At 39.2% G+C, this 72,089-nt stretch overlaps 1 protein-coding gene across 2 annotated transcripts; it reads left to right on the top strand.

Annotated features, from left to right (window-relative positions):
* Positions 1-24,918: 24,918 nt before the first annotated feature.
* Positions 24,919-68,301, top strand: Wdr36 (WD repeat domain 36). Of its 2 annotated transcripts, none has more exons than XM_004652478.3 (23): positions 24,919-25,080; positions 27,432-27,459; positions 29,989-30,089; positions 30,895-31,012; positions 33,869-34,001; positions 35,333-35,387; positions 38,676-38,808; positions 39,040-39,215; positions 39,520-39,640; positions 40,581-40,646; positions 42,649-42,735; positions 44,555-44,700; positions 47,441-47,555; positions 48,044-48,209; positions 49,099-49,207; positions 52,022-52,101; positions 59,125-59,232; positions 59,635-59,732; positions 60,014-60,159; positions 63,016-63,135; positions 63,283-63,364; positions 65,512-65,699; positions 68,146-68,301. In XM_004652478.3, exons 1-23 carry the CDS (start codon positions 24,919-24,921, stop codon positions 68,293-68,295), a joined length of 2,688 nt encoding a protein of 895 aa, XP_004652535.2. In that variant the 3' UTR covers positions 68,296-68,301. The 2 variants fall into 2 exon arrangements, with proteins under 2 accessions (XP_004652535.2, XP_044989024.1); XM_045133089.1 differs by having other exon boundaries at positions 24,994-25,080; positions 27,432-27,455.
* Positions 68,302-72,089: the final 3,788 nt, after the last annotated feature.

The raw sequence follows: 72,089 nt of genomic DNA, 5'->3' as shown, positions 1-72,089 counted from the left end.
CTAAAGCTCAGGTTAGCTGTGCTCCCCTCTTGAGAGTCAGCCCTGGAAGCTCATGCATTTACTGAATAAAAGCTTTCATCTTTGCCCCAGGAGAATAAAAGGAGAGAGAGCAAGAAAGAGAAGGTCAACTAATCAACTTTGTATTCCTTACTAATCTACAATCATACAACAGGCAGAAGTTGGTGAATTAAAACCCCTAGTTAGCTGTCATTCTGCCCTTTGATCTCTTGCCGATATTCCCATTGGCTGTACCCAACCCAACTTGGACTAGAGTGCCTGTGAACAAAAACCCTGTGAGTCAACTTTCCAGGGTACAAGACAGGATGGGAAAGAAAGAGAATATTGAGAAGTAAAATGCATAGTAAGTACTTTTGCCAAGTGTCTGAGCTGTTCTATAACTCTTGGAACACCCTAAGAAAGCTCGATCCCTAGGTTCTTCTCAAACAATCTTCTCCCTATTAATGTCCTATTATATTGCAGAAAAATAGACTGTTAGTTGAAGGCAAGCCTGCTTCTTTAGAGAGAGGTGGTATAGTCACTGGGTTTGTATGAATGTACTGAGTCTCCTTCACTCCCCGATTTAAAAAGACCTAAGAGGCCAGTAGGCTAGAAGAAGGCTACAAGGGAGGGAGGAGAGGGAAGGACTTAAGGGGATGGCATTGCATATATGTAAGTACAAGAACAGGGATGGGGAAGGCCTAAGCAAGACTAGGGGAAGAGACTGTGCAAAAGAAGGGTGGGGGAGGGCCAATCAAAATTCAAGATATTCTAAATAAGACACATTAAAACCTACTTTGTTGAATAATACCACATCCAGAAGCCATAGATTATTATTAGAAAACTTTCAGTGCCATGATGGGATAACTTCCAGTGAATTGACCAGAGAGGTCCCTTTTACCTCCAAAACATTACAGGCTATTGCCAAGGCCCTTGGTTTCTTTTGCAAAACAGATGGTAAGACCCTATTGCTGAATATTTCCCATGCCTGAGTGGCAATGTCACTGAGAAATGAAGCTAGTGCTGAGGAGAAAACCTTCTCCCTATAGCTCAGCCAGCTGCAAGCTGAAAAAAGCTGCACTGTATGCAGCCTTATGGGAGACAGAAGTCATCAGCAGTGAAAACAGTGGACACTGGAAGCTTCAAGTTTGGCCAGACAGGCCAAATGACTGAACAAGTGCAATAGTGGCATGTTTGCTCTGGGGGAAACCAACTGCTCTCTAATTGGACTGAAGGTCCACTCTATGGGAGGGAATACAGGCCCGGTACTGTCAAAAGCCTATGCCAGGGGAGGTCATGAGCCTTAGGGGTATAAAGCCTGATCTTGTCTGGATAAATGCATATATTATTCTCACCAAGTTGCCCTAAAAGCACTACACTTAATGTTCATATTCATATATTCATGCTACTCTCACTTCTGGTTAGAGAAGCTTCTCATTTCAGATGACGATGACCACTGGGATGACCCAAAAGGGAATATAGTGCTGAGAAGGGACAGAGGAGTGTCGAGCACTGAAGCATGTCACACCCTCCAAGGTTCAGGCTCCATTGTGGAAGAGGTGATGGGAAGAATGTAAGAGTGAAAGGAAGGGTACCACTTCTTACAATGCAACTTTCCAGGCAGAAATTGGCCTCAATATCCATGACCTCGCAGTGCCTAGCAATACCTACAGAAGACCTTCATAACAGAAGAAAAAGATGATGACATTAAATTCAAAGACTAATGGAAAGAGGGAGGGGATATGAGGGAAAGCAGAGCTGTTAAGGGTAAAATGAGGCAGGAGAGGAAATATGATGGTGTATTGTCTGTAAGAATAGAAGTTGTCAATCAAAATATATACGTGTTTAGAGAATCTTTTTTCAGATGGCAGTGACCTTGGGATGGCTCAGAAGGCATCTTGGTGCTAGGAAGAAGTGACAGGAGTGCTCAGTACTCCAATATCTTGATCACATCTTCCAAGGCTCAGGGTCTATCGCAGAAGAGGTGGCAGAGCCAATGTAAGAGCCAAAGGAAGGGTAGGACTCCTTACAACATGCATCTCCCAGACACAAAATGGCCTGGATATCCATGAACTCACAGTGACTAACACTACCTACACAAGACCATTATAATAGGAGAAAAAGATCATGACATCAAAATAAAAGAGAGACTGATTGAGGGGGGAAGGAGATATGATTCAGAATGGAATTTCAAAGGTGAAAGTGGGGGGAAGGGAGGGCATTATCATGGGATATTTTTTATAATCATGGAAGTTGTTAATAAAAAAATTTGAAAAGAAAAAATATATATATACATATTTTTAAAAGGACCTGCTAATATTTCTCAGCCACAAACTGATTATGTAGCTGATCATCAGTTTTGGAATGGAATAAAGTGAAAGGTTTATTTTCACATGGGTCATCAGAAACCTTTTCACTTCACCTTCTTGTTTGTTATGATTCAGACAAACAGCAAAGTTGCTTGAACATAATGCAAGTAAAATATCACAATGAGCATGCTCTATCAGAACCTTGCACAGATCTCTGCCACACTGTGAACCATCAGGAAGAATATAAATAATAAAGTTATGATCATTTCCACAAAGCATGATCTTTCCTTTGAAGACTGTAAGGTATTTTGATTATTTAACTAGGAACCTGGAGGGTCTAGAGCAACACACCTTTCTTCCAGGACCCAAAGAAAAGTATTAACCTGGGGAGGGTCAATTATTACCATTCACAAAATATATCAAACGAAGGTTGGTATCATCAAATGCTCTTACTTCCCAGAAGGATGTCTCTTCCCAATCTTTTTAGTAACCCATCTACTATCCTTTCCATTTTCTAACTTCATGAATTCTATCACTGAATAAGGTTTTAAAAGAAAGCAAGTGGGAGAGAAAATCATTATTGGTCTTAACTAGCAGTGGGCCCTGCAAGCTTTACAGTTAGACAGCAAGGCCAAATATACCAACTAGTACAATGGTAGCATTGGAAAGTCAACTGCTCTTTGATTGGACTTAAGACCCCAATCCATGGGAGGGAATTCCTGTCTGGTACTGAAAAACCTAATCCAGAGCCTATGGCAGTAGATTTCATAAGCCCTAAGGAGAAACTACTAGTGTTGTCTGACTGAATGGATTTATTATGATCATGAAACTGTCCTCTAAATAGTTTGTTTATTCCCATATAGTTTTTAATTGACAACTTCTATTCTTATAGACAATACACCATGACAATTCCCTCCCCCTCCCCCACTTTCCCCTCCACAATTCCACTTCTCATTATATCCCCTCCCTCTCTCCATTGGTCTCTCTTTTATTTTGATGTCATCATCTTTTTCTCTATTATGAGGGTCTTGTGGAGTTATTACTAGGCACTATGAGGTTATGGAGATCAGGGATAATTTCTGCCCGGACAGTTACATTGTAAGGAGTGGTGCCCTTCCTTCGGCTCTTACATTCTTTCCACCACCTCTTCCACAATAGACCCTGAGGCTTGGAGGGTGTGATAGAGATGTTTTACTGCTGGACTCTCCTCTGTCACTTCTTCTCAGCACTATGTTGCCTTTTGGGTCATCCCAGTGGTCACCACCATCTGAAAAGAGAAGCTTCTCTAACAAAAAGTGAGAGTAGCATTAATATATGAATATGAACAGTAAGTGTAGTGATTTCAGGATATGCCCATATATTAATGCTACTTTTATTTTTGGTTTTCATATGGCAGCGACCACTGTTGAGACTCACAGCTTATCAAAATGTAGCGAAGAATACACGGAGTGTTCAGTATTAAGTAAGATATCTCTATCATACCCTATAAGGCTCGGGTACTATTAAAGAAGAAGTGGTGGAAAAAATGCAAAAGCCAAAGGAAAGGGAGGAGTGCTTTACAATACTGTCTTCCAGAAACAAAATGGCCATGGTATTCATGACCTCATAATGGCTGATGCTACTACACAAGACCTGCATAAAAGGAGGGGGAAATTATGAAATCAAAATAGAAAAGAGACTAGTTAGAAAAACTAAAGGATTCAGTAGAGGGGACATTCAGGAGGGAGAAAATGAGGGTGATAGGAGGCAGTTAGGATCATAGAATATTGCATATATGTATAGACGTTGTCAATTAAAAGTTTAAAAAAATAAAGCAAACTTCCCCCCAGAAATTTGAATTAGCTTCTTCAAACCCAAATTAAATTTTGTGTGAGGTATAGGCTACTTTAAGTATTAAAAATATATATTCTGGGCAGGAGGGATGGCTTAGTGGTTAAAGCATTTGCCTGCAAAGCCAAAGGACCAAGGTTCAATTCCCTAGGACCCATGTTAGCCAGATGCACAAGGTGGTTCATGTGTCTGGAATTCATCTGCAGTGCCTCGAGGCCTTGCCATGCCCATATTCTTTCCCCCTCCCTCTCTCTCTCTCTCTCTCTCTCTCTCTCTCTCTCTCTCTGTCAAATAAATAAATAAATGAATATTATATATATATATGAGACTACATGGAGAAGTCCAGGTTAGTCTGGGCTAGAGTGAGACGCTCCCTCAAAAATCCAAAAACTAAAAAATAAAAATAGGGCTGTGGAGATGGCTTAGTGGTTAAGGCACTTGCCTGCAAAGCCAAAGGAACTAAGTTAAATTCACCAGGACCCACATAAGCCAGATGCACAAGGTAGTATCTGGAGTGTCTGGAGTTTGATTACAGTGGCCGGAGGCCCTGGTATGCCCATTCTCTCTCTCATTTTCTCTGTCTCCCTCCCTGCCTCTTTCTCTCTCAAGTAAATAAATAAATAATTACTTTAAAAAATAAAAATATATATTGGATAAGCCAAACCTAATGATAAATACCTATAATTCTAACACTTGAGGCAGGAGGCTTAGGAGTTTTAGGCTAGCCTGGGCTACATAACAATACCTAGTATGAAAGGAAAGAAAGGAAGGAAGGAAGAAAGGAAGGAAGGGGAACAGAAAAGGGGGAGAGAATAGAAAAAAAAAGAAGTGAAATTCAAGGCATATCAAAAAAGTAGTGCAACAAGGGGAAATTTAAAAAGAAGAAAACAGACAAGCATACTGATTTATGTCTATGATTCCAATGTTTGGGAGACTGAGGCAGAAAGATTGCTAGCAACTTGAGGCCAGCCTGAACTAGAGGGCTATCCTACCTCAAAAGAGGAAGAGAAAGAATATGCAAATAAAGAATTGGAAATATTAAATAAGAGGTAAAATTATTAAAGAAACAAAGGAATATCCTTCTATCAAGGGTAGAAGGAACTGGGATTATGTCATGCATAATTTTCTGGCTAATGTCATGGATGAGGATATTGCTACATTCTCTGAGTAATTACAGGGTGCTACAAATGATCTCACTTCTATCTCCTACTATACGAAAGATATCCCATCTTCAAACTGTTTCCCAAACTGCACATGGAGATACTGTTCACACCTTCAGCATTTGAGTGTATGGAATGAGATGGAAGTAAGAACAAAAAACAGGAAACTCTTCAGCCCACCAGGAATTTCCACAAAGATGCCCAGGCCTGAAAGGTTGCCCAAGGTGAGTTCTAAGTGAATTCCAGTTAGGTGGCAGCAATGAGCTACAAAAAGAAAACTGTGTAGCAAGGTCCTTGCAATAGGCAATAATTTGCTTCCTGAAAATTATTTTCACAAGAAGTTGATATCCCTCTATCTTTTGAGGGTTGATTGTTTACTGTGTGCACTGCATAGGGCTGAGCCCTGTCATAGCTACGGTGATGATCACAGGTCTAAAAAAGAATAGTTTCTACCTCACCAGGGCCCCTGCTGAAACCATAGAGTAACTGGGTAAATGAGCAACGGTGCTGTACTCTTGGTGAACCTGGTACCAGCACAAGCCCAAGGGTGCAGGAGATCGACACAGAGAACACTCAATTCCTACCAAACCAGATATCCAGAGACACAGTGGCTCCCAAGACCTCAGCACTGAAGCAGACCTAAAACGAACCCAACATGGCTTAGGGAAATTCAAGGAAGAGAGGGTGGAAATATTGTTAGAGCCACAAATTTAGACATTATGCGTAGAGACATTGCCTCTTCCCCATAACTGATGGCTACCCCCACAATACACCACCCACATTCCCCAATGAGGAGGGTCCCTGTGGAGGGGCGAGGACAAGGAAGAGGCTAATGATGGTACCAACATGGCTGTTTACACATTGCATACATAACTAATAAAGAAAAAAATGTGTAGCTTCTCCTATTGAATGTGTATGATGTAAAACCTAGTCTGACTTTTGTCACAGTGGTTTAGAAGCTCAATACTCACTTGTGAGTTTAATTGTATCTATTCTCTAGCTCTTGAAACACACACATATGCACATGAATGAGTATGGGTACACTAGGGCCTTATGCCACTGCAACCAAACTTCAGATGCATGCACCAGTTTGTGCATCTGGCTTTATGTATGGATACTGGTAAATTAAATCCAGTCTATCAGGGTTTGCAAGCAAGCACCTTTAACCACTGAGCCCAGCCCAATTTTCTAGCTCTTAATGATTTTCTATGACCTCCTTGAACCTAATCCCTCCTCTTCATCCCTTAGTTCCATTCTTTTGTTTTATCTTGGCTGTTTTGATGTTGTTTACTTGATTTGTTTTGATTTTTAGCTGTTAGCGCCATTACATTTATCGCAAATCACTTCAAACTCTTTTGAGAGAAGTGAATAATGAACAAATCAATTATTATAAAACATTTCCTGCTTTAAGGAATTCACAAGGTTGGAAAATAATACTGAAAGTTTATGTTGCTGGTGGAGACCATCAAAGAGAAGCCAAAAATAAACAGAGCTTCAGGTAGGAGGCTGCTTCAAGAGGTCATGTCAAATGAGATGAACACTGAATGGTGGAAGCCAACACTTGAGGAGGTAAGGTTGAAAAGAAGCAAGCTCGGGAGATGTTTAGCGCATATTATGTCCAGGTACTATTGGGCACACACCTGGGAGAATGAAGGAGGTAAGGCTGGAAGGACAACCTGAAGTAACAAGGGATGGATAAGTATTCAAAACAGCTGTGAGTCTATCAAAAGATTGTGAGCAGAAAACCAGTTAGGAGGTGGAATGTCACAGGGACAAATGTGCAATATGTTTAAGAGGTGCCCTCTAAGATCCCTGAAGAGGAGGTACCCTACCTGCCTCATCTTAGAAAGTTCTACATAGTCCAGGGAGATGGTATCAAGGGAAAACAAAGGGAAAGGTACACTTCCAGAGGAATGCAAACCAAGCCTCAGGTGGGGTTCCTGTCTCCCATCCCCCCCCCCACAACAACCTCCAGCTCTACAGCAAGTCACTACAGGAAGAGGCAAATGAGTGAGACTGCAGAAGCAACTATCAGGCCTTTTTTTTTTTTTTCTTGTCCTTTGAAATTATCCCAACTCAGAGATAACATCTGGATTATTAGCTCCAGTCGGTCTGTCTGTCTCTGATGTCACAGCAGATGAATCAGGCCTTGGCATCAATCCACATCACTGTGAGAAGCTAGTGACAGGAAAAGGGACAATATGCCACATTCCAGAGATGTGACTATGACTTAAATTTATTTTGCAGGGGTTCAGAAAAGCCCATCTTTAAGAGTCAGTAGTGAATCTGGGCTTTCTGAGACTCCTGCTACAGCCCTAGAACCCTTTAGCCCCAATCCTAACGCTAGCGAACTGGGTCCAGTTTTTTTTTTTTTTTTTTTTTTTTTTTTTTTTTTTGTTACAGCTGTCAAATGCCTTCTATGAGAATAAAACATTTACCTCGGGGTTCCAGTCGATCCCCCCCCCCCGCCACCCCGCCAAGTCCTCACACCTCTTGTCACTGCCCGCACTCCTTCCCTGGTGCTGCGTTACCCGTGACAACTGCAGGGACTCACATGGAGGGCCCAACCTCAACGTCTCAGGGCGATGACTCCTAGGAACTTCCCAAGGACCAGATCAATACAGGCTCTGGCATGCAAGGGAGGGGGGAGGGAGCTGGGCGTCAGGAGAGCCCCGGGGTGGCTCAGGCTGAGCTCAGGCGAAGTGGGGTTCAACAGCTGGGTTGGTGTCCGGCCTCCCCTCCCTTCTATGCTGTACTGGCGCTAGTCCAGCTCAGAAGGCTGCTTGGCTAGACATTCTCCAGGGCTCTCTCCCTGACTCACTTGGCTGCGCTTGTGCTCCTTTTCCTGGATCTCCAAAGGTTTGGTCTACAACTCCACACCCACCGTCTCGCCCCTTCCCCCTTAGCCTAACTAACACGGCTGGTGGCTGGACTCTGTCTCAGAAGACAGTGGTTAGTTAACCAAGCTGCTTGCACAGTGCTGAGCGTCAAAGGCGCACAGCCTCCCACCCGCGCGCTGGACAGCGTCGTGCTGCGCGCATCGCTTCAAACCGAGTCAGGCGGTGCAGCCTGACCCCACTGCTGGAGAGTCTTTCTCATTCCAGAATGGCCTTGAGAATGGAGTTGTAAAGGTAGCCGGGCGCTTGACTTCGTGGTTTTAAAGTTCTTGACACCTGTTAAAATTTGATCGAGGGTTGGGGTGTGCGCTCCTGCAGTCAAGCGAGAGCGCGCACACAAACAAACACATACACTCACACACGTCTACCAAACACGCGCTTTTTCCTACACTGATAGAATTTGGGGGTACGAGGACCTTCGATCTTTTCTCATATATTTTCATTTCTCATCTTTCCTATTTCCAGAGTTCTGGCCATGCTTCCCTGATCAATGCTTTCAGGTGGAAGCCCTGTGCCTCAGGCCACACTCACCTTCCAAAGCATCCCATGAGCAAGTACTCTGGTTTCTCAGTAGCCAGGGCAAAGGAAAACTGCCCTAAAGCAATCTCCAGATGAGTGCAAGAGGCAAGGGCGTGTGGCAAGCCCTTAGAGAGGTTGCAAATCATAGTGGTGATAGTTTTTTTTTGCCCCCAAGGTGAAAAGAGCAGTCACAGACATTGTCCAGTAGGAGAAAGTTGTCCTAGAGGATGTGTTACCCACCTCTGCAAACACATTCAAGCGTGTAGCAAGTGTTTAGAGCAAAGTAAGAAAGAGGAAGGTGAGGGAAATTCCTGATGATTTTGCTAATGTTAAAATTCCATAGATTTGGCTAGCCCTGTTTTTTTTTTTTTTTTTACATCATCAATTCAGAATTCTGTAAAGAAAGAGTGACACCAAAGGAAATCATTGGTCTAGAAGAAAAGAGCCCGTAGGCGTTTAGGTGTTATATATATGGAATCAGAAAGCACTGGAGCATCAGGGAGCCTCCGGCTTAAGGCAACAGCATGGGTGAATATGGGTCTCTCTGGTAGACTGGGGATGGGAGGCAAGGCCAGTGTCTGGTTTGCAGTTATAGGGGATAATGGGTTTGGGTGGGAATAGTTCTTAGTGAAACTGGGCTGGAATCAGGTTTTCATGAACATTTCTTTACAATTTGTTATGTCAGTTTTTTTCAGGAAGCTCTTCATCTTGCAATTGGTGGGGCTGGTGCTAACTTACAACTTCTCAAACTGTGACTTCAAGCAGATTTTGGATTCATATAAAAATATAATTTCTTGTGACCTGAAGGCCTTTGTCAAAGGGGTAAGTGAAGAAACGTTAATATATACATACATACATACATATATACATATACACACACACACACATATATATGTGTGTATATATATATATATATATATATATATATATATACACACATTATATATATATATCATGAGAAGAGTAGGTATATATAGCACATGAACCTCAATTTAACTTTTCAAGGAAAGAAAATCATAATTTGGAAAAAATACTTCCTAAAAAAATTACAAGTGTCATTCAAATATATTGCCGTGTAGATGACTATCCAGATGACATTGGCTGTGTGCAGAAGCTGATGAGGACAAGGAACAACAGCTGTTCACGCCCTGCTAACTGCTCTGACTGCAGTAGGAGAGGAATTCTTGTGAAACAAGCCCTAGGACTTAGCGTGAAGTTGTGTTTTCAGGCTTTCTAATGCTCTCCATGTTTCAGTATGCCATCACGGGACATGGAGCACTTTAAATGTTTAAATATATAATAGTAACCATTTTCCTAGTAACCTAAATTTCTGGATTCAGTGTGCACACATGACATGTTATAAGGCAGATGTGGGCATCCAACGGATGGCATTTTGGTCCAAGTAGATAGATAGGTAGCTAGTGAGCGCTTTGTGCAGGTGGGCCTGCTTGGGCGGGGCGAGGAGCTTCCTCTGAGATGAGCCCGGAGCCTCCGAGTACTTAACCGTGTCACTGAACGGCTGGTGACATAGGACAAAAGTACACTGGTAGAAACCGAGGAATGGTTTTCCCTCCGACGTAATTTTCTTTTTCCTATTTCTTATCCTATTTTGTTTTCTGTCTTCCAGAACAAATTCAAGGTTAACCGTATCAGGTCCTGTTACACCTTGGTGAGTCAACAAGTCGGCGCTGCTAAGGTTCCCCGGGAAGGGCATCTCTCCTGCGGCATAATTCCATGCAGTGGCAGAGCTGTCCTGGGCGGCGCTGGCCGCTGGCCCAACAGGGGACATCTGGTCTCTGAGCGCGAGTTCCTGGGCAGGAACTTCTGCCGCGTTTTGGGGAGAGGAAGTTTGTCTTGGGCCGAGCGAGATTCGGGTCAAGGCAGCCCTGGGGGCCGGGAACAAAGTCCGGGACACCGTCGCCCCTGCTGCGGAGCAGCGCCGTGGCTGCCCGCCCGGCTTTGCGCAGCCACCTCCAACGCGGGGCGGAGCGAGTGTGGGTGGGTGGCCGCCCTGCCCGGGAGGACGACTCTTGCCAGGTCCCTCCTTGCGGGGTCGGCTCCATTCCCCTCTTCTCAGCCCGGACTCTACGTTTTTATTGCATCTCCCGCCCCTCCCCTCCTTGTCCCTTACACCAACCCCACCCCCTTGCCTTTTCTTTCTTTCTTTCTTTCTTTTTTTTTTTTTTTTTTTAATTTCTGGCACTTTCTCTTTTGCCCTAACTCTGCCGCCTGTGAGCAGTCAGAATGCCTCACGACAATTGAGCACCATACTTTCAACCCTGACCGAGGCTGCCCGACACTCTCCAAGGAGAAATTCGCCTTGCACACGAATGTTACCCTCTGCAACTACTGCGAAGGATACTCCGGAGCCCAGGTAAGCGTTGGCATACCGCGGAAGGAACCTTGAATAACCCGAGCTGGAGCGCAACTGCAGTTCTGCGATTTCTGTCATTCTGGTTTTAACTCTGGGAAAGCAAATGAACCAGGCTGCCAATCTCAAGTTCACAGCCGGGGACCTAAACCCAACCTTTCACTAGGGTCGTGCCCCCTCCCACGTCTGTCCGCTGAAGTCTGGTTTTAAACTTTGGTCAGGGCTTGAAGGCGTGACCAGTGAGCCTCCCCGCTATATCAGAATGCCCTGGCAGGACATTTGTAAGAGGGAGACTGTTCAAAATGCCTATTCTTCCTCAGGGGAAGAGGGACGGGGAGGACTTTTGGGGACCGGGCAACATAAGAGGATAACCTGATAGGAATACAGCCAATTTGCAGTATGTTCCATTTGTTAAAGTTCCCAGTAAATTTGTTAAAGGCGGAAGAGAAAAGACAATTCCCAGGCACTCAGGCAAGATCTTCAAAATCTCTGGGTGTGGGGCTCCTTTAAGACATTGTGTCTATTACAAAGTTGAGCAGCATTGCCTAACTAGTCTTTGCTATGTAACTGCGTGCTTCTTTCTTTCTTAAAACAATACATTTTATTTATTTGAGAGAAAAGGAGGGAGAGAATGAGAGAGCCAGGTCCTCTAGCACTGCAAACAAACTCCAGATAAGTGCACCACCTTGTGCCTCTGGCTTACGTGGGTCCCAGGGAATCAAACCTGGGTCCTTTGGCTTCACAGGCATCACTAAACCATCTCTCCAGCCTGTCTTTCTTAAACGTTATGCTACACGTCAGATCGCTTCCCCATTAGCGTAATAGCTTGGATGGGTAGAATTGTGGTTGCTTTACATACTACGTGAGGTTACGGATGTTTAAATGAATGTGTAACTATAGAGGTAGAGAAAGCACGGTGGAGACAGTTAGGAGTCAGAACTCTGGAGACAGCCTGCCTGACTTTAAATCCTAGTAGGTGACTTCTAACAGTGAAGGTTTGGGTAAAGCACTTAGCCTCTGTGTGCCTCAGCAGAATCAGTGTGTCACTGAGTCCTGTTCAGGGCTGTGAGGATGATTTGATGAATCAGAACAAGGGGAAAGACTTGAGCAATGCCTGGCACATGATAGGAACCCAGCATTTAAGTCAGTTGCATATTAAAGTAAAACATCTGTCTTCCTGATGACAGGTTTATGAAAGACAAAGCGTGTGTGCGTGCACCCATGCGTGCGTGTGTGCACGTGCATGCACATGCATATGTGAAAACTGCTACTTGTTAACTTGGTGGACTTTAACAACCTTAATTTGAAAGTCTAGGTAAACAAGACCGTTATGGTTTTGGTTTTCAGGACTGAACACATAGGGATCAAGTCACCTGGATTGAGTTTGCATAAGGAACTCAGTATTTGGCAGCCACATAAGAAATCTATATGCCTTCTTTTCAGTAAGATTCTAACAAATCTGCAGATGGTCACATAAATAGCCCATCCATATTACTAGAGGACATATTACCTTGATCAAGTTCTTAGACAGCATGTGAAAAGGGAGAGTCTGGAGAAATTTATTTCATCCTCCCCACACACAGGTTTACTCTGAGAACAGTAGCGATTGTCATGATTAAACAAATTTTACACTATAAGATCATTGCTTACTAAGCCAGGGAACTCTGCCACTCTAAATGTTATGTGCCTAGAAAGCTCTATCGTGGCTGTAGGTAACTCATGTGCAGGATTATACCAGCACCCTGTTAATAATAGGTGCCTGTGGGTGTCAGTATCATGGGTGAGGTGGGGAGAAGGAGTGCTTTGGTTTTAAATAATAAACTAGATTTATTGAATTATGTCTAAGACACAAGAACTAGGTCCTGACCTTTGGGAACTTATTATCTTGTCAGAGAGATTTTTGAATTATAAATGTATTCATTCCTTTAATTATACAATAAATATTTAGTGGTTTTATTTAGACACTGTACTAAGTTTTGTGGGGAATGCCCATGATGTAATAGTAACAGGGAGAGCCAAGTTAAGTGACACATACTCTGAAGTGCCAAAAGTTTAAAAAAAAAAAAAAAAAAAAAAAGAAGAGTGTGAGCAATGGGAAAGGCTTTATGGAGGAGGTGGTGCTTGGCCTAGATGCAAGATTATGTGAGAGGAGGCAGAATTCTCCCCTGGAATTCAGTAAACAAAAACTTCAGGGATACCACAAGAAGAGATTTTCATAGTCAAGACAACATAAGCTGCTACTCACCAAGTTGTTAAAGATAGTGAAACTTAACTTTGGGCTGTTTTTCTCCTATTCTACAGATAAACACTACCGAGGAAGTGATGCCAAGAAAAGTCAGTAGCAACTGCCAGAAACAAGCCTTACGGATAGAAGAATGGTGGCGTCGTCTCAATAGAATTTCAGGATACTAAACCCTTCTCCATTATTGTGCATATTTTATAGCATGAAAAGCGACCATATTTTAATAGGTAAAATATTAAGTCTGTGATGTTTTAAAGACCACCACCAATAGTTATTCTTTAATTACAGAAGGGATTCATAACTTATTTTTTGGTAAATTACTATTATATTGCTTAATGTAGGTGTTTTAATGAGAGAAGTGCTATCCTTCTAATGCCAGTGAAAATATCTATAATATTGATGACTGGCTTTATTGTAATATTTCTCATATGAATTCGCATATGACTTACTCCAAAGGGAACATTCAAGTGTAGTAGGAAAAGAATTGGAAAAAAAAAAAAGAAGAATTCAGTGACAGCATCTAAACTTGTTTAAATTTATTTTCTACCAAATGATTCTTGTCGTGTTGTCATACAAAGCATTTACAAATGAAAATGAAAGTGAAAAGCACACAAAATATTGCAATTTTAATAAAGCAATCTGAGAAATGTTTCAAGCAAAATGTTGTGAAAGTTTTAAAAACCCAGATTTTAAAATGTTCTCATGGACAACAGTGGTATATGTAAGTAAATCCTGAAGAAGTGCCTTGGCTATAGATACAGTATATATTTCAGCTTTATATAACATATTTTTAATTTATTTTTGAGCACTTTTGAAAATGTATATATTGCTTTGTAATTGATATATATTATTTCATAATAAATTAATCCAAAAACTTGTTTCTTTTTCTGATTTTTGAGGTAGAGCTTCCCTCTATCCCAGGCTGACCTGCAATTCACTATGTAGTCTCAGGCTGGCCTCAAACTCACAGTGATTCTCCTACCTCTGCTTCCTGAGTGCTGGGATTAAAGGTGTGTGCCAAAGCTAGTTTCTTATGGATGTCTTTTAAATTACTTAAATTAAGTTTCACACATACTTTTCTAAGGGACATCACTTTTGTTTGGGTCTTTACTTCCACTCATGCTGACCCACCTGCAAGAGAACATATTTAGAGGTCAGTAGCTGACAATATTTAGACAAATCATTGAAATGCATTATTTCCTCAAATTTTGTCACTAGTTCTTCTTTGTCTCCCCTACTGAGCTTTCCTTATCCCTGGCAAAGATAATACAGGCAAAAGTGAATACTATTAAATTTATCTTTGAATACCTGCTCTAAGGCAGCACCTTTTTCACCCTGTCAGAATCTTCTAAAAACTACTGGGAGAGCCATAGTGCTCACACCAGAAGAGAGCACGTAGGAATAAGCAGATTTCCCTGGTGGGTGGAAAGGTCCTACTGCCCACTGTCTTACGTGTTGGGCTAATCCATGCAAGAAGAGAAGTTCAATGTCCCCAGACACACCTATTTGCCAACAGGTAAGAGGAAGATAACAGTATGTGTCCAATCAGTATTTATAGAGCACCTACTATGGGCCAGGATTTCAGCTGAACACTTAAGGCACAAAAGTAAATAAAACACAGCCCTGACACAGAGAAACTCTTTTTTTTTTTTTTTTTTTTTTTTTGGTTTTTCGAGGTAAGGTCTCACTCTAGCTCAGGCTGACCTGGAATTCACTATGTAGTCTCAGGGTGGCCTTGAACTCACGGCGATCCTCCTACCTCTGCCTCCCAAGTGCTGGGATTAAAGGCATGCGCCACCACACCCGGCACAAGAGAAACTCTTAAGTAGACCATTTGTTCTTGACAAATTTACAAATGTTGATCAGTTACTTTTCTTTGCTTGCAGGTATACTTGCATTTAGTACAGCCATTGTATTTTTATGGTTTCTGTTTTTGTTCTACAATATTGGTATAGTTTCAACCTAAAATAGGTCTTTATGGTTACTCCTGTTAAGAACCTTTCAAATGACTTTTGTCCAGTGTACTGAGATCTTCAGGTATTGATCCTTGATCTTATCGAGTTCATTACTCTCCTTTATACACCTTTACAGTTAAATTGGTTATTGGATAAAAAATATTGATGAAGACATGATCCAATTCTATTCTCTTTCAAAGGAGGCAATTTTATTGGCTGCTAAAGTCTCGACATTTTCTAAATAAATAAAAAGAAGAGGGCTGGAGAGATGGCTTAGCAATTAAAGTGCTGACTGGCAAAGGACCCAGGTTTGATTCCCCAGTACCCACATAAAGCTAGATGCACAAGGTGACACATGCATCTGAAGTTTGTTTGCAGTGGCTAAAAGACCCCGGTGTGCCCATTATCTCCTTCTCCCTCCCTCCTTCCCTCCCTTCTTCTCTCTCTTATCTGCCTCTATCAAATAAGTAAGTAAATAAAATAAAGATTAAAAAAGAGATTTCTGGAGAATGATTTCTTGCAGAACCTAATCTCCATTTCTTCATTTTATTCACATCAAAATAAAGGTCCAGATAAATCTGTCATCTAATTTCCTGATGTTTAAACACAGTAAGATAATGTTGCCTCCAAAATCTATAAATTAAACTTTTTCTATAAAATTGTATTACAAAAATGTGATATGTTTTCCAGGCATGGTGATGCACACCTATAATACCAGCACTCAGGAGGCAGAGGTAGTAGGATTGCTATAAGTTGGAGGCCACCCTGACACTACATAATGAATTCCATGTCAGCCTGGACTAGAACAAGGTCCTACTTTGAAAAACTACACACACAAAAAAAGGCTTATATCTCGATTATATTCCTTCCAAATTTTTAAAAATCAAAGCTGACCTGCAGTTTCTAGTGTTTTCTCCTTTAAACATTCAAAATGCTTTGTTTTAGCTATAGCTTTAAGAATATTACCTGGCTGATACTGCAATTTTTCAATGCAACTGTCTTTTAATTTTTGACAATTTTATGCCATGTATGTAATGTATTTTGATCATATTCACTCCCGTTACCCTCTCTTGTCCTCTTCCCACTCCTGTTAAACCTCTTCTTCTTACCAACTAATTCCCTTCCCACTTTTATGTCTTTTTTGTGACCCACTGAGTTAAGCTAGTGTTTCTTGCATAAGCATGGATAGAGAGTTATTTATTGGAGTACATACAACTTACTAGTGGCTATACCACGGAATATGATCCCCACACCACCCAGCAACAATTAACTGCCAGTGGCTACTCTGAGAGGAGCGGTGTTTCCCATCAATGATGGAATGTTCATGGACCCGATCTTGTGCAACAATCCATGGATACTATGAGTTCATTAGTGTAATGATCATGTAGTGTCCAGAATACAATATTATGCAGCACTTGTCCCCATTCTCTCACTATTACATTTTTCCCACCCCTTCTTCAGCTATGTTCCCTGAGCCTTGGAGGGAGTGGTTTAGAGATCCCATTTAGGGCTGAGAACACCATAGGCATTTATTCTCCACATTACTAGCTATGTATCTCTGCATTAATCTCCTCCCATTGCAGAAAGAAACTTCTGTGATGGGAGGCTGAAAGTAGAATAATCTATTGATATAAACATAAATATTCAGAAGGCAGACTTACAACCTGTGTACTTAACAACAATGGTGGGTTCCCCTCTAGAGCCTATGACCACTCAAGCCAAGAAATTTTGATCTTGCTTATAGTTCCAGGCATTAATTTCCTCCTATAGAGCAGGCATTAAATCCAATCAAAAAGTGGTTGGCCACTTTCATAACAATCATCCCACTAGTGCACCAGTGGACACACCGTGGCTGACAGGGAGGTTGTAGAGCTCACAGGATACATTGCTAGGTGTTGTAGGTAGCCTCACGTCACTGGGATGAACTTCCAAACTGGCATAGTTATGGAGGAAGGAATTTATTGATGCTTACAGATCTAGGGGAAGTTCCATAATGGCAGAAAAAGTTGGCTCCCTTTCATAGGCCCATGCTGAGAGAGAAAATCCACCATAAAAAGCAAGCAAGCACACTTTGGAAGTCAAAGCTCCTGCACTTTGCATATCTTCAAGCTGGAATTCCAAATCCACCCCCACACCTGAGGGCTGGACCTAGGATCTACTCATAGTGACTTCTCCTCCAGCCAGGAGGCCTGAGACTACATTACAAGCTTTAATAAATTTCTGAATCAATTTGGAGACATGGAAATCATCCCACTTCTACCTCCCGAGTTCGAGTTCTGGAATTAAAGGCATGCACCACTGCACCTAGCCTTAAGTTTTTCCAACTTTAAATCTTAAATTTCTCAGTCCCATATCTTTAGCCAAGAATATAAGTCCATTACAAATTTAACCTTGATTAAACTGTTTGGGCCTGGGCAGCAGACTGCAGCTAGCCCTTATGCCAGTAACCCAGTTCCAACAAACTTTTCTGCAGCCTTTCTTTCCTCTTAGAAAATTCATAAGCAAAGTCTACAAATACAATTCTCTCTGCACTTGGCACTTTCAAACTCTCACTAGAATAGTCAATAACTCTTTGGCCATTGTCAAAGTACTTGGTTACCCACCATCTCAGGCTGTGGTCACAGCACACTAGAAATCAAGACAGAACTGAGGTGGAAGCCATCTCCCAGTCATAAAGCAGACATAGTGCTGGAGGGTGCTATGTGAGAGGAGAGGAGGGGCAGTAAAATTAATCCATAGCATGTACAAGCAGTGGATTCTGCTAGCTGTAAAATCAACCAGCCAGGCAAGATGTAACCACCAGTGCAACAGTGGCATATAGGTTATGATCAACTGTTCTCTGATAAAGGGCCCTGCTCATTGTAAGGGAATTCATTTCTGGTATTAAGAATTGAGTTAGGGCTGGAGATATGGCTTAGTGGTTAAGCACTTGCCTGTGAAGCCTAAGGACCCCAGTTCGAGGCTCGATTCCCCAGGACCCACGTTAGCTAGATGCACAAGGGGGCGCATGTGTTGGGAGTTCATTTGCAGTGGCTGGAGGCCCTGGCATGCCCATTCTCTCTCTCTCTCTTTCTCTCTCACTTTCTCTCTCTCTCAAATAAGTAAAAATAAATAAATAAATAAAAGAATTGAGTTAAAACCAGAGGGAAGTTCCATTGTCCTTTGGCTAAACAGAGACATTATTCCCATCAAACAGTCTTCTAAGTATGATTTATGCTGTTCTCACTCTTGGTTAGAAAACTTCCTTTATACAGATGGCAGCACATACCAGAGACAACCAAGACTCATCAAAATCACAAGAGAATGTCCACAGCTTAGCACTGAACAAGTCATCTTTATCATAACTCCCAGAGCTTAGAGAGCATTGCAAAGATAGTTTTGGGGGAAAAATTTGAATGTTGCTCTGCTAGTCAGACCACAATCTCTATGGAGATGTTGGTAGACAGTGAGAAGACTCAAAATTCATCAAAGCTGAATGATGTTGAGAGCTTAACACTAATGGAGATTTCTACCACACTCTCCAAGGCTCAGGAAACATTGCAGAAGATGGAGAAGAAAGAATGTAAGAGCCACAGGGTACAATACTGTGGGCAACTTACCTCCTGACATGGGCATGGTGGTGCACACCTTTAATTCCAGCACTTGGGAAGCAGAGGTAGGCAGATCACCCAGAGTTCCAGGCCACCCTGAGATTATATAGTGAATTTCAGGTCAGCCTGGGCCACAGTGAAACCCTACCTCGAAAAAAAAAAAAAAAGTTCTAGGGCTGGCTTAGTGGTTAAGGTGCTTCCCTGAGAAGCCTAAGAACCCAGGTTTGATTCTCCAGTACCCATGTAAGCCAAATGCACAAGACTACACATGGGTCTGGAGTTTGTTTGCAGAGGCTGAAGGCTCTGGCATGCCCATTCTCGCTCTCTCTGTTTTCTTTTTTTTTTTTTCTCTCTCTCTCTCTCAAATAAATATATAAAAAATATTTTTAAAATAGTTCCACTTAGTAAGCTATGGGCAAAACCACCTGCTCTCTGATGGGACTGGAGGCCCACACCATGGGAGGGAACACACTCCTGATACTGAAAACCTAGTCAAAAACCTATAGTCGAGGTGGTCATAAGCCCTAGGGGAGTAACAAGTCCTGTTGTCTGACTAAATGCATCTGTTATGCCCACCAAACTGCCCTCGAGGCACTTTGCTATGTTTATGCCCTTGTGCTAGTACTGCTCTCAGTGTTGGTTAGAGAAGCTTCCGTGTTTAGATGGTGGTGGTCACTGGGGGTACTCAAAAGTCTCTAGAGTGCTAAGAAGAAGTGACAGTGGAGCGTTAAGCAATAAATTAAACATCTTTATCACACCCTCCATGGCAGACAGCTTCAGGTCTCCAAGATGAACTTCCAAACTAGACACAGTTATGGAAGAAGGGATATTTATTGACGCTTACAGATTTAGGGGGAGTTTCTAATGGCAGAAGCAGCTGGCCTGCTTTCACAGGTCCAAGCAGGGAGAGAGAAGACTCAAGCCAAAAACTCAAAAACCCCACAGCACACTTCTGGAACTCCAGGGAGAACTCAGGCACTTTTTTTTTAGACTGAAATTCCAAATCCATCACTATACCTTAGGGATGGACCCTAAGATCTGCCCAGACACCTCCTCCAGCCAGGTAGCTGGAAATCTAAGAAGCTTTAACAAAACTCCTGAATCTACTGGAGGGTAGTTCATCAAACTACCACAAAAGGCTCAGGGTCCATTGCAGAAAAGGTGGTGGAAAGAACGTAAGAGCCAAAGGAAGGTTAGTACTGCTTGCAGTACTATCTTCCAGACACAAAGTGGCCTTGATATTCATGACCTCACAGTGCCTGACAGTATCTACAGAAGACCTTCATAGTAGGAGGAAAACATGATGACATCAAAATATAAGACAGATTAATTAAAGTATTCAGTGGAGTGTGAATTTGAGAGGTGTAAAATGGGGGTCATGGGTGAGAATTATCATGGTTTGTTGTCTATATTTATACAAACTGCCAATAAAAATTTTAAAAAGTTATGCTTAGGGCTGGAGAGTTAGGCGCTTGCCTGTGAAGCCTAAGGACCCCGGTTCGAGGCTCAGTTCCCCAGGTCCCACGTTAGCCAGATGCACAAGGGAGCGCACGCGTCTGGAGTTTGTTTGCAGAGGCTGGAAGCCCTGGCGCACCCATTCTCTCTCTCTTCCCTCTGTCTTTCTCTCTGTGTCTGTCGCTCTCAAATAAATAAGTAAATATTTTTTTAAAAAAGTTATGTTTAAAAAGAAAAACAAGGGTTGGAGTGATGGCTTAATGGTTAAGGCAATTGCCTGCGAAGCCTAAGGACCCAGGTTCAATTCCCCAGGACCTACATAAGCCAAATGCACATGGTGGTGCATGCATCTGGAGTCCATTTGCAGCGGCTAGAGGACCTGGCATGTCCCTTCTCTCTCTCTGTCATGAAGAAAAAGAAAAACAAAACATCAATATTTTCCTTAAAATTATTTTTTGGGGCTATGTTTTACATATTTTCCCCAATTTGACTAGGTTATAACAGGTTAGACTGAGAGGATCAACACCCATGCCATTGTCTTCAACAATAGTTATTCTCATTCACAATCCAACCTGGCAACTTCAAGCCAGATTCAGACCTTTTCTCTCTGCCTTTCCATTTTAGTATCCTAACTGAAAAAGCAGTCCCTATTTGGGATATGAAAAGGAAAACCAAAATGTTTGTTAGCAATGTAGTGATTCTGCAAGCTACTCCTAAGATATGGTGTACATCATATTTTCCTTGTGTACTCTGATGAAAGAAACACTGCCTTCCCCCACCCCACCCTTGGATTACTGTTAGTATCTTAGCAAAGGACAGGAAAGAAAAACATAAATATTTGGAGTGTTAAAGTATCCGACTTCTTACTCTGAAAGGAAATATGACTAGTGTAAAAATAGAGATCATTCAACATTCTGCATCTTATTTAAGAGCAACTATTTTTATATGTATTTACTGAGTGTCAGTTTTGTCCCAGGCACTGTTCCACTTGTTTGTTATGTATCAGTGGACAAAACAAGTTCAATCTCTCCTTTCATGGAGCTTTCCCATTCAAATAAAATAAGCATAGCAAATAAGTCAGCAATGTAGTAAGATACTTTGCTTATCTCTTTTGAAAGCTGAATAGTTATATGCAGATAATTAAGATATTCATCTCTTTCAAAGTAATCATCACAGAGCTATCAAAGTGTACTGATAGAGAGACCCAGGGTAAAGGTGAAAGCTCAGTTAAGGTCACACAAGGAACCACACAACAAGCTATCATCCTGTGAACATCTGCTGTTTAATTATCTTGAGTATCTCAAGGAGTCAAGACTCTTGTGCCAACTGCCATAAAACAAGTCAATATATTCTTATTAAAGGATAGTATCAGATGTTCAGTTTGTTTGACAGGTTATTGTTATTTCACAAGAAAACAACAGTTTAGAATGAGAAGGAACCTAAGAGACTATTTACTTAGGCTTCTGTTCATTAGATGTAATTGATAATATTCTATCACTCTCAAGAATAAATAAATTCATATTCAATAGACACTTTGTAACTTATTAAGGTGCCAAAATTACTTTTCATAAATGCAAGATGCAGAACTAAAACAATAAAAAAATATGTTATGTCTTATGCTGGATTTTTATTCTTAGTTCTAAGGTTGCCACTGTATTCGTTCATGTTCACATGCTCAGAGGTGGTTCCCTGAATCTTCATCCTGTGGGGACAATATATCCAGAAGGGTGGGGCCTTGATACTCACCAAACAGAAGTCATCTTACTCAGCATCCCAAGCCACTGAGTGCCTCAAGTCATCTGGCCAATTCTCTTTTCCTTTATGGTGAGCCCCACCTTTTTCATTCTTTATCGTTTGCTTTTGATAGCATACTTGTCACCTGTGGAAGCCCTATGCTGTTCTCATCCAGGGCAATTAAGTATACTGGCCATGACAAGTTGTGCCAAAAGAGATCCAAGCCTAGTCATGAACTGTTATATCCTGGACCAAGTGTTATATAAAAGGACAGCAGAATCAGTCATTCTATCCCACTATACTGCCTTTCTCAGGTGCTCATCATGTAATTACACCTGGACCCTGAAGATCTTCCATACAGTTTGGTAAGAAACAAAGCTGGTCCCCGGAGTTCTCACTGGCTGCCCTCATGGATAAGCACCACATTGTCAACTCCTGACAGCCAGGCTGCACTGACAGGCTTGTGAGACACACCATTCAAGTACAGTCGGCTATGCTGCACACTGGCCATTCACTTACTTTGTTCTGAGGTTGGTATGAGAAGTACGGATCCTAATAAGAGGATCTTTACTTATAATAGGCTATCCCTGCTGAGCGTGGTGACTCACGCCTTTAATCCCAGCACTCGGGAGGCAGAGGTAGGAGGATCACCATGAGTTTGAGGCCAGCCTGAGACTACATAGTGAATGCCAGGTCAGCATGAGATAGAGTAAAACAAGCAAACAAACAAAAAATAGGCTATCCCTTACATACATTCTGTATTCATAAGCTGGTCATAAGAATCACAGCATGCCATAGTTGTATCCCTTGTCACTAAAGTAGGTGTCTGACTGCAATCATAAAACAGATGATCTTCAGCTCCCGTAAGTTCTCTTTACTACTGAATATGACTACAATTTCTTGAACTCTTTAAAGATTGCATTTAATTATTTTTCCCTCTACATACCAATTCATTCCCAAATAAATGGAACTACCTGAATAATCTAGACCAACATATCTAGATGATTATGGTAGAAAGATATTTAAATGATCATGATGCAATTTAATAAAAATAAGACTGTGAGGTAATTGCTTCAGAAAAGCAATTATATATATTTGTATGTAATATTATATACATAAATTCACACGTATTTTATATATTATACCATATATATATGTATATGTATATGAATTGATTAAATTGTCTTACACAATACTGTCTGGGCAGTCCAACAATGGCAGCCTGCAAGTTGGAAAGTCTGAGAACCAGGTTTAAGATGCCTCAGCAGTTCCAATCTGGTGTTGAAGATCATGAAGGATTCCTGGCGAACTATTGGTCTTCACTCATGCTGAAAAGCCAAAGACTCAAGAAAAAAGAACTGCTATTTATTGGAACCTCTTTAAACATAGGCTGCCGCAAGCAAGGCTGCCTAGTTTATGGGAAGGTCTGCTCCCTTCAGTTAATCTTTTCTGGAAACACCCTGAAAGATCTGCCCAAGAGGTGTGTCTCTTATTTGATTCCTGATTCAATCAAGTTGACAATGAAAATCAATCATCACAATATTGAAAGGTTTTTGTTTGTTATTATAAAAGCAATATCTGCTTTATATAGGATTTAGAAAACTTAAAATGTGCATGTAGTAATCTAAATGACTTGTACATATTACCCTAACTCAGAAACAAAACTTTAATATTCCAGTCTTATAGTGTGTACAAACTCAAACAAAATGGAAAAAATATTACAAAAAATTTCAATCTTATACAAAGCTTGTAAATGCCATTCCATAGCTTCCACAATTATCAGTTTTGTTTTAGTTAATCTTAGTTCCATTCCCAGTCATTTTGAAGAAAATCCCTATAAATCTTTTTTTTTTTTTTTTTTTTGATTTTTTGAGATAGGGTCTCACTCTAGCCCAGGCTGACCTGGAATTCACTATGTAGTTTCAGGGTGGCCTCGAACTCATAGCGACCCTCCCACCTCTTGCCTCCTGCGTGTTAGCATTAAAGGCGTGGCCCACCACGCCCCGCTTTTGGTTTTGTTTTCCAATTGGGGTTTATGTTGTTTAAACTGGGGTTGAGGTTCTTATCCTCCTGCTTGAGTCTAGCCACACCCAGCTCTCATATCAACATATATAAACAGACATGAAGAACTAAGATAAACAAACTACAAACTCTACAAACTTTAAAAACCTAAGTTCAGTCCTTCCATCACTTACTGTAATTTTTTACTATCAGTTATCCAGTGTTCAAATAATCTCCATAGCCTCCAATTTTTAATGCTGTATCATTTTATAAAAAATATATTTATTTATTTATTTGAGAGAGAGAGAGAGAGGGGAGGGAAGAGGACTACACAACTCCAAACAAACTCCAGACGAACGCACCACTTCACGCATCTGGCTTTACATGGGTACTGGGGAATCCAACCCTGGTTTGGTAGGCTTCGCAAGCAAGCGCCTTTGACCGCTGAGCCCCCATCTCTCCAGCCCATTTATGCATTTATCATCATCACAAGTTTAGCCGTCTTCAACTTAAATCTCTCCGCCACCCTCTCTGACGTCGCACTTCGCTTCTCAACGTGCCGCACTCGCAGGGGCGGTCCCGCCCGAAAGCCGCTCAGTTTCACACGGACCGAACTCCACAGAGGAATGCGCTGCGTGAGGCGGGCGGAACCAAAGCCCCGCCTCTGCTGCGGGTCCCGATGGGAACTCTTTCTGTGTTGCACTGCTGGTTGGGGGGGGGGGGGGTGCAGATTGCGCGAACACCATTGGTACCGGGTGCCGGAAGTGCTGCGGCTCTCGCGCTGCCGCCGAGCGCCGTCCGCGCGGGGCGTGAGGTGGGCGCTGCTCGAGGAGCTGCGGGGCCGGCCGCGGCGTGGGGATGGAGCGCGCCGCGCAAGGCCGCGCGGGCAGCGCGCTGTTCGCGGGCTTCCGGGCCTTGGGGCTGTTCAGCAGCGACATTCCACACGTGGTGCGCTACAGCGCCCTGAAGCGCCGCTTCTGCGTGACGACCTGCGTGGGCAAGAGCTTCCACACGTACGACGTGAGTGGTGCCCGAGAGCCGCCTCCCCGCCCCGGCTCGGCCCGGGCGCAGCCCGCGGCCCCCTCCCGGCCGCCCAGGCTTTCCCCTTTGGCTTTTTGCCTTCCTTTCAACGCGTCCCTGGCCCGTCGCCGTCCTCACCCGGTCCATGTGCTCACGGATCCTCTGGCTGCCCCCCCCCCGCCCCAGGGCCAGTTTCGAGGGCGGCCTCCCACCGGGGGAAGGAGCGCCTCATTTCCGTAGCAGGACCCCGGCTTGGTAGTTACTGGCCTTTATTGGAGGTTGTACACATAAATGAGACCCTGACCCTCCCATTCATAATTTTTGCCCATCCCTCTCAACCCCGCGAGGAAGGCTTTGCAAGCCGTTTTATGGTGTAATTGGTAACAAAAACTGGATTAGAGAATTCAGACTAAAATTCATTGGAAGACATGGATTGGGTGAGATTATGATTTCTGGGACCCTTCACATTTGGTAGGAATCCAGTATCCCTAAACTTCGACTGAGCCAACCTTGGGTATCCGACAAAGTTTCAGATAGGAAACTTCATTCCGGAAGTTTCATTGTTAAGACTTGGAGTGACTTCGGAATAGGTTTCATTACCCTTTAGCAACTCTGTAAAAAGTAAGAAAGTAAATGTTAGGAAAGTCTAGTTACTGGCTAAGATTTTCCTGATTCTTCGTCATGGTTTTTCTTCTTTAGTAGCTCGTCAGTCGTTGCAACAGACTTCTGTTATTTCTTTTATCCAAAAGAATAAGTTTTGTGAGCACAGGGAGATAATATGATAGGGCTCGGTGTTAATTGAGCACCTATTCGGGAAAGCCTGATGTGCAGTTCTCCCAGGATGGTTGTGAAAGTCAAGCGGTTTCTTAACATGAACCGCTGCAGGTTGGGAGGCAGTTGAATGTGTGCAAAAGTGGGTGGTGATGAGCATTAGAGTGCTGAAAAAGTGCCTTAGTAATGGAGAAAGGGGGGGTTATGGGGACATTATTAACCTCGTAGAAGCATCTGTTTATACTTGTTCCTTGCTTGCAGAATAGGCTTTGCTGAAGTTTCCTATCTGAAATGTAACTTTATTACTTTTAAGAAAAAGTTCTTGGAGTTGTATTTGGTGTAGTGCCTTTTTGATACTGTTATACACAAAACCACACTCATACAGTGCTTCCAAACAACCCAGGTGGTTAGGAGACAACACATTTAGAAATGGTGTACTTACTTACCTGGGCATTGAAATTTCATCAGAAAAAAATTAATATTAAGGCCCTCTTTAAAATACGTTTTTTAATTTATTTATTTGAGAGCGTCAGAGAAAGAGGCAGAGAGAGAGAGAGAAAATGGGCGCGCCAGCCACTGCAAAGGAACTCCAGATGTCCTAGGGAATCGAGCTTCTAACCGGGGTCCACAGGCAAGCTTCACAGGCAAGCACTTAACCGCTAAGCCATCTCTCCAGCCCAAGGCCCTCTTTAGTCCTGATGTGTTTTTAGAATTAAATTTTTCTAAAAATGTAACTTTAATAAACATTTCAGTTTTTTATTTGTTTGTTTGTTTTTTAGACGTAGGGTCTCACTGTGGCCCAGGCTGACTTTGAATTCACTATGTAGTCTCAGGGTGGCCTTGAACTCAGGGCAATCCTCCTACCTCTGCCTCCTGAGTGCTGGGATTAAAGGTGTGTGCCACCACGCCTGACTCCATTCTTATTTCACAAAAAGTAACTTGAAATCTCATTGAATTTTCAAGATTCCATAATTCATCCCTATTTTGCAGAAGAATTTGAGGCACACAGAGTTAATAACATTCATTTTTAAAGTTATGCAGCTAGATTAGTAACCATGTATTAGAATCTGCAAGTCAGCCCTGCTGCCCACTCTTTGCTTACGTGTGATGCAGGAGTTACGAATTTTTTGATATTGCTATAAAAGTTGGAGGATGGAACTGAAGATGAGATTTTAGTATCAATTCGTAAAAGTTCACTGCAGTGCACCCATGCATATTGACTTACTATATGTGTCTGCCTTTATCCATCCATCAGTAGCAGAGTTGATTGAGTGGCTACCACAGAAACTGTATGACCAACATGACCCACAGACATTTAAAGTAGTTACTCTGATGCTTTATAGAAACTTGCCTGTCTCCTTCCATCACCATTTCTGATAAAACAGTTAAATATTTCAGCTTTCTTAATCATAGTGTCTGTGATTTTTTGTTTTATTTAATTCTATTTTATTTTTAGGCAGGGCAGTAGAACACATTTATGTACAAGGTTATTACTTAGTATTTATTCAGGTCTTAAATTTTTTTAATTGCTTTTGTTAATGAAAATATTAAGCATATCCTTTCTTTTCTTTTTTACACAGGTTCAGAAACTTAGTCTGGTTGCAGTAAGTAAGTGTGTACTTTGTTCTCAATCTGTGCATGCTTAATATCTTTATTTTTTAATTTAAATTTAAGGCTTATAGAACAAATAAGGAATTCAGTATGTATGCCTAATAAAAATATCAAGCAAATAAATAAATAAAAGAAACTTAAAAAACGAAGAAAGAAAGTAAGTCCAGGGCTGATTAAAACCTTATAGCAAAAAACAACAGAAGTCTCAGACAAGACCATGTTTTGTCAATTGTCATGTCTCTTAGTTTGTTTGGAATTCTTCTTTGGAGCTTTTGTGTTTCACCACAAATGACTTACTACTTATTAAGTTGGTCCTTTTATTTATTTATTTTTAAAAATATTTGTATCCATTTATTTATTTATTTTTTATTATTTATTTGGGAGGGAATTGTGCACACCAGGGCCTCCAGCCACTGCAAACAAACTCCAGATGCATGAGCCACCTTGTGCATCTGGTTTACATGGGTCCTGGGGATTGAACCCGGATCCTTAAGCTCTACAGGCAGGCCCCTTAATGGCCAAGATTTCTCTCCAGCCCTGTTTGTATATTTTTGTGATGCTGGGTGTTGAACCTAGTACCCTGTACATACTAAGTTGCTACTGTACCTCTAAGTTATATTTACAGATAACACTAACCTTTTTATTTTTATTTATTTATTTGAGACAGAGAAGAATGGGTGTGCCAGGGTGTCTAGCCACTACAAACAAACTCCAGATGCATGTGCTACCTTGTGCATCTGGCTTAGATGGATTCTGGGAAATGAAACCTGGTTCCTTAAACTTCTCAGGCAAGCCCCTTAACCGCTAAGCCTTCTCCAGCCCAACACTTAACAGCTTCTTAATAGGACAGGCAAATGCGTTTTGTTTTTATTTTTTTGACTTTTCCTCAGTTTGCATTTTTCTCATCTTACTCCTAGTTATATTCAAGTTGTCCCCTCTGGCAGAAACAACAAAGAAATGATGCTGACTTCTCTGTACATTACATCAAGGGGCACATGCTATTGATTAAGTCTATTCTGTCAATGATTTGGTTAAGGTGGCATTAGTTTGGAAACTCCTTTTTTTTTTTTGGTTTTTCGAGGTAGGGTCTCACTCTAGCCCAGTCTGACCTGGAATTTACTATGTAATCTCAGGCTAGCCTTGAATTCACAGTGATCCTCTTACCTCTGCTTCCCTAGTGCTTGGATTAAAGTGTGTGCCCCCATACCCTGCTAGGAAACTCCTTTTTTTAATTTTTTTTTTTTTTTTTTTTTTTTTTGGTTTTTCGAGGTAGGGTCTCACTCTGATCCAGGCTGACCTGGAATTAACTCTGTCATCTCAGGGTGGCCTTGAACTCATGGCAATCCTCCTACCTCTGCCTCCCAAGTGCTGGGATTAAAGGCGTGCGCCACCACGCCCGGCTCGGAAACTCCTTTTTAAGTTACTGTTTTGCTCTTGTTACTAATTGTCCTATAAGATCCTGTTACCTTTGGAAGTTTAATGATGGTACTTGCTTGAATCACTTATGAGCATAATGTTACTAAACAGTGATTTCCTTCCATTCTTTTCTACTATAAAGAAGAGGTTCAATTTTTTTTTCTTCAGTAAGATGTATACTTATTTCTTTATTTTGAAAACTGGTTAGTAGAATAAAGGACTTTTCAGAACTGAGAGGTGGGAGTTTTATCTTCAAATAGGATCCTTGTGAGACAGAAAACTCAATAAGGAATCCATTGTTTAGTTGGATAAACTTGAATTTGTTTTTAAAGATAAGTAAGCAGCAGAAAATAAAAAACTCAGTTGAACTCAAATGTGAGTGAGAGACCTAGAAAAGTTGGGAAACTAAGTTTCCAAATGAAGTGTGTAGTATTAATATACTTAACACTATCTTTTGTCTTGACCTCCCAGCCCTAAGAGAGGAAACCAAAAGAAAAGGAAGGTATGCCCATTTCAGTCAGAGGAGATGAGAAATTATATCATGTGAGAACTGGCTTGATAGGTGGCATATATATCTTAAAGAAGACTACATAGAAACCATATTGTCTTTAATTATTTTAAGGGTCAGCATAAAAACACCATATGGAGTTTCTTGCAGTTGGTCCAAAGGATAAAGTTAGGTGTGGGTCTAGGTTATGATTTACATTTTTTTCTATTGTAAATATTTTTACTTTTACTTATTTATTTGAGAGAAAGAGACCTATAGAGAATGGGCACGCCAGGGCCTCCAGCTGCTACAAACAAACTCCAGATGCATGTGCCACCTTGTGCATCTGGCTTGTGTAGGTCCTGGGGAATCAAACCTAGGTCCTTTGATTTTGCAGGCAAATGCCTTAATCACTAAGCCATCTCCCCAGCCATGATTTACTTATACATTTTTTATGAATTACATTGTTATGTCTACATGACCTAAATGTTATAACATTAGTGTCAAAATTATATTCTGTGATTCTCAGCTTTCTTTTTATTTTACATATATATATATAATTATATATATATAGCTATATAAACTATATATAGATATTATATTTCTTTCCTATTTTCTTCTAGGTAATTCTGTCCCACAAGATATCTGCTGTATGGCTGCTGATGGGAGGCTAGTCTTTGCCGCGTATGGGAATGTTTTCTCTGCATTTGCCCGTAATAAAGAGGTCTGTATCACAGAACTATTTTATTTTAACTTATGTAATTTTCTTTTCAATGCCAAGTCAGTTTTCTAAAAGAAGAGAAAACTGGTTTCATCTATAAATATTTACATGTACTTATGTCCATATATATATATACACATATATACATGCATGTAGATAAAGACGCAGTGGAAAACTATGTCAGCTATAGAGAAACAAAATAGAGGTAGGAGACATGAGAAACTGTAAACCATGGGGCAAATTGACCACCCCTTGGAGCAAAGAGTCAAGGAGAAGAATACTGTTGTGGGAATCTGGGGGAAACTGAAAGCATGAAGGAGAAACTTATGGAGACATCAGCTACTTTAAGGATAAGTGTCTCTGTGCCAAAGTAGAAAGTTTAAAGAAGTGCTGGACATGGCTCTATCCCAGCTCATTCGGAAGGTAGTGGTAATGGACTCTGTAAAGGTAAGCTTTCTATAGCGTACCGTTTCCCTAGGATGCAGGGATTTGCACTGGCTGAATTGGGCAAGGAGGGACCTATATCAATGCATGCTACTTCTCTACGTATACAAGGGAGGCTGGCCCTGAGCTCTCACTTCTGTTGTGTTCCTACTCCATGTTACAATTCCTTCATGAACTGGTTGAGAGAGCATTGATGAACAGGCTTGGTTCCTTACTATTTGATCATCAACCTCAAGTAATCAAGCATTGGACCAACATTTCTTTATATAAGCATTTTTTATTATTACATGCCTTTGGATAATAGGAATAGTAATTACATTGGTAAGTGATTAATATGAATTTCTTTCAAACTTTGACTTTATAGGTAGTGCATACCTTTAAAGGTCATAAGGCAGAAATCCATCTTTTGCAACCCTTTGGGGATCACATTATATCTATTGACACTGACAGCATTCTTATTATTTGGCACATATATTCAGAAGGTAAGAATTAACTCATTTATTTGCTTTAGTTTTAGATGGTTAAAAATCTTTGTAAACCTAACTTCTGTACTAGAGGTTGTACATGCAAACATTAAAAAAGTAATAATGCTTATTAGCATGTGTGATATAAAGTTCTACATAGATGAGTGGTTACATTCAGTTTGTTAAACTATTTATAAGAGAAAGTTCTGAATAGATGAGCAGTTACATTCAGCTTGTTAAACTATTTACAGGCTGTCAAATGTACTTATCTCAGCTAATACATTTTCCATTGTACTTCTCCATGGTTAGCAATACATTAGGAATTTTGGCTAGGAACTACAGCTATCACAGTAAACATAGATGATCATGTAACCTCAAAAAGGCATATCCTTTCCAGGGATATGAGTTAGTACCATTTAACTGATGTGTGGTAGCACTGAGACTGCATTTTCAAAGGAATGTAAGGTCAGAATATCACTAGCTTTCTTTAATAAGATACCGAGGGTCCATCATAAACTGAATCTAGTAAGTTCTTTAATCTGTTTACATTTTTAGTTCATATTACTTCTTAATAATGATTAATGGCTACTTTCTTTTAGTAAGTAACTTGGAGATTTTTGAGTTTGAATTACTAAACCTTTCTTTGTTTTACTAAAGTACGAGAATAAAATTTCAAATATATTTCCTATAAATGGTGCAGTGGCTCCATAAGGTCTCAGGATGTGGCTCCAGCAGACTCACAGGCTTTCTTGGTGCTAGCTTTTCCATTCCATTTCACATCAACTCAAAGTCTTCATGAAGTTGTTTATAGTGACTTGAAGTAAAACTACTATTTGCAAATAGAGGCAAGCTGTGAAAATAGCATTCCATGTAGTCTATATACGTTCCCCCTGCATCTGTGCTTTTTCACTGCTTGCTTTAGTACTAAATTGGTTGCTAAATTTAGTAAAAAATTGTGTCAATTACAGGCAAACTGTGAAATGAAAAGCAAAAATCAAATAAGAATTTTAAATACAATAAACATAAGATTTCTTTTTTAATATTTATTTGTAAGCAGAAGGGTCGAGAGAGATTTTGCCACTGCAAATGAACCCCAGATGCATGTGCCACTTTGTGCATCTGACTTTTTGTTGGTACTGGAGATACCCAGGATAGCAGGCTTTATAGGCAAGTACTTTTAACCACTGAGCCATCTCTCTAGCCCATAAACATTTCTAATAATTTTGATCATATAGGAAGTAATTACTTGTTGTCCCAGTCCCCTAGTCCACAGATTTATAAATTATTTTTCTATCTCCATTGGAAAGTCTTCTCACTAAATATGTAAGAGTATTATTATATTGTTTGTTTCACTGAGGTTTCCTCTTGATACCTTTTTTTTTTTTTTTTTTTCTTTTTGAGGTAAGGTCTCACAGGCTGACCTGGAATTCACTATGTAGTCTCAGTGTGGCTTCAAACTCAAGGTGATCCTCCTACCTCTGCCTCCCAAGTGCTGGGATTAAAGGTGTGTACCACCATGCCCGGCTTTCTTCATTTTTTTTTTTTTTTTTAATTTATTTGAGAGCAACAGACAGAGAGAGAAAGAGAGAGAATGGGCACGCCAGGGTTTCCAGCCACTGCAAACAAACTCCAGACGAGTGCGCCTCCTTGTGCATCTGGCTAACGTGGGTCCTGGGGAATCGAGCCTCGAAACGGGGTCCTTAGGCTTCACAGGCAAGCGTTTTTAACTGCTAAGCTCTCTCCAGCCCTCTTCATGCTTTTTTAAAGAAACATTTTTTTTATTTATGAAAGAGAGAGAGGGAGAGGGAGAGCGCGCCAGGGCCTCCAGCCACTACAAATGAATTCCAGATGCATTTGCTACCTTGTGCATCTGGCTTGTGTGGGTCCTGGGGAATTGAACCTGGGTTCTTTGGCTTTGCAGGCAAACACCTTAACTGCTAAGCCATCCCTCCAGCCCTCTCATATGTTTGAATGGTTCATAGAACATTGCAGATCATTTTCTCTTCATTTAGTGCATTCTTTCCTACCTTGGTCAAATTATAAAAATATTTGTGCTATTCCCCAGGATTATTTTTAATCCTTCCTTTTATTTACTTATTTTAAAGGTTTATCTTTATTTATTTATTTTAGAGAGAGAGAGTGAGTGAGTGAGTGAAAATGGCCACTCCTGAGCTCGAGCCACACTGTAAACGAACTCCAGACACATGTGCCACCATGTGCATCTGGCTTATGTGGGACCTGGGGAATTGAACCTGGGTCTTTAGGCTTCACAGGCAAGTGCCTTAACTGTTAAACCAATTTGGCAGGGTAACTTTGAATAGTATTTTTATTAGAATTTACAGATTGTTTATATGTGTATGTGTATATATTCATGTTCATATGTGAATAGGAGTCTGTGTGCTTTTGTGTGATCACCATCACATGACTTTTGGAGGCCAGAGGTTAAAGTCCGATTTCCTACACAGTCAATCCTTTTTTTTTTTTTTTTTTTTTCTTTTTGAGAAAAGGATTCCCTCAGAAACAGGGACTCGCTAATTTGACTAGACTGGCTAGTCAGCAAGTTTTAGTAATCTCTTACCTCTGCCTCTCCACACTGAGATTATAGGCATGGGTCACCACACCAGGCTTTTATGTAGGTATTTGGAGTCTGAACACAGATCCTCATGCTTACATTGCACTGGACCTACTGAACCATCTCCTCAGCCTCTGTCAATCATTTTTGATAGTCTAAGTGACATTTAGAAGTTACCATATCACATTTATTTCTCATGGATATGTTTTAAGGTTAATATTGAGACTCCGATGTAATGAACTTAAAGTGGTAGATATGAGTATGTGAAACATATTAAGCTATTATAACTTTTGCTTTTGTAGAGGAATATCTGCGGTTGACTTTTGATAAGTCAGTTTTTAAAATTTCTACAATTTTGCATCCAAGTACCTACTTGAATAAAGTACTTCTGGGTAGTGAACAAGGAAGTCTGCAGTTATGGAATGTAAAATCCAAGTAAGTGCTTTATTTTCAAAATAACTTAGGCAGTTCTCCTTATCCTTACCTACTTCCTAAAGGATCCTGAAGTCTGTCAATTCTGTCTGCCCTTGTATGAATGCTTTTAAAGTTGTTGCCTGTAACAGCATATATGTGAAATCTGACATGTGGTCCTGGTACATGATGGGCAGTTTCATAAATGACATTGAAAAGTATGTACTAATGGCTCACTAACTGGCAAGAGTCCATGTAGATATAGAGAGGCTCTAGTAAAGTAATTGAGCAGCTTTTAGTTTTTGCTGAACTAAGAAAGAGAGACAAAAAAACAAATCGGTGTTCATTTAGTGCTGGCATTTGGAAATAGTTTGTAAAGAGAAATACTTTGGTATATCAATATAATGAATATCTATTTTAATATTGGTATAGATGGAAGGCTAAGTACATGTGCTTGTTATGTGAACATTTATCCCAAGAGAAGAGAAATAGCTCAGCATTTTTCCTGTGGCATTAAAATAAGCAAAGATAGTAACCATCCAAATTGTTCCTAACTGAAAGGGAAAGGTTTAGTGATTGTCTGAGTTCTTAGTTTTGAATCAAAATTTCAGTTTAATCTAACAATCAACTGTTATCTGCCTACTCAGTGCTAGGCCTAGGGATATTGGCCGACATACTGCCTCTGCACTTCAAGTTATGTCCCAGGTCCTTTGATATTCACATTCTTTGCTGTACTTTAAATATCTATTGTGATTATTGGATAAACTAATTTGTGCCCATTTGTAGCATTTAATGTGCTTTAATGATTATTAGTATGATTTCAGATGTTTCTGTTCCATGTACTTATTTGTCATTCATGGTTTAATTCTGAACCTGAGAGCTGCATTATTTTTGTTCAATAGTTCATGTAATGTACAAGTGCTATTTTGATAGAAATCCAGTATATTTCCTTCGGTGATATTTCTAGAAATAAACTGCAGTGAATAATGGAATCTGTTTGTATGCTAAATTTTTAACATATTTTGTTTATTTATTTTCAAGCAGAGAAAGAGAGAATGGGTATTTAAGAGGTAGTATTGCACAGCAGTTAGCAGTGTGGGTACCAGAATGCATCTGGACACCCGTTACTTTATCTTAACTGACATGATTTTCTCAGTTGCTTTTTCTGAAAAAAATGTGCTAATACTTGCCTCATGTAATGATTTTGAATAATAAGTTATATATGTTCTTAGGATGGTGCTTAGTAAAGTAACACATTTGGTAGATAACACCTAATATTTCACATTCTGAATATATAGTTGATTTTGTTTTCCTCTTAAAAAAAAAATAACTTTAAAGTATTTTTCTTCTCGTAGTAAGCTTCTATATACGTTTCCAGGGTGGAAAGTTGGAGTGACAGCTCTTCAACAGGTTAGTATCTTTCTGTTAAAGTCATAATTTTTTCATATTAACCATATTTTTAAACCTAAGGAAAAAATTAGCATTCAGCTTTGTAACTTATTTTCAGGAAATAGTATTTTAAAAATATTATATGAATTGAAAATGGGCAATAATGATGCTTTGCCTGTAAAAGTTTCTGGAATCTTTGTGTTTGGAGTTAGACTCTAAACCCATGGTTGCTATAGAACCTTGTTTATTAATCATCTTACAAGCATGTTAAAGTACCTTATGTAGAACAAAAATGAGTTTCCAGTGTGATTTAAGGAAACTGTAGGTCATATTTATTTACTTGAGAGAGAAAAAATGAGGCTGAGGCAGAGTGAGTATGGACATTCCAGGGCTTCCAGTCACTGCAAATGAACTCCAGATACATGAACCACTTTGCTCATCTGGCTTCATCTGGGCACTGGGGAACTGAACCCAGGCCGTAAGGCTTTGCAAGCAAGCGTCTTTAGTTGTTGAACCATCTCTCCATTGCCAAGACCCAAATCTTAATGTTTATTCATTGGTAAACTCTTCCAAAAGAAACTGCCTTTTGTTTTTATGAATCAGCCAGACATGTAAATGAATAGGCATATGCAGGATGTCTGCTGTGTATAGTAGTATACCTTTCTCCACACTGACTAGAGCAACTCAGAATCTCACAGTCACTTTGATTTGCGTTTCCATGATGGTTAAAGATGCTGAACAATTTTTTAAAAGTTTATTTGCCATTTGTATTCCCTCTTTTGGGAACTCTCTTTTCAATTCCATAGCTCACTTTCTGTTTGGGTTGTTAATTTTATTTATGTTTACTTTTTGAGTTCTTTGTATATTCTAGATATCAATCCTCTCAGATATAAAGCTGGCTTTTCCAACAGGTGCCCTGTTAGGCTATCTCTCCAGCCCAATAACCAGTTTTCCCAGCACCATTTGTTGAAGATACAGTCTTTTCTCCAGTTTGTATTTTTGGTATTGTTGTCAAGAATCAAGTGGCTGTAGTTGTGTGGATTTAATTTGGGTCCTCTGTTCTACTTCATTCGTCGACATGACTGTTTTGTACCAGTATCATGCTGTTTGTGTTACTATGGTTTTTAGTACAACTTGAAATCAGGTATGATGATATCTCTAGCAGCATTATTTTATTTTACTCAGGATTGCTTTTGTGCTTCCATTTGTATTTTAGGGTTTTTTTTTTCTATTTCTATGAAGAAGAATACTGGAATTTTGTTTGGGATTACATTGAATCTGTGCATTAGTATTTGTAAGATAGCCATTTTCACCATATTCTTGTGATTCATGAATACAGGAGGACTGTTTTAAAGTTTAGATTATAAAGATCATTTACTTTTTTTTTTCTCTTTTGGTTTTTCAAGGTAGGGTCTCTCTCTAGCCCAGGCTGACCTGTAATTCACTTGGTAGTCTCAGGTGGCCTCGAGCTCATGGCAATCCTCCTACCTCTGCCTCCCCAGTGCTGGGATTAAAGGTGTGTGCCCCCACACCCAACAAGATCATTTACTTTCTTGATGGGGTTGATTCCAAGATTCTGTTTTTTGAGGATATTGTGAATGAGATTCCTTCTTAAGTTTGTCATTGGCATGTAGAAAAACTTCCCATTTTTTTAATGTTAATTTTGTATCCTGTCGTTGGGAATTTTCAATGGTCTTGAGAGTCTAATGTATAGAATCATACTCTCTGCCAATAAGGACTGTAACTCTTCCTTTCCTATTTGTATCCCATGTTTTTTTCTCTCTCTTCACTGGTCCAGCTGTGACTTGAGGCATCATATTATTGAGAGTAGAAAGAATGGACACCCTTGACTTGTTCCTGTTCAAGTGGGAATGCTTTGAGTTTTTCTTCCTTTAGCATGATGTTGGCTATGGGTTTGTCATATGTAGCCTTTATTCTGCTTAGATGTATTCCCTCCATCACTAACTTCACCTTTTGTCATAAGAAGAGAGAGGATTTTGTTAAATGATCCTGTGGCTTCTGTCCTTCAGTCCACTTATGGGATGCTTTACATGTGTTGAACCATCCGTGCCTCACTCTGTAGTTCTAGACTGGCCTTGAACTCAGAGCATTCCTTCTACCTCTGCCTCCTGAATTGCTGGGGATTAAAGATATGTGCCACCACACCCAGCTTGATTACGTATTTTGAAAGCGAGGAATCCTATTTGTTTTGAACACCTGTTACTTCTCCAGTTTGGCATAAAGTAGGCATTTGATGGCAGACTAATGAAATGTTTAATCTAATTTCATTCTATAGTGATAGTAGATATTCATCTGGGTAGTAAAGCCTGTATATTAGACCATTATAACACCAGTAATCCTAGAATATTAGCACTTTAACAAACTAATTGTAAAACATATTTTGTCTTAACACGTTTCACAGGATTTTCTTTGATAATTCTTTATTTCATTTGTGAGTTGGGTGCTTATGTTGCTATACTAATACCAAGATATTATGTTTTAGGACTTTTTTTCTGTCTCTTCTAGTAGTGATTTCACATGTCAGCTTCCTTTTCTCTTTTTTCAAAAATATTTTATTTTTATTTATTTATTTGACAGAGAAAGAGGGAAGAAGGGAGGGAGAAAGAGAGAATGGGCATGCCAGGGCCTCCAGCCACTGCACATGAACTCCAGATGTGTGTGCCCCCTTGTGCATCTGGCTAATTTGGGTCCTGGGGAATCGAACCTGGGTCCTTCAAATGCTTTAACTGCTAAGCCATCCCTCCAGCCCAGTCAGCTTCCTTTTCCATGTAGCTATTGTCTTGCCACATCAGCTTCACTATAGAGGTTCAGAAGGTATCTTGACCAGCAGAAGGGAAGCTGGAAAGTAATTTGGAAAAGTCATCCTTTTTAATTAATTAATGCAGTTATTATTTGAGAGAAAGAGGTATACACACATGCACACACACACAGGGAAAGAGAGAGAGAGAGAGAGAATATGAGAATGAATATGAAAGAATGAATATGGGTGCACCAGAGCCTCTAGCTGCTGCAAATGAACTCCAGGTGCATGTGCTGCCTTGTGCATCTGGCTTTATGTGCATACTGAGGAATTGAACCTGGGTCCTTAGGTTTTGCAGGCAAGTGCCTTAACTGCCAATTCAACTCTCCAGCCCTAGAAAAATCAAAATACATCCATGTCAATAGGAGATAGAAAATGCCAAAATTAAAACTAGTGGTGTGTATGTGTCTTCAAGAAGGCATTTCACTTCTTTTCATGACACAATAATTCACACTGAGATTATTTCATCTGAACAATTTAATTTTCAGGCACCCGCATTGGATGTTGTTGCTGTTGGTCTTATGTCAGGTCAGGTTATCATTCATAACATTAAGTTTGATGAAACATTGATGAAGTTTCGTCAGGACTGGGGACCAATTACTTCCATTTCATTTCGCACAGGTACCTTTAACTTATTTAATCTTGGTAATTAAGAATACCTAAGATGCTTCTCTTTAAGAGTTGTGGACATTTTTCTTAATGAATATTGTGGTTTAACCTAATGGAAATTAATAAAATACTAAAGTAAAGAGAAGCACAAGAAAATAGGAAGATTAATTGCATTTATAAATTGAATGATAATTGTCTTGGGGAGGCAAATGTTTTTTTCTGATGCTTTTATTTTAATAATAGATGGTCATCCCATAATGGCAGCTGGAAGCCCATGTGGCCATATTGGACTCTGGGATCTGGAAGACAAAAAATTAATCAATCAGATGAGAAATGCACACTCCACAGCAATTGCCGGGCTGACTTTTCTTCATAGAGAACCTCTTCTTGTTACAAATGGCGCTGACAATGCTCTCAGGGTATTGTGATTATTCTTGTCATCTTCTAAGCACGTCTGGCTTGGGGTTATTCTAAGCCTATTTTCTCTTATAAGACTGCAGGAATCTGGGATAAGATTGATAGATAAACAAAAACATAGCAGGAGACATGACCACAATGAAGTGAAAAAGACATGCATTTTATTTTTCCTCTAATCCCTACTTCTGGGCCAATGGTATAGCAAGCACTACTACTCAATGCTAGCCAATGTATTTAGAAGGTGACTTGACTGCTTGCAGATGAGATAGCCCTTTGGGAACAATCTTACCATTCATTTCTTGGCAGATATGGATATTTGATGGTCCTACAGGTGAAGGACGTTTGCTACGATTCAGAATGGGACATAGTGCTTCTCTTACCAGCATCAGATATTATGGACAAAATGGACAACAAATTTTAAGTGCAAGTGAGTTTCTTTTCTTCATATTATTATTTCCCTAAGTATTGAGAGGTAAAAACTTAGTATCCATTTGATAGCTGGAAACATTTTATATTTAAATCTCTTTTCTTTTAAATATTCAGAAAATTTTACTTAAATATGAGCATGCTTTCTCAAATTCTGCTAATCTCACAGTCTTAATACAGTCTAAGATACTGCTACAAAGAGAAATGTTTCACACTGTCAGTAAAGTATAAAGTTGTTCTTTATGACAAAGTCTTTAAAAAGCTGTGCTATTTCATATCTCATGGCCAATGTGTTAATTAGTTCATTTTCAGCATCTTCTGCCAATAGGAGTTTCTGAGGGAGTTTATTGTTCATAGTCTCCAGGATGATTTTGCCTCTTCTAAGTGCTGATCTGAGAATTTTTTTTTTTTTAATGCAAGAGAGTGAGAACAAGAAAGAAAATTGTCATGCTAGGGCCTCCAGCTACTGTAATCGAATTCCAGACACGTGCACCACCTTGTGCGCATGTGCAGGCTTGTGCACTTGTGTCACCTTGCACGTCTGGCTTGTGTGGGACCTGGAGAGTCAAGCATGGGTCCTTAGGCTTCACAGGCAAGTGCCTTAACTGCTAAGCCATCTCTTCAGCCCAAGGATATTTCTTTGAATGAGCTGGTCACTTGCTTGTTTCCAACTCATAGTGAAACTTTCTTGCAGACTAGTCGTTTAAGGTTACAGCCCATCCTGATGGGGAAGGCGTACCAGAAGGAACCCGAGGGGTCTGATATCACTCTGCACAGTAAGGAAGCAAAGAAAGATGAATGCTCTAGGTTGGAATGTCTCTAAAGTGTTACAAACTGTACCACTAAGCAATTCATAGGACCTAACGTATTAGCATCTATGATTCATGTGTTCTACTGTTGGTAGTGCTGTTTAATTAGGAATTTCCTGTATATGTCAACAGGTCAAGATGGAACTCTTCAGTCATTTTCTACAGTACATGAAAAATTCAACAAGAGCTTGGGGCATGGTAAGTTATTTGCAAAATAAAAATATAAGCTACTGACTACAAAAGAAAAAAATAAAACTTTAAAGATACCGAGAGACCTGAAGGACATGTTATCTTCAGTCCATCCCTTTTTATAAAAGTATATGAAAGAGGTACTAGAAATCCCCTAACATCCAAGTTGCTATTGAAGTGGTTGAGGTGCCATTATAATGTTATTTTATCAAGTTAGATAAGAGCACTTTGCTGCCACCCAAGACACATTGGCAACCTAAGGAGCCATTGGTATACTGCAGAACTTTAAGTGTGTCAGTAAGCTCAGAGAAAGCAAAAAGTAAGCAGTATTTCACTCTGACTTACAGGGTTCATTTTATTTTTGTTTCATGGTTTTCAGCCTTTGTAAAATTTGTTTAAAAAATTGTTTTTCAAGTCTTATTAATAGTTACTCATTTGTCAGGTATGGTGGCACACACCTCTTATTCCAGTACTTGGGGGAGGCAGAGGTAGGAGGGTTGCTGTGAGTTTAAGGCCAGCCTGAGACTACATAGTGAATTCCAAGTCAGCCTGGACTAGAGTAAGACTCTACCTTGATAAACCAAAATAAAAATAACAACTCATTGTCCAGATGACTTTTAGAATTTTAAAAATCATTGTCTAAAATAATTCATTTCAAAATTAAAATAGAGTGATTTGATACCTTTATAACTCTTCTTAGCTAAAAATTGTATCTTTACTTTAAGTTGTGTTTTATGTTCTGCAGTAAAGGCTTTTTAAAAAAAATTTTTCCTGGGCTGGAGAGATGGCTTAGCGGTTAAGGGCTTGCCTGTGAAGCCTAAGGACCCCGGTTCGAGGCTCGGTTCCCCAGGTCCCATGTTAGCCAGATGCACAAGGGGGCGCACGTGTCTGGAGTTCATTTGCAGAGGCTGGAAGCCCTGGCGCGCCCATTCTCTCTCTCTCCCTCTGTCTTTCTCTCTGTCTGTCGCTCTCAAATAAATAAATAATTTTTTAAAAAATATTAAAAAAAAACTTTTTCCTGTTGTACGTACATATACAATTTTTAGTGGGATTTTATATTTTTTGCTAATATGAACACACTTTAAGAATAATTTTAAAAAAATTTTTTATTCTATGTGTGTGTGTATGTGTAGGTCAGAGAAGTTAATCTATACTCCACCTTCTATGAGACAGGGCCTCTTGCCACTGCAAGTGAATCTGGCCTGTGAGTGGGTCTGCATGGGTACTGGGAATTGAACCCAGGAAGGTAGGCTTTGCAAGTAAGCATTTTTCAAAATTTATTTGAAAGCAGAGAGAAAGGGCTTGGACCTGCCAGAATCTCTTGCCACTGCAAACAAACTCCAGATGGATGTATAACTATGTGTGTCTGTGTGGGTACTGACAACTCAAACCCAAAACAGCAGGCTTTACAAGCAAGCACCCTTAACCACTAGGCCTTTTGTCCAGCCCACATTTTTAGATGCTGAACCATCTCACCAGCAAATGTACTTTTATAAAACTAATTCTTTTTGTTTTGTTTTGCTTTTTTTCCAGGAAGGGTTTTGTCTAGCTCAGGTTGACCTAGAACTCATCCGTAGCTCCAGGCTGGCTTAAACTCAAAATGATTCTCCTATCTCTACCTCCCAAGTTTGGGATAAAACTGATCTCTCATTGGTTATTGCTAGTGTTGGGAGTTTACTGGGTTTTCATTATATTGGTTCTGTACCTTGTTCTAGTTTCCTATTCTAATTTTTTTTGATTGACTTCATTTTATGGCCATCATATTAGAGAATAATATTTTTATCTTTTATTTTAATTATGTATATGTTGCAATTTCTTTTCATGTCTTTTTTATCACCTAAACTTTAGAAATGATTCCATGATAGAAGTAGTAACATCTTTGTTTAGCTTCTGACTTAAATAGGAATATCTTGAAACTTGATAGTTAACATGACAATGAAAAACATTCACTTTATGTATATTTTTCATTCACAAAAGCCCATAACTATTGTCTCCTATTCCCTAACACCAGGATTAATAAATAAGAAGAGAGTTAAACGAAAAGGGCTTCAAAATACCATGTCAGTGAGGCTTCCACCTATCACAAGGTTTGCAGCTGGTAAGTAATTTCATCCTCAAAAAAAAATAATGGTTTTATACTTTCTTTACTTTAATGGATACTTTTGACCTCTTGACCTCTGTTAAACCTCAGATATATGCTAATCTTGTATGAATACTGAAAATGAGTTCTTTTCAACATGAATTCATTAACTGTCAACCTTGGGCATTGTTCTTTTTACTCTATCCCATGCCTTATGTAATGAAAGCCACTAAAGTTTTTAGCTGAAATAGCAACATAAGAGAATAGAGTTCTAAGTAATGAAGATCTAATATCCTGATATGGTAGTATTCAGTAGCATGTGAGCAGAGCTTCCTTCAAAGAAGGGCCTTTTTGGTTTTTCGAGGTAGGGTCTCACTCTGGCTCAGGCTGACCTGGAATTCACTATGTAGTCTCAGGGTGGCCTCGAACTTACGGTGATCCTCCTTCCTCTGCCTCCCGAGTGCTGGGATTAAAGGCATGCGCCACCACGCCTGGCAAGAAGGGCCTTTTTAAAATAGTGAATACAAATAATGAGATCATTGAAAACTGTTAAGAAAAGCTCTGCTGACAACATTTGTATTTTAAGAATGTCCTTTCACAGAGTACCCAGCTTTGAAATATCTATCACACCTTCCAAGGCTCAGTGTCCATTGCAGAAGAGGTGGAAGACAGAATGTAAGAGCCAAAGGCAGGGTAGGACTCCTTACAACATGCTCCTCCAGACACAAAATGGCCTGGATATCCATGACCTCACAGTGCCTGGCACTACCTCCATAAGATCATCATAATAGGAGGAAAAGATCATGAAATAAAAGTAAAGACTGATTGAAAGGGAGAGGATATGTTGGAGAGTCGAGTTTCAAAGGGGAAAGTGGGGAGAGGGAAAGAATTACCAGGGGATATTGTTTACAATTATGAAAACTGTTAATAAAAATAAATAAATATTTTTAAAAAGGAAAAGAGTATCATTTCCATGTTATAAGAACCTGCTTGTTTTTGTTTCTTTTAAAAAATATTTATTTATTTATTTATTTGAGAGAGAGAGAATGGGCACTCCGGGGCCTCCAGCCATTGCAAATGAACTCCAGACACATGTACCACCTTGTACATCTGGCTTATGTGGATCCTGGGGAATTAAACTGAGGTTCTTTGACTTTGCAGGCAGATGCCTTAACCACTAAGCCATCTCTCTAGCCCTGTTTTTGTTTTCTTTTTGGACCCCTTTCCTGTCTGTTTTCTTATAGACTAAATAATCTTTATAAACATTTACCCAAGTCATGCTTGCAACCAAAAAATTAAAAAGTGGCCCTTTGTTACCCTACAGTAAAATGTTACTTTTTAACATGATTTTTAAGACTAGTTTGGTCGCTTGCTTTTTCTTCTCCCATCTCTTCCAAGAAAGTACTTCTTACGTGCTGCCATCAATTGTTAGTTGCTCACAGGACTCTTGGTCTGTAGGGCTTTACCACCACTACAACTACTCTATTCATTTCTGTTTGTGGTACCATTCCTTGTGGACAGCTGTTAATCTCCCAAAATCTCAGTCAGCTCCTCCTGAGTGCTCTTAGAAAAATTGTCATGCCATCACATTTCATTATAAGTTCTTCTACTCATATTCTATCGTTAGATGTATTTACTTGATTTAGCCAATGCCACAGTGAATACATTGACATCATGTTTATCAATCATCCATTAGATTGGGAAAGTGGTTGCTATTAGAGGTAACATGCTTGTCTGACCATTATGTCCTTAGTACAGGATGCTAGTATGGAATGTTAGATGCTTAGCTAATGGGTGAATAAATGGGAGAAGTAAACACAATTTTAATTATGTTTAGAGGAAGCCCGTGAAAGTGACTGGGATGGTATTATTGCTTGCCATCAAGGTAAGCTATCATGCTCAACCTGGAATTATCAGAAATCTACAATAGGCGCCTACTTTCTTAAGCCTAAAGGAATGAAGACAGATGACATCACTGCAACAGTAAGTGAGCTTATTTATTAGGGTGTTTTTCTCCTTTAAAGCTGTCCTGTAAATTTCTTACACGTCTACTAACAATATCAGTGGAAAGAACATAGCTTAACATTTCAAATTTATGCCTTAATAGTGTCTTTTCTAGTTTGCAGAGATTAATTACTAGGGATTAGATATGAAATATTACCTTCATATGATTTTTATTTATATTTTCCTAAGGACCTAAAGGTTGGACATCTTTTCTTGTGGCCATGATCCATTTGTATCTGTCTGTCTTTAACTGTGACTACACTCTCTTACTATGTTAGCTCTGAAGTCAATTTTGAAGATAGGAAGTATGTATGACTCCTCCAAGTTTGTTCCTCTTCCTTAAGATTGTTTTGGCTTTTCTAGTCCCATGTATTTTATTAGTTTTCAGTTTCTACCAAAAGACAGGAGTTTAATCCTATGCATCAGTTTGAATGTTGTCTGTGATTCATGAAGCATTTTTATTGGCAATTTTTGGTACTTTCCAATGTATTGTTTTATATAATCATAAAATTTTGTTCTAGTATTCTTTTTCATTGCTATTATTAGTGGAATTGTTTTCTTAGTTTTATTTTGGGTTACTCATTTGTAGTAAGTTTATCAAGATAAAATTGACATTTCCATGCTGATCTTGTGTCTTGCAATCTTGCTGAACTTTTGAAAATGATTATTAAAGTATAGTAGTTTATGTGTGTACAGGTAGGTAATTATGCACATATGTACATACATGCTTAACTGGTGCTAATAAGCTGAGTTACCTAGAGCAAAGCCAGTAAGTAGTATATGGCATAAATATAAGTGACTTTTACAGAGTCCATACACTAATGTACAGTTGTTACTCACAAGTAGTCCTTACAGGATAGTTTTGTGTATTCTGTCATAGGAAACATATTTGAATGAATAAGTTAGGAAAGGAGATTGCTAGAAACAGGCTGAGTATATCCATTAGTTCCTGAGGGTAGCAGTAATAAATGAGACTCAAAATAGATCAGATTATGTTTATATTCCATTTAGGGAGATGGGATTTTTTTTTATCATAGTGTATTATTTCCTCCCTAAAATATTTGTTAAGGAGTAAGCTTTAATTATTTAGAGAACTTTATGTACATGCCAATATTCTGTAATATTGTGGAAGTATGTCTTAACTCATAGAGTGCAGATATGGGATAGATCCTCCATGAATGCAGCAAGAGAGAACCTGGGCCCTGGGTGAGTTTCGGCCTTCCAAGTTAGTGGGTCTCAGGTATCAAACTCTTGCCTATGATTAGCAAAGAACTGAAAAATGCACATACAAGAAGGGCTAATTATGAAAGATTTATTAAAGAAGGAAAAAAGCAGAAAAGCTCCTAAGCCAAGAAGAAAACTGGGAAAATCTCACTCACATAGAGGTTTGGATCAGTTCTTTACAAATTAGGTACACCATTAGGATGAGCTTCGTTACCAAGTTCAGTTGTAATACAGAAGACCTTGATTGGTTATTGGGCCCAGGAAGACAGTACCAACTCAGAAGGGTCCTACCTATGGGGGTGCAAGCCCATAGAAAGCTAAGGAGGAAGAACCAAAAAGCTGCTCTTATCACCATCTTGGATCAGACTGGGGTCCTAGTCTCACCAGGGCAAGGCAGCATCCATGTTCTTTTGGGCCTGTTTCCTTAGCTGACCACCTGTAAAAGAAAGCTACCTTGCCCCTAATCTGTATTAGTGGTATATCCAGTTTATGTTGCCTGCACCATTAAATAAACTTAAGTTGTTTTCTCTTTTAAGTTGTAGAAATAATGTTTATTTAGGTGTAAATTATTTCTTGGGTGAGTGCCATTACATGAACCCACCCACCTATGCACATGTGTGTGCATATACCTTATTTCCCTGAAGAAGATTATGTCACTAAACCTGGAACTCTCCTTCTTTCTGTTAACCTGGCTGACCAGGGAGCCCCAGCAACTTTTCTGTCTCCATCACCCTCAGTGCTTAGGTTATAGGCATGTGTGGACATACTCTTTTTACATGGGAACTGGGAATTGATCTCTGATCTTCATACTTAAACAGCAAATGATCTTACCCACCAGTACATCTCCCTAGCCTATAGTTTGGATTTCTTTATTGGACGTTTAGCAAGTGCCATGTTTTTAGTTTTAGGTCAACTAAAGAAACCACAAAAACAATTCCCTATGCTTTGTAAACTTAAATTGAGTAAACTAGTTACACTTTATTGCCTTTGATCATTTCTTAATACTTATTTAAAAATGGAAGTAGAGGGCTGGAGAGATGGCTTAGCGGTTAAGCGCTCACCTATGAAGCCTAAGGACCCCGGTTCGAGGCTTGATTCCCCAGGTCCCACGTTAGCCAGATGCACAAGGGGACGCACGTGTGTGGAGTTCGTTTGCAGTGGCTGGAGGCCCTGGCATGCCCATTCTCTCTATCTGCCTCTTTCTGTCTGTCACTTTCAAATAAATAAAATAAAAATAAAAATAAAAAATAAACAAGAATGCAACAACTCCCAAAGGCCATAATGTTAAATTCAAGTCCATTAAAAAAAAAAATGGAAGTAGAATTATGTAATGTAACATATTTAAGAAAACTAATAAAATCATTTCACTTGCCATGTTTTCTTAATGATATAATTGATAGATTGCAAAATACTGTGGAAATCATTAACTGCAATAAAAACATTACTTATTTTCTGTGCCATTTTAGATTTAATCTTTCTTTTTTTCTCTCTGTAGGCAGTGGATATAACTTCTTGTGGGAACTTTGCAGTCATAGGCCTATCATCGGGAACTGTAGATGTTTATAACATGCAATCTGGTATTCATCGAGGAAGTTTTGGCAAAGATCAAGGTATTAGATTTTCTTCTTTTTCTTTTTTTTAAAAGATTTATGCAGGGGGAGAGGGAGAGAATGGGTGCACCACGTCCTCTAATCACTGTAAACGAACTCCAGAGGCATGCGTCACCATGCGCATCTTGCTTATGTGGGAACTGGACAATCGAACCTGGGTCCTTAGGCTGCTAAGCCATCTCTCCAGGCCCCAACTTTTTTTTTTTAAAAAAACATGTTTTAGTTGGGCTGCCAACATGGCAAATGCTATTATCATGCCATGTTAAAGTACTCACAAAAGACACAATTTTAACTTTTTCTGAAATCTCTGATTTCTATAGTTTAATAATTAGTTTTCCCTATCCTCATATTGCAGAAATAACATCAATATTTTAGGTTATATCAATAATACGAATGTAGATATTTGAATATGGGGACTGTTTTTTATGAATTGTTCAGAAGCACTTCAGTTTTCATTTCCTTTTTTCTCTTCACATGTACTTAAAAAGCTCATACGGGATCTGTTCGAGGTGTTGCAGTGGATGGATTAAACCAACTGACAATTACAGCTGGTAGTGAACAATTGCTCAAATTTTGGAACTTTAAAAGCAAAGTTTTAATCCATTCCATGAGCCTTGATTCATCTCCAAATATGATGCTGCTACATAGGGACAGGTAACCTTTAGTAGTGTATTTTCTCATTAATGCCAGTTGGAAGAAAGCAAGCAGCCATGACCATTAACAACCTTTTTCTCTTTGTAAAGAAGGGATATGTCAGAGAGGGCATGCACACAAAATGAAACTGACAAAAATACATCACAGTTGAAGAGCAAAACAGCCACAGGAATCTTTGTGTATGTTGGTGAGAGAGAGGCTGGCTGTGGTTTCAGCCAGAAGATGGGATGATGGGGCTGTGGACAGAACAGGTGCTCATTTCCTCAGAAAATTTTGGCTACTAGAAGACCTATGTGTGTTTGTGTGTTAAAAAATAAAATTGGGCTGGAGAGATGGCTTAGCAGTTAACTGCTTGCCTGTGAAGCCTAAGGACCCCGGTTCAAGGCTCGGTTCCCCAGGTCCCACGTTAGCCAGATGCACAAGGGGGCGCACGAGTCTGGAGTTCGTTTGCAGAGGCTGGGAGCCCTGGCACACCCATTCTCTCTCTCTCCCTCTACCTGTCTTTCTCTCTGTGTCTGTCGCTCTCAAATAAATAAATAAATAAAAATTAAAAAAAATAAATAAAGTCAGTGCTTACTTTTTGTATTTAAGCATTAAAAGGATTCCCCCTGGAAAAAAAAATAGTATATTTTCTTTTGGATAGTTTAGGTGAAAATTCTTAAATGTAGAATTTATCAAGTGGAAAAAAAATCTTAATAATATACTACTTAATAATGGTTTGATTTCTTCAAAGGTATATTTGGCATATTACTTTTGATTTTCTTAAATGTATATTTGGTGTATTAAAATTTATGGTGTTAGTGCTCACCTTCAGCAGCACATATACTAAAATTCATGGTATATTGTTTCTCTCTGTTTATTTACACTGGTACTATATCTTGTTTGCTAGTGGCTTTCTGGGACTTGCCTTGGATGATTTCTCCATTAAAGTTCTGGACATCGAAACTAGGAAGATTGTCAGAGAATTTTCTGGACACCAAGGCCAAATCAATGATATGGTAAAAACTTAGCCATTTAAACTCATTCATTTCTGTTTCTTCTTAGGTTAAACTTATTCAGATAGTTGAATCTGTTATCTTTTATTACACTTGAATACCTCAAAGTAAGATTTTCAGAGTAAATGATAACTTGTACACTACTTTTCAAAGAGATTTTTAAAAGAAAATTTGGAAAAAGTTTTTTTTTAAAGAGAATTGATGCTCAGACTGATTATAAATCACAGGGTTTATCTTTTTTCTCCTTAACTTTAAGTAAAGCCAACATATACTTGGAGAATAAAGGTGCTACTGGTATATGTTATATCATTTTTACTGAACTTTAAACTTAGCTGAGAAAATTTATTTCTATTTTTCTGTGTATTTAATGTATTTATGGGAGCTTGGAGTATTTGATTTAGTCAAATTTAGTGTTACTCTGGAGTTTGTATCTTCAAACAATTTTTCTTTTTTTTTTTAATCTTATTTTTGGTTTTTCAAGGTAGGGTCTCAATCGAGCCCAGGCTGACCTGGAATTTACTATGTAGATTCAGGGTGGCCTTGAACTCACAGCAATCCTCCTACCTCTGCCTCCCAAGTGCTGGGATTAAAGGTGTGTGCTACCATGCCCAGTTCAATTTTCATTTTTTAAAAATTATTTTTATTTGCACATTTGGGGGAGCGGCAAGTACACCAGATTCTCTTGCTGCTGCAAAGGAACTCCAGCCACTTGGAATCCAGCTTCATGTGGGACATGTCTCTTTATGTTGGGGAGTTGAACCCAAGCCAGCAGGCTTTTAGGGAAGCACCTTTAACCAATGAGGCATCTCCCTAGCCCCTCCAAAAGTTTTATTTTTGGGGGGGAGCGAGGGGGTTTGAGTTAGGGTCTCACTCTAGCTCAGACTGACCTGGAATTCACTATGTAGTCACAGGGTAGCCTCAAATTCATAGTGATCCTCCTACCTCTGCCTCCCAAGTGCTGGGGATTAAAGGTGTGCACCACCACGCCCAGCCAAAAGATTTTTAATAAGAGGGTCATTAAGCTTGCTCTCATGTTGTTCAGTGGAATATGTAGTATGGTTTTAAAGCATACTTCATTTAAATAAATTTTAAAACCTTAGCATTGTCAGTTTAGGAGTATTTAAAGAATGTGTTGTCATTTGACATTAGTTATAGATCCATTTACTTGAAAAGAGATAAAATAACATTGAAATCCTAACTATGAAGCACACTCAGTAGTGACCTCCATGTTACTTTATTAAGCCTAGTATAGAAAAACAGAATTTACAGTGCTTAGTCCACCCCTTAAAAGTAGGGAAAGAAATTGGTCAAGAAATTACATCCTGTACTATGAGGTTGACAGCGTTACCAGCAGCAGAATTTGTGATGACAGTGTCTGTAGAAACATGGGTGTGAGTGGAATAATTATGATAAAATGACATGTTTGTAAATATTGCCAGTGTCAGCTTGCCCTTCCTATTTCTTTCCTTTTCAGACTTGACCTCCATTTAGGTATCTGCAGTTTCTTCTGCTTACTAACATCTGTTAGCATTTATAATAGGACCTTGTCTTAGAGAGATGTTATTCCCATCCTTTACTGACTGCACTGGCCCTCTGTAAACTGATTTATCTTTACCTTGACACTTATGCTTTGGTGATCTTGCTATAACTAGCTGAGCAAAGTAGTAGCATTGAACTTATATTTGTATCATTTGCTAAAAGGTATAATCCCTATGGTATTAATAGACTCCTGGGTTAATAATCTAATGCTGTGAATTTTAAAGTTTTTTACTTTTGAGTCTTTTCTAGTCTCAAGTCTTGTGAAGTGAAATTATGTATGCCATTATCTAAATGTATTTTGAATATCCTTCTGATTATTCTTGCTTTAAATTATATTTTATTCATGAAGGGAGAAAATTTTTTTTTCAGTGAATGAAGCTACAGGTAGAAGTAGAAGTATTTCTTTATTAACTTTAATGTTCCAGGAAATTTTTCACTCTTCAGAATTATAATGGTTTAGATTAATTTCTGGAAAGATAGTATTATATATATGCTGCTTTCAAAGAATAGAGTTTTGTTGCTTTTACAAATATTTTATAACTGAGTTAAGCTAGGAAAATATTTCTAATTTATTCACAGAATAACACTTTAATGTTAAAAATAATTTCTAGTCACAGTTTATTAGTTCTCTAAATATACAGTGCTATGAAAATTGGGGTGCTAATCTTAATTTCATGAACTTTCAGTAATTCATTTAAAACCCAAGTTCCAGATCAGTGATACATGGGAAAAGCTTTTTTTTTTTTTTTGAGGTAGGGTCTCACATTAGTCCAGGCTGACCTGGAATTCACTGTGTAGTCTCAGAGTGGCCTTGAACACATGGCAATTCTCCTACCTCTCTGCCTCTCCAGTGCTGGGATTAAAGGCGACCCACCTCAGGAAATGCTTTTTTTTATATATAAAATAAAGCATTCTAGCCAAGCGTGATGGCGCATGCCTTGAGTCCCAGCCCTTAGGAGGCTGAGGTATGACCATTGATATGAGTTAGAGGCCAGCCTGAGACTACAGACTGAGTTCCAGGTCAGCCTGGGCCAGAGTGAGACCCTACTTTGAAAAAAATAAAATAAATAAATAAATACAAATAAGGCAGCCTGAATTTTATTTAGTTACATCTCATCTGTTTTTTCATGCAGTGTAAATTATTCCCATGTTTTATATTCTTTAAGATGTTCATATATATGCATCTATACATAGTAACATGTATATATATGTATACCCAGGTATGGCTAATATATCTCCATATATTATATGGCATATTTTTGTTGTTTTATTTTAAAGGCTTTCAGTCCTGATGGGCGTTGGCTGATAAGTGCTGCAATGGATTGTTCTATTAGGACTTGGGACCTTCCATCTGGGTGGTGAGTTCATTTTTAAGTCCCTTGCATGATTTCTCAGTCTTTGTCGTAACATGTAATTTACGCCCATAGGCCGTGGATTGGGTAGCTTTTTTTTGTTTGAAATATGGTATTTATTTGTCTATTTATTATTTTTGGTGTTTTATATAGCTACAACTTCATAAAATGATTAAATAATAAGCTGTTTCAGGTTTGCATTGGATGTGTTGTCACTAAATTGGGTAATGTTTTAAGGTATAAATACGGGGGCTGGAGAGATGGTTCAGTGAGTGGTTAGAACACAGGTTCTTATTTGGGTAGCTTCTTCATTTGGTTGGTCGGTTATTGTCCCCCTGCCCAGATAGTCTTACTGTAGTCCAGGCAACTTGGAACTCACTCTGTAGCTCCAGGCTGGCCTGACCTGGAGCTCACAGTGATCATTCTACCTCACCCTTTGGAGTGCTGGGATTAAAAGCGTGCTCTATCACACCTGGCTAGGTAGGTTTTTTTTTTTTTTTCTTAGTTAATTATTTGACAAAGAAGGGGGAGAGAGAATGGGTGCACCACGGCTTCCAGCCACTGCATACGAACTCCACCCCCTTGAGCATCTGGCTAATGTGGGTCCTGGGGAATAGAAACTGGGTCCTTTGGCTTTGCAGGCAAATGCCTTAACCACTAACCCATCCCTCCAGCCCTCTAGGTAGTTTTTTTTAATGCAAATATGTTTGGGAATTTTTCTCACATGTTTTGTCATTGCAGTATTTTAGATTTCTAAACAGCAGGGAGTAACATCAAAAAAACAGGGCAAAACCTACAATCTCCTCTAAAACATTCCTGCAAAATTAAGATATGGAAATAATACATATAAATCTCAAACTCATTTGGTCTTCTTGATACTCCAAAATAAAGCAGATATTTTATTTTGAGAGCTTTTGTGACTGTTCATATTGAATTAAAAGGTGCAACACCTTAGTTTTCCTTTCTTTATATTGTCTTATCTCTTCTGTCAGTACTATAGCAATGTCAGAAATCCATTTCATGGAATGAAACTTGCTAGTTACTAATCCAGCGTTTTCTCAGGAAATTAGATAACCACATATGTGACAGCAATCTGATCTTTAGAAAGGAAAAACCCTGATTTCTCATTTCCCTTTAACTTGGCTACAGGCATGAAGCACACCCTACCCAGCATATGTATCTGGTCTAGAGGAAGCATAGCTAAAGAGTGTCATTAGTGGGTCTACTTAGTGACTAGGGGCTTTTACCCACACGTGTATCACTTTTTCACTTAAAATGGAGCTAAACAAAATCTGGTTAGCTGTATTCTTAAACTTGAATAATCTCTTTACATCCTGGCCTTTTGCTGTTAAAAGTGAACATTATATAATTTGAATTGAAGGAAGGGAGCGGTACAAGTTATATACTTGACATAATGTGTTTTTCTTTCATTTTATTCCTTAATGGCATATATTACATGGGAGAAATAGGCTAATTTCAGTGACATTAAAATTGGCAAAAGTTTCTTTTCTTTTTTGTGAGGAAGGGTCACATATTTTAGTGTAGGTTAGCTTTAGATTCGTGGTCCTCTTGCTTCAGCCTCCTATAAGTGTATTGTCACACCTATTTTGGGATTTTAAAAAAGATTTTTTTTTATTGACAACTTCCAGAATTGTAAACAATATTCCATGGTAATTTCCTCCCTCCTTGTGCTTTCCCCTTTGACACTCCACTCTCCATCATATCCCCTCCCCCTCTCAATCAGTCTCTTTTATTTTGATGTCATGATCTTTCCCTCCTAATATGATGGTCTTGAGTAGGTACTGTCAGGCACTGTGAGGACATGGATATCCAGGCCATTTTGTATCTGGAGGAGTACGTTGTAAGGAGTCCTACTCTTCCTTTTGCCCTGACATTCTTTCTGCCACCTCTTCTGCATTGGCCCCTGAGCCTTAGAAGTTGTGATAGAGATATTTCAGTGCTAAGCACTCCTCTGTCACTTCTCAGCACAATGTTGCCTTCTGAGTCATCTCAAGGCCACTGCCATTTGAAAAGAGAAGCTTCTGTAACCAAAAGTGAGAGTAGTATTAATATATGGGTATGAACATTAAGGTAAGTGCTTACTGGGAAGTTTGGTGAGCAAGGTATATACATTTAGCCAGATAACCAGCAGACATTATCCCCCTTGGGCTTATGGTTACCCTTGTTGAGGTTTTCAGTATCAGGGCTGTATTCCCTCCCATGGAGCGGGCTTCCAGTCCAATTAAAGAGAGGTTGGTTTCCCCCATAACAGACATGCCACTATTGCACTCATTGGCTCATTTGGCCTGGTTGCCAAATTTAAGGCTTGCAATGTCCAGTGTTGAGTATCTTCATTCATAATTTCTCTTTCCCATTAAACTGCATGCAGTGTAGCTTTTTCCAGGTTTCTGTCAGCTGGTCTACAGGGAGGAGGTTTTCAGCTCAGCTCCAGCAGGATTTCTCAGTGGCCTTGCAGCCCAAGTATGTGCAGTCTTCAGCAATAGGGTCTTACCATCCATTCCTGATGGGAAACCAAGGGCCTCGGCAATGGCCTGTAATGTTTTGGGGGCATCAGGGACCTCACTGGCCAACAACTCACTGGAAGGTATCCCATCCCTGGCACTGAAAATTTTCTAGTAACAATCTATGGCTTCTGAGTTTTCCATTGTCCAAAAAAGTAGGTTTCCATATGACTTACTTATATCCTCTTAAATTTTAATTAGCCCTCCCTCCACCTTTTCTTTACCAGTCTCTTTCCCTGACCTCACTTAGGCCTTTTCACCCCCATTAATCTGTTCCTCTGCTTACATATATTAAGTACCATCCCATTAAGTACCAACCTCCCGCCCCTTTTCTATTCCCTTTATATCTCCTTTCTAGCTTACTGGCCTCTGCTACTGAGTTTTGTTCCTACTCACATAGAGGTCCAATAATTTATAGCTAGGATCCACATATGAGAGAGAACGTGACATTTGGCTTTGTGGGCCTGGGTTACCTCACTAAGTATAATACTTTCCAGATCCATCCATTTTCCTGCAAATTTCATAACTTCATTTTTCTTTACTGCTGAGTAGAACCCATTGTATGAATGTGCTACATCTTCATTATCCACTCATCAGTTGAGGAACATCTAGGCTGGTTCCATTTCCTAGCTACTGTGAAAAGTGTAGCAATAAACATGGTTGAGCAAGTATCTAAGGGAGTGAGATGAGTCCTTATGATATATGCCTAGGAGTGCTGTAGCTGGGCCATATGGTAGTTCTATTTTTAGTTGTCTCAGAAATCTCCACACTGATTTCCACAATGGCTGGACCAGATTGCATCCCCACCAACAGTGTAGAAGGGTTCCTCTTTTTCTGTATCCTCACCAGCATTTATGGTCATTTGATTTTGTTATGGTAGCCAGTCTGACAAGAGTAAGATAGAATTTCAACAGTTTTAATCTGTATTTCACTGATCACTAGGTATGTAGAACATTTTTTTAGATGTGTATATGCCATCTGTATTTCTTCTTTTGAGAACTCTTATTTAGTTCCATAGTCCATTTTTTAATTGGGCTGTTTGATTTCTTATTTAATTTTTTGAGTTCTTTGTATATCGTAGATATTAATCTGCTATCAGATGTATAGCTGACGGAGATTTTTTTCCCCATTCTGTAGGTTGCCTTTTTGCTCTATTCAGTGTTCTTTGCCATACAAAAGCTTTGCAATTTTATGAGGTTCCAGCCGTTGATCTGTGATTTTATTGCCTGAGCAATTGGTGTTATATTCAGAAAGTCTTTGCCAAGACCAGTGTGTTGAAGGTTTTTCCCTACTTTTTCCTCTAGCACTTTCAGGTCTAATATTAAGGTCTTTTATCCATTAGTACTTAATTCTTATGCATGGGGAGAGATAAGGATCTATTTTCATCCTTCTACAGATACATATCCAATTTTCTCAGCACCATTTGCTAAAGAGGCTGTTTCCTCCAATTAGTATTTTTGGCATTTTTGTCAAAGATCAGGTTGCTAAAGCTACACGGACTTACATCTGGGTCCTCTATTCTGTTCCATTGATATACGTGTCTGTTTTTGTGCCAGTACCATGCTTTTTTTTTTTTTTTTTTTTGTAACTATGGCTCTGTAACATAGGATAAAGTAGGTATGGTGATACCATCAGCCTTATTTTTGTTGCTCAAAATTAATTTAGATACTAGAGGATTTTTGCTTCCAAATGAATTTTTTTCTTTCTTTTTTTTATTAATTGCTTTTGTACTGAGCGAATACAGTCAATTTGGTACCATTGTTAGGCTCATCCATGACCTACCCCCTCCCTCTGGCCCCTCCTTGTTGATGTATATGGGTCATGCATTCTGGAGTTACCCCACAGTTATGGGTGGGATAAATGTCTCTGCATATCATGACCCAACATGTGGCTCTGACATTCTTTCCACCCCCTCTTCCACAAAATTTCCCTGAGTCATGTTGGGTTCATTTTTGGTCTGCTTCAGTGATGAGGTATTGGGGGACTCTAGGTCTCTGGATCTTTGATTTGTAGGAGTTGATTTTTCTCTGTGTTGATCTCCTTCACCCTTGTGTTGGTATCTGGTTCACCAAGAAAACAGCACCCTTGCTTGTTTCCCCAATTGTTCTTACTTTCATCTGGGGTCCTTTTGAGGTATGATGGGGTGGCTCTCCACTTAGGGTCTACATCTATCTGAAAAAGAGAAGCAGATTCGCCAGTGGAGAGTAAGTTAGCACCAGACAAATGAGATAACCCTTACTTTTTTATAGAGAATTTAATAGGTGTAGGACCTCTTGTAGCCCATGATTGGTGGTAGCTTGTTAATGGAGAGTGGGCTTATAATTGGATATGGTTCTGACTTGTTTCCCAGATCCAGCTATTGTTATCGTACCACTGAGGGGATCAGTTAGCTGAATCAAGAGCAGTTGGTGGATTTTTTTTTTTTTTCTATTTTCTTGAAGAATGCCATTGGAATTTTGATGGGGATTGCATGGGATTTTTTTTTAATTTTCTGCTTTGTATATCATTGTATGTTTGTGGATACATGTGATTGTGTTTTGTGGTTGCCCTTGTATGTGAGTGCATGTTATATGTGGAAGACATATGTCAAAGACAGATAAGACAGGATATCTCACTGAACCTTGAGATGACCAATTTTGCTAGACAAGCTAGTCAGCAAGCCTTTGAGCTACCTCTACCACTGCCTGCCTGGTACTGGGATTATGGGAAGTTTATGTGGGTGTTGGGGATCTGAGCTGAGGTCCTTATGTTTGTGCAGCAAATACTTACTCACTGAGGCATCTTCCCTACCTTGCAAAATCCCTTTTTAAAATTAAAGTAGCAAATTTATCTTTGGAATGGAAAAATTAGGATCTGAAAGTAGAATTCAGAGCCATGAAACTGACTTAGCATTAGCTATTTTGCTGAATTTTTTTTTCAGTAAAATGTTGAACATAAATAAATCTGATTGGTTTTCATCATTAAGTAGTACATTATTTCTAAATGAACATATACTATCTAAGGTAAATACAGTAGCACAAATCTAGGTGCAACGTGAGCAAAAATAAGACATTTTTGATTTTCAAAAGAAAATGAATAAGATACAGAATGGACAAAATATATATATATATTTTTAAAGTAGGGTCTCACTCAAGCCCAGGCTGACCTGGAATTCACTATGTAGTCTCAGGGAGGCCTTGAACTCCTGGCACTCCTCCTACCACTGCCTTCCAAGTGCTGCAATTAAAGGCATGTGCCACCATGCCCAGGCCAGAAGTATATTTTGAGTAAAAGGGAAAAAAGAAAGTGATTCTTTGGCACAAACTTAAAAGTAGAACACATGAGAGAACTTGGCAAGCAGTGTTAAGCAAGTAAGTAGAGCTGCTTCATCTCCACTATGCTAGTATTTACCGGTGTTTCCAGGCACTTTATGCGCTTTTCTTTTGTTCATATCAAACCTGAGCACTACCATTGTTCTGCTGCACAGCTGAAGAAATAGACTCCTTTGTGTTTTATCCATGATGGGTTAGGTTTTAAATAGCAGAGCAAAAGCCGGGCGTGGTGGCACATGTCTTTAATACTAGCACTTGGGAGGCAGAGGTAGGAGGATCGCCGTGAGTTCAGGGCCTCTGATATTATGTAGTGAATTTCAGGCCAAACTGGGCTAGAGTGAGACCCTAATTCGGCCGTGAGGCGGGGGGATAGCAAAGCAAAAATACAGAGAAAGGTTTTCCATATCTGGTTGTCCATAAGGATGGGTCAGTTGTCTTGCAATAGAATACAATGAACAAGGATTACCATTTCATCATGCAACTCTGGGATTCTGTTCAGTTCTTCTCAGTTTTCCTTTTTAAAACCATCATCAGAATAGCAACCTGTGGCAGTTCCTAGTTCTGCCTTCAGTAAACAACTTTCATCATTTATGTAGCATGACAAATGTTTAAAGAATGAGCATTATCATGAAATAACCTAAAAACTGAAGTGATATTGAGTAACCTTTGAATGCAATGACATATAAATGTATCCATCTGGAACTGTACCTATCTAAAGCAAGCTTTGTGGTTATTGCAAGTTAACTTTTTTATAGCAGGTGTGAGCTGGAGAGAGAAATTAGTGGTTAAGGTGGTTGCCTACGAATCCTAAGGACTCAGGTTCAATTCCCCAGATCCCACATAAGGCAGATGCACAAGGTGGCACATGCATCTGGAGTTCATTTGCAGTGTCTAGAGGCCCTGGCACGTGCTGGCTTTCTGTCTCAAATAAATTAAAATATAATTTTTTAAAAAATAATAATAATAAGTGCCAGGTATGGGGCATTTCAATGCTGTAATCCTAGCAATGGGGAAGTTGAGATAGGTGAATATCTGAGCCTTGAGGCCAGCCATTTCAGCCTAATTGGTAAGCCAGAAAAAGGATAGACATCATTCCTGAGAAACAATATGCAAGGTTGCATAGAGATATATACACATACATTTTTTTCTGAATTATGCTCATTGTAGTAGAGCTAACATCTTGATTCTTTTCATAGCCTTATAGACTGCTTTTTGTTGGATTCAGCCCCTCTCAATGTGACTATGTCCCCAACGGGAGACTTTTTAGCAACTTCCCATGTAGACCACCTTGGAATTTATCTATGGTGAGTTCTTTCATGTAGTTCTCTTATCTTAAGAGGAAGAGGATGAGGATTGGTATTTTCTGGAGTTATGGTTGTAAAAATTACCATTTAGTTTTCCTTGAAGGTTAATTTTTGTCAAAAGAATAAATGGAGGTTATTTAACATTGCTAAAATATTATCTATTCATGGTCTCAAACATGTTTTTTACTAATATATACTTCATCAATAATGTTATATATTTTTTCACGTGATGGTATACAGGATATAAATAAGTAAACTTCAAATTAAAACAAATTGTTTTTGAGGCCTTAATTAGTAGTGACTGTAGTCTGTGGCCAAATTTAAGAATGTAGCAATTACTGCCAAGTTTCTTTGAATAAATTTGTTTTTATAAAAATGCTATTTTGTTTTTTGATTTCTCAGGTCCAATATTTCCCTCTATTCAGTTGTCTCATTACGGCCACTTCCTACAGATTATGTTCCTTCAGTGGTGATGCTTCCTGGTACTTGTCAAAGCCAAGGTACTCACAGAATAGCAAAGAGCATTGAGCTGTAGTGTTGTAAATTGAATACAGGATTACTGCAGCAGAAGCAAGCGAGATATATTTTATGATATTAAGTAATATAGCAGTGTAAATGTGTTTTGAGAAAATAAAGAGTAGGATAAGCATAAGAAATAGTGGAAAGAATTTATAAATCTATCTTGTGTGAATGTTACAAAGTACAAATGGATTTGGAATGACAAGTTGTTTTTATTTGATAAAGTCGCATTTGCATTCATCTTACCTGAATTTATTTTTAGATATAGAAGTATCAGAAGAACAGCTTGAGCCATGTGATGAAATGGTAGAGTATGAGTCACCAGAGCAGCTGAATGCACACTTGGTGACTCTGTCACTTCTGCCTGAATCACGCTGGAAAAACCTTCTTAATCTTGATGTCATTAAGGTAATTCTAGCTACTCTTGATATTGAGTCCTAACCCATGCACCAGGAACATTTTAACAGAGATAACTTCCCCTTCTTAGAGGGCGCATTAGGGAGAACAATTAATGTGCAAGGTAGTAAAGATATGACTATATAAATAATGTGATTTTCACACAGATAACTGCAATACATCAGCTGAAAGCACTGCAGATGTTTGGATGGACTAGAAGTACAGTCTACAGCTACAGAGCCTTGAGAAATGGGATGCTTCAGCATGCATTCTAATAAATTATATTTGTAGTGTTTTAAACAATGGGGAAAAAAACTACAAAAACATGTTTCTTATTGCTAAATTTAAGAAAATTTCACTATTTCTTTTTTAAACTAAGCATTAGTTAACATTATTACCCTACACTGTGCTAATTATATTACAAGTAGATTTTTAGAGCTTGCTGTGTCAGGATCAGGCATGTAGTCAGGCATGTAAGTTAATGAGATCCGTACTAGATAATGTATTATATGATCTTCTATAATACGTTAGTGAAGTGTGTTTCATAGCCACAAATGAGTAGAAAAAGCAGTTGATGATAGTGAAAAATTTCAAATTCTCTTATGATTGTAGGTGTAAAAATTGTTTTGTGGCCGGGCGTGGTGGCACACGCCTTTAATCCCAGCATGCGGGAGGCAGAGGTAGGAGGATTGCCGTGAGTTTGAGGCCACCCTGAGACTACATAGTAAATTCCAGGTCAATCTGGGCTAGAGTGAGACCCTACCTCCAAACACGAAAAAAAAATTGTTTTATGAAACTTGGACTGATTAAATATGTACATAAGTATATCAACTAAAGCTTATATTTAAAGTTTTTAAATTTTATTTATTTATTTTTTATTTTGTGTTCTTTTTTATTTATTTGAGAGCAACAGACAGAAAGAAAGAGGAAATAGATAGAGAACGGGCATGCCAGGGCCTCCAGCCACTGCAAAGGAACTCCAAACGCTTGTGCCCCTGTGCATCCGCTAACGTGGGTCCTGGGGAATCAAGCCTCGAATCAGGGTCCTTAGGCTTGACAGGCAAGTGCTTAACCACTAAGCCATCTCTCCAGCCCTAATTTATTTTTATGTACTTATTTGAGAGAGAGGGGGGGGGGAGAATGCCTCCCCCAGGGCCTCCAGCCACTGCAAACACACTCCAGATGTGTGTGCCCCTTGTGCATCTGGCTTACATGGGTCTAGGGAGTCAAATCTGGGTGCTTTAGCTTTGCAGACAAGCACCTTAACCGCTAAGCCATCTCTTCAGCCCCTAAAGCTTATGTTTATACTAACTCAGTGTGGACTGTGTTGAGTTAACCAAATGCATATAACTGTAGGAAACTTCAGCAGGATGTTATAATTTTCCTCATCACTTAGCCCTAGAGAAGATAGGTGTGTCATGGGTAAGGAAAGGAACATTTACATTTTATATTTAAAATGCTTTTTTATCTGCTAACTTTTTGAGAGTTTGAACATCTGCGTAAAGTTATGCTGATGGAGCATAGCTAGGAAATCCCTCCTTCATACAGTCGGTCTGTCAGCTGTAAAGGGATATGGGCTTTTATGAAATAGCTTTAAAAGCAAGACATCAGAAAGTAAGTAAACAAGGTGAGAGGGGCCATGAGAATAATGCTCAAGTAATAAAGCATTTGGCTGTCCTCACAAATAGATAGTGTTGCATAAAAACAGACACCTGATGGATGGCTATGCAAGAAATGTGCTGAATCCCCTTGTTATTGCTATTTCCTACACAATAAAATGTAAAATGTTTCCATGTATTCTGCAAGTTACTTTTCTATAAAACTTCTTATCTATGCAAATCAGCAACTAGATTAACCTAGACACTTACCTCATAGGTTCTGTTGTGCAGAGGAGGGCTGCACTTGCACTGCATGGGCACTGCTTTATCTTGCTTGTGTGTAATTCCCTTTCAAACAAAAACTTTACCAAGCTTGCCTAGAAGATACTAGAACCTAGAGGCTATGAGACTCCTTTGTTAGATTATCATGAAAAGTCTCTTGTAGCAAATGATACTGAGAAGTAAATTCTCTCAATAGGAATTTTATTAACACTTGAACTATTTTGTAAGCCACCAATAATGTTTTCTTTAAAAGCGCTAAGGAAGAATTAAAATCCCAACACAATGGGTCATGCATTTCCAAAACATTAGCAAATATTTCTCCTGGAGGAGTTTAGTTCGGTTCTAAATTTTCCTATGGAGATAAGTGGATTGGGAAGCCAGTTTTATTTATTTATTTTATATATTTATTTTGAGAGACAGAGACAAAGAGAATGAGCTTGCCAGGGCCTCCTGCCACTGCAAACAAACTCCAAACACATGTGCCACTTTGTGCATTTGACTTTTCACGGCTATTGGGGATTTGAACCTCAACCATTAGGTTTTGCAAGCATCTTTAGCCACTGAGTCATCTGTCCAGTCCCCGGGAAATTATTTTATGTGAAGCTGTCCATATTTATATTTCTCATTCTATCCCATTTTGTTTAAGAGGTATTCAGTGTAAAGGTAGTTCATTTCAGGAAGATGAACATTGTCATCTCTGAGCTGCTCCTGTGCCCAATCATTGTAAATCCTTTTGCTTTATTAGTAGGGTGCTGGAGGCCTGCACATGGCAGGTGGGGTTAAGGATAGCTGCCGTATTGGTCACATGGATTGTAGGTCAACATTCTGATCTTAATAAAAGCTTCATACTTGTGTGCACCACCATGCCCGGCTTTCCTGTTGTACTTTTTAGTAATTCATTTTAAAATTTATTTGGAATTAAATATTAGAAACAGCAGGATGATTGCTAACTGGTCCTTTTTCCTCTTTCTCATTTTCTCTTTATCAGAAAAAAAATAAACCAAAAGAACCACCCAAAGTACCTAAATCAGCACCATTTTTTATTCCAACGGTTCCTGGACTTGTACCTAGATTTGCTGTACCTGAGCAAAACAATGATCCCCAGCAGGTAAAAACCAAGTTACAAGATTCTAAGCTTATGGGTGCATGCTTGCTTGTATTTGGGGAACCAGTTTTAAATAATCATTTAAACTATAAGTCATACTTTTGTGACATTTAATGTTCTTTGCATAATACGTATTTGTTTTTGTTTAAGTCTAAAGTGGTAAATCTTGGGATTTTGGCTCAAAAATCAAATTTCTACCTGAAACTTGAAGAAGGACTGGAAAATAATAAGTGTAAGTTAAGTTATAAAATATTTTAACAAATGCCTTAAGCATGTTTTAGTTTCTCTGATGAAAAACAGAAGGAAATAACATTTCTTAGTAGATAAAAGGATATAATGTGAACAAAAGAATTCAAATTTTTGTTCTAGTCTGCACTAATTTTAAAATACATTAAATGAGTGCCACTAGATTCACATGATTTTTTTTTATTGTTTGTTATTTCCAGTAGATACAGTTATTAGCAACATTTATAGTAAGGAAGTCTTTCATGTACATTTATCCTAAAAGTTTTTTATAGCTTCTTTTTGTTTGCAATTTGAATTTGCAGTACAATTTTTTAATATTTTTACTTCAATTTATTTATTTATTTGTGATAAAGAGGGAGAGAATGGGCAATGAACTCCTGGCACATATGCCACTTTGTGCATCTGGCTTATGTGTGTAGGGGGGAATTGAACCTGGGTCCTTAGGCTTCCCAGGCAAGCTCCTTTACTGCTAAGCCATCTCTCCAACCCTGCAATACAAACATCAGAAACCATCTAACATAAGTGTCTCTCATCATTTTACATATCCCAAATTATCTTCCAGAAGTGAAATTTTAAAACAAGATATACAAACACACACACACACACACACACACACACACACGGGTTTTTTTATTTTTTGAGTTGGTGTTTCCCTTCTAGCCGAGACTGACTTGAAATTCACTATGGTCTCAAGGTGGCCTTAAGCTCATGGCAGTCCTCCTGCCTCTGCCTCCCATGTGCTGGGATTAAAGCTGTATGCCACCATGCCTGGCTAAAACAAGATTTTCTAAAAGTGTTAACATATTTAAATTTTGAAATTTACGTTTTATAGCTAATTTTAAAACCAATGTTGGCTCCCCTAAAAAATTTGCCTTGTGTCTTGTTAAAAGTTTGACTCATCCTCTTGTTTCATAGTATAATTGCTTTTGTGTTCATGTTAATGTCATTTGAGTCCACTTGGGCAAATTTGGTACTGATGGGTTTTTCAGATGACTTCTTGTATTTATTGAGGAATAAGGAAGAACAAAAAACCAAAACAATTGCTTAAAATATACTGAACAACAGAAAATGAAATTGATTAAACTTTTTTTGTGGTGGTATTCTTTTTCCAAAAGCTAAAGGAATAACCATTGCTACTATTAATATTAAGTGACTTGTAAAAATGGTTGTTGAGTATATTTGCATAGGATGCATATTAAATGATAGAGCTTTTACTTCTAGTGCAAAGAAGAGCTGAGGGTAATATGAATAAGAAATGGAATCTTTTTCTCTTAATTTATATATTTCTATATTAGTATTTTTAAAAATATCTATTTGCAGAGAGAATGGGTATTCCATAGCCTTTTGCCACTGCAAACAAACTTCAAATGCATGTACCACTTTGTGCATCTGGCTTTATGTAGGTACTAGGGAATCAAACCTGAGGAAACAGACTTTGTAAGCAGTGCCTTTAACTGCTAAGCTATCTCCCCATCCCTATTAGTATTTCTTTTTTTCTTAAAAAAAAAAAAAATCTATTTATTTCCAAGCAGAGAGAGAGATAAATACATACAGAGGGAATGGGCACACCAGAGCCTTCAACTGCTGCAAACAAACTCCACATACATGCAACACTTTGTGCATCTGTCTTAAGTGGGTACTGGGGAATCAAACTTGAGTTGTTAGGGTTTGTAATGCTGAGCCATCTCTCCAGCCTCCTATTAGTATTAGTATTTTTTGTTTTGTTTTGTGAGGTAGGGCCTTGCTGTAGCCCAAACAGATCTAGAAGAAAAGAAAATACTCGTGATAATCACTATTAATACTTTGATATATGCCTTAATGGCCTTATGTGAGGATTTGTTGTAATTGATTGTGAGTATCTTAAAGTGTCTGTTGTAGCACTACATTTTCCTTAACAGTAGGAAACAACTTTAAATTATCAACAGTGCAAAAATTTTAGGGTACTTAGTACTTTTAATTTCATTGTTGTCATTTTTACTAATTTTCACATACCTTGCTCATTCTGCTATGGCATAAAAATTTATGCACAAAAAGAATTTCAGGTGCCATTTTAAATATATCTTGCTAAGGGTGTGAAGGAAACTAGTTTAAGTAATTATAGGTGATGACCTGATTCTTTTTAAAATAACACAGATGAAGCTGCTCTTAACCTGCTGAAAGAATTAGGCCCATCAGGAATTGAAACAGAGCTTCGAAACCTGTCTCCTGATGGTGGCGGATCTATAGAGGTCATGCAAAGTTTTTTGAAAATGATTGGGATAATGATGGACAGAAAGCGTGATTTTGAGTTAGCCCAGGCATATCTTGCATTATTTCTTAAGGTAAGTTGAAGGTAAAATACTGTTAACATAGCTCTTCTTCTGGAGCAGTGTTATTGAAGAGAACATTCTGCAAAAATAGGAATGGTGTGTGTGTGCATTGTGTTTATTTTGACAGCTACTTGTCTTATTTCATATATTTAATATGTCATATAAAATATTTGAAATATGTCTAGCACAACCAAAAAGCTGAATTTTAGTGTCACAGAATTTGCAAATAGCTGCTGTGGTTGGTGACCACCATATGCAGTGGCTGGATCCATCAGATTTATAGTCTTTTAAAATTTTTTATTATTACTCAGCAGCATGATTTTTTTTCCTCTTTAAAAATTATTATTAAGTAGAAATGTCATGGGCACATCATATGCTGGTACCATTGTTTCCTTCCACCCTGCCTCCACTCCACTAAGGGCCTTCCTTAGTGGGATTACTGGTATTCATCATGGAGTTGTAGGTTATGAGCTGAGAGCAGCAGTCAGTCATTGTAGGGGTGGGGGTGGCAATGGCTCTGGATCTATTTCCTCCCACCTTGTGGCTTTTACAAATTTTCTGCCCCCTCTTCTGTGAAATTCCTTGAGCCTCGATGGGCGTGCTGTAAGTCTACATTAGTGTTGAGCTCTCAGTAGCTTCTGGATTTCTACTTTGGTGCAGTTTCAGTATATTCAGTGTCTGTCTCCATCACCCTTGTCCAGGTTGTCAGGCTCCCCATGGAAGCAGCACTCTTGCTCATCTTGCCAGTTCCTCTGGGCCCGCCTGGGCCCTGGCTGCGTAGTTCATCTTCTGTCAGGGAGTCAGCTATCTGTTCTTGTCATGTGATATCAGGATAGGTTGAGGGGATAAGCATTGTTAATTTAGAGAGATTTTGATGGTTGCAGCCTCATTTTTGGCCAAAAACTAGTGGGAGCTTCTCATTGGAGTACATAACCTTGGTCTCCATCGTATTCTGACTTGGTTCCTAGTCCCAGGTATGGGTTCCTTTCCAATGAGCAGATCTCATAGCCAGTCAGAGCCGTTGGTCACTCATGGTTGCAGTCAGGTTTGCACTGGTGGCAGAAATCATCTGACCAAGAGCAGCTTTGGGGGAAAAGAGGCTTTATTTTGGTTTAAAGCTTGAAGGGGAAGCTCCATGATGGCAGGGGAAAATGATGGCTTGAGCATCACCCCCTGGCCAACATAAGGTAGACAGTAGCAGCAGGAGAGTGTGTCACACACTGACAAGGGGACACTGGCTATAATAAGCCTGCCATAAGCCCACCCCCCAACAATACACTGCCTCCAGGAAGCATTAATTCCCAAATCTTCATCAGCTGGGAACCTAGGATTCCGAACACCTAAGTATATGATGGGCACTTGAACCAAACCACCACACCCAACTTGGCTGTGTGCCACTATTGCACAGATGTGTAGTCTTGTCAAACTAGTTACTTTTATATAGCTTGCTTACAACATTGTTGGCCATCCCCCCCACCACACACACACACACCCCAACTCGTACTTTTCAGCACTAGACAGGCTAACCAGTTGGGAACTGGTGTCATTCCAGATTCAGTTGATCTCTCCATGTTCGGCAGCATGTGGGGTCTTGAGCAATAGAGTTTTATCTGTGTTTTCCTACAAATTTCATTGTATCATTTTTCCTTGAGCAGCATAATTTTAACTTTATCCTTGATTCTTCTTTGTCATCCATTTGCTCTAAAGTAAACCATTAACTTTTTTTTGTTGTTGTTTTTGAGGTAGGGTCTCACTCTAGCCCAGGCTGACCTGGAATTCACTATGGAGTCTCAGGGTGGCCTTGAACTCAACAGGGATCCTCCTACCTCTGCCTTTGCTGGGATTAAAGGCGTGTGCCACCACGCCCGGCTCCATTAACTTTTTTAATTGGCTATATTTTGTAAACATTTCTATGATTGTAAAGGGAAAGTTGTGGCTTTTTTCTGTTGCTGAAATAAAAAAATTTTACCTCTATCACAGTTTCAAATGATTTGACACAATAAATTTCTTATATGATTAACACAACACAGACCTAATTTGAAAGTCTGCTGTAATGGTATAATGTGTTGGAGGAGATAAATAGTGCTAATTTTCAGTAGTACTGTCTAAAATGAGCTTTTGCTGGTATTTATTTAGATAGTGGCATAAAGGATTAAAAATGAGAAATGCAAGTGAATACATCAGAGGACCTGTCTGCTGTTTGTTACAGTAGATTATGTAGAAAGGAGCCCAGAATATGGAGTTAGTGTTAGATCAAGGATTATGCATAGTGGAGAATGATGACCCACATCAGTTCTGCTAATGATAAAAAGTAAAGTGAAGGAGGAAAGTAGAAGTATTTAAGAAAAAAAATACCAGTAGTATTTCCTTAGCTTCCTTGGTAGAAAAATTGACTCAAAACGGATAAGATTTTACTTTTCTTAAAGAAAATATGTAACAATCACATTTTCCTTTTCAGTTACACCTCAAAATGCTTCCTTCAGAGCCAATACTTTTAGAAGAAATGACAAAATTATCATCACAAGTGGAAGAAAACTGGATTCATTTACAGTCACTCTTCAATCAAAGCATGTGTGTTTTAAATTATATTAAAAGTGCTTTATTGTAAAAATAACTGAATAAACTAAAGACTATTTAATTAGATTATTAATCAGTTTTGTTCTACAAGTTCATTGTGAAAGGAAAAACACCACTTCTTAACGACTTAGTCTTTATTTTAAATGGTGAATACTATCTTGAAGTAAAATTATGCTTACAGAAGTCCAAATAACTTGAGTTTCTTTACAGTAGTTTTTTTTTTATTTAATTTATTAGTTTTCTTTTCAGTAAATACAAGCAGTTTGGTACCATTGTTTAGGCTCATCTGTGATCTACCCCCTCCCATTGGACCCTCCTTGTTGATGAAAATGGGTCGTGCATTGTGGAGTTAGCCCCCAGTTGGTATGATAAATGTCTTTGCAAATCATGACCCAACATGTGACTCTGACATTCTTTCCGCCCCCTCTTCCGCAAAATTTCCCTGAGCCATGTTGGGTTCAGTTTTGGTCTGCTTCAGTGCTGAGGTGTTGGGGGCCTCTGAGGCTCTGGCTCTCTGATTTGGTAGGAGTTGATTTTTCTCTGTGTTGGTCTCCTTCCCCTTTGTGCTGGTATCTGGTTCACAGAAAAACATCACCTTTGCTTGTTTCGCCAGTTGTCCTTAGTTTCAGTTGGGCCCCTTTCGAGGTATGTTGGGGCAGCTCTCTTCTTAGGATCTGCATCTATCTGGAAAAGAGAAGCAGATTCTCCAACGGAGAGTAAGTTAGTACCTGGAGAATTGAGATAACACTTACTTTTTTTTTTTTTGATTTTTCGAGGTAGGGTCTCACTCTAGCCCAGGCTGACCTGGAATTCACTATGGAGTCTCAGGGTGGCCTCGAACTCATGGCGATCCTCCTACCTCTGCCTCCTGAGTGCTGGGATTAAAGGCGTGCGCCACCACGCCCGGCAACACTTACTTTTTTGATAGACAGTATGATAGGTGTAGGCCCTCTTATACCCCGTGATTGATGGTAGCTTGATATTGTAGAGTGGGCTTCTTTACAGTAGTTTTTATGTAAAACTTTAAATTATTGCCATCTCCTGGTTTTAGTTTTTTTTTTTTTTTGTTTTTTTTAATTTTGGTGTTTTGAGGTAGGGTCTCACTCTAGCCCAGGCTGACCTGGAATTCTGGAATTCATTATGTAGTCTCCGGGTGGCCTTGAACTCACAGGGATCCTCCTACCTCTGCCTCCCAAGTGCTGGGATTAAAGGTATGTGCCACCACGCCTGGCTGGTTTTGGTTTTTTGAGGTAGGGTCTCAATCTAGCCTAAACTGACCTGGAAAACTCTATAGTTCCAGGCTAGCCTTGAACTCACTGCAGTCCTCTACCTCTGCCTCCCAAGTACTGGGATTAAAGGTGTATACCACCACGCTTACCATATTTTTTTGAGTATGTTACATATAAGAGGCAATGTTTGTCAATGTGAAGTTTTGCTGAATTAAATTGAAAATATTAGATGAACTATATCTATAATACAGGTATAAAATTGCCTTTATGATATGAGTAAAAAGGAGTGTTTCCTTACTGGGTAGCCTTTGGTGAAAATGAATCATTGATTCTTCAAGCTACAGTTTGTGTTGTCGAAGGTCTGCCTGACCTGTGAAAGTTGACTTTCTTAGAGTTCTAAGTGCTTCCCATACTGTCTCCTGGCAGGAAGTTGTTCTTGGATCAAATATGAGGCATTTTTCCCAAGGCAGATTATAGGAGGAAATGATACCTAGCAAGGAGAAGGGAAATTCCAAATTCCATTGAAGGTTATTACCTTGAAAAGTTTTTCTTCTGTGGTGACATGTATATTTGAGAAAAAGCTGCCAACTGCACTTGTCTTGTCATTATATTTACCTTTGTGGCTCAATGCTTCAGTAATACATGGATTAAAAATAAGTAGAAGTTGGGCTGGAGAGATGGCTTAGCGGTTAAGCGCTTGCCTGTGAAGCCTAAGGACCCCGGTTCGAGGCTCGATTCCCCAGGTCCCACGTTAGCCAGATGCACAAGGGGGCGCATGCGTCTGGAGTTCGTTTGCAGAGGCTGGAAGCCCTGGCGCGCCCACTCTCTCTCCCTCCCTCTATCTGTCTTTCTGTGTCTGTCGCTCTCAATAAATAAATAAAAATTTTTTAAAAATGTTAAAAATAAGTAGAAGAGTAACAGTGAAGAGTAACAGTGGGAAAAATGCTTGCCTAGCTAGGAAGCCCAGCACCCCATAAACCAGGAAGATCAAAAACTAAGGATCATCCTGGGCTACATAGTTCAGGTCCAGCCTGGGATACGTGAGATTCTGTCTCATGAAAGTAAACATAATTCTAGCCGGGCATGTTAATCCCACCATTCGGGAAGCAGAGGTAGGAGGACTGCCGTGAGTTTGAGGCCACCCTGAGAGTCCATAGTGAATTCTAGGTCAGTCTGGGCTAGAGTGAGACCCTACCTCAAAAAGCGAAAAAAAAAAAGTAAACTTTTTTTTTTTTTAAATAACTTATCATTCGCAAGCAGAGAGAAGGAATGGGTATGCCAGGGCCCTTTGTCCTCTGCAGATATAGTCCAGATGCATGCAACACTGCATCTGGCTTCACGTGGACACTGGGGAATTGAACCTAAGTTGTTAGGTAAGTGCTTAAACTGCAGAGCCATTTCCCTAGCCCAGAAATAAACAATTTTTGAAAGGATATTTTTCTAAAAACTTACGGATTTAAAAGCATGCATTGATTAATTAAAGGCAATGTCTAAATATTAGTAATGACTTAAGTTCTGACTTTAAAAATTATTTCCATTAGTCTCAAAGACAGTAGTATTTTAATGATTGAACAAAACTGTTAATGTGTTGTAATCATGTACTTTATAAACATTTTAAATAAGTAGAACAAATGATAGCTATGAATTGAAATTGTACATCTATAAATCATAATATGATTTTTCTCTTTTCAATTGAATGATCATAGTTTTTACTGAAGATATTATTTGTGCTGTTACCACATTATTTGTTCAGGTATCCTTTCTTAACCATATATTTTCCATCGAGGAAGGGAAGATAGAAATATAAAGTATAATCTTGTATGTATACGTTTCTCTTAAATCATTCTTCATGGTGCAGGATTTTGAGGTTCAGAGGGGTATGTATCACAGACCTGTGAGCTCCAACTTTTTATAAAACAGACTCAGAATGGTGCATTATGATTTATTAAGATTACTTAGGGAGGAATCATGAATTATAAGGTTTATTGTAGGGAGGACTAAGATACAGGGAGGAGGCTACCTAGGAGACTCAAGCCAGAGGAGAGGTCCCTTCCTTGTGTGGGTGGAGAGGGAGGGGAGATAGAGAATCTCCATTAGAGAACTCTCTGGAGGTAAAAAAAAAAAAGGGGGGGGGCTCTGGAGGAGACACACACACACACACACACAGCAAAGCATAGGAACCAAAAGATCCCCTTCACATATAAGACCAGAGAGGATTAAGAAATAGTTAAGAAGCCAGTGTGGTGGTGCACACCTTTAATTCCAGCAGAGGATTGCCATGAGTTCAAGGCCACCCTGAGACTACTAGTGAATTCTAGCCTGGGCTAGAAGGAGACCCTACCTCGGAGGAAAAACAAAAAGTTAAGGACTCAGGTTAAAGAAAATCATACATGTAATAAAGTGAAAAAGCACTTCACCTCAAAGCAAGACACATGAAAGGCAAGCAGAAAAAATACCCAGGCAGAAGGAAGTGTTTCCTCTTTCTCAGCCAGACTGTTTTAATTTAGTAAGTCCTCACCCAGGTAATGATGCACATCTCATATGTTTATTTTATTATATTTATAATATTTGTGAACCATTTTTTCTTCTGCTTACT

This window comes from Jaculus jaculus, chromosome 13, assembly GCF_020740685.1.
Source record: "Jaculus jaculus isolate mJacJac1 chromosome 13, mJacJac1.mat.Y.cur, whole genome shotgun sequence".
NCBI classification, from domain to species: Eukaryota; Metazoa; Chordata; class Mammalia; order Rodentia; family Dipodidae; genus Jaculus; species Jaculus jaculus.
This window is presented reverse-complemented; position numbering and strand designations above follow the sequence as displayed.

Bases quoted from the DNA above. Each gene is read 5' to 3' on its own strand.
- Wdr36 (XM_004652478.3), top strand. From the start codon at position 24,919: ATGGAGCGCGCCGCGCAAGGCCGCGCGGGCAGCGCGCTGTTCGCGGGC. The intron at 34,002-35,332 runs GTAAGTGCTTTA...TTCTTCTCGTAG, and splicing joins TTATGGAATGTAAAATCCAA to TAAGCTTCTATATACGTTTC. The intron at 48,210-49,098 runs GTAACCTTTAGT...CTTGTTTGCTAG, and splicing joins ATGCTGCTACATAGGGACAG to TGGCTTTCTGGGACTTGCCT.